The following is a 54,856-nucleotide window of genomic DNA, read 5'->3' as shown; positions in this document are numbered from 1 at the left end:
AAAGGTTCAAACGAAAAAACAAAAATAAAAGAAACTTCTAAAAAATAGATTTTTTTATTTAAATAAAGTTTAACAAGAGATCTATCACCCAAAAATCATTCACAAAGATCATAAAAAATCAACATAAGTATAATAAAGTAAACTTCAAGAGAAGTAAAGTGTAGAAAAGTAAGAATACACAAACTAGATTTATAGTGGTTCAGTCAAATTGACTTACATCTACTCTACAAAGGTTATCCTCATTAGACATTTCATTAACACGGGCTCCTTCAGCACACAACTAGGCAGAGGAACCCTTCTCCCTTGACCAGGTAGAGAATAACCTTTACATACTCTAAGGAATCTCTCATCTCTTACCTCCTCGTCCCTCCTTTAGCTCTTCATTAAGGAAGAGTAAAAGTACGAGATGCGTGAATAGGGGGGTGAATTGATATTTTTAATATAAATCCTAAACATGAGTTCTATTTTTTTTATTTCAAAAGATGACTTAACTAATCAAATACGAATGCTAGTAATTTGATAATGATTGCAACAATGCTGGTGAAATTTTAAATCGCACAACGAAATACTAAAATCAAATTTTCACCAAGCAGTTATAATTAAATTAAATGCTAGAAAAGTAAAATACATAAAATGGAAAAAGCACACAAGAAATTTTTATAATGGTTTGGTCAACCTTGACTTACGTCCGCTCCCCAGAGTCCTCCACAATGAGATTTTCACTACTCAAAAGCAACTCTCATTCTACTCCTACAACGAGGTGGATAAGCGTTTACAAAAAAACTCACTTTCACCTTCCCTTGTGTGGTGGAGTGTCGGATGCTATGTCATCCTCCCAGTTATGGTAGCAGACCTTCTCATTTTTCTCCCTCCTAGTAAAGGCAGATAACCTTCGAGGAATTTGACCTAGAAGCCTATCCCCCTAGAGATCTCCCACAAGACTCGCCTAGGCCACAGGAGGACAAGCGTGCAGCAAGCTCGGTAACCCTGTGATCCCCTCACACTACTTCTCCCTCACGTACAAGCTTACCTTCTCCTCTCATAAACCTTGAATATCTTTAAAAAGTTCCCTCTCTAGAGTTCCTTCAGCTGTCACGTTCCTCTCACTTATGTTTAATGAATAATAATATTGTATATATAATAGGCTTCAAGAAACACAAAAAATTTAAATTAGCCATTTTTTTTCGTATAGCACGATCACAAATGATATAGTACAATCAGTTCAAAATAGCTCTCGTCATGGTACAAAGGAGTACAAACAGGTAATAATTTTTCAATACATTATACAATACAATACAAATATTGCTAGGACGACCAAAAATTATCTCTGTTCATTATCATATACATTCCCATTTTTTACAGTACGATCAATTAAGATTGTTCAAGTCATATTGTACGATGTATAAATTGTATAATAAGATTAGTTCAAAAATCAAGGTTTCGTTTAGTATAATATATCTTTGATACGACCAAAAAACATCTCGTTCATCGTACGATATAATCCAATTCATATAGTACGATCATCAATCATTAATTAAACCTTGATTTAATTAACTAATCACAGGGGTTAACTTTAGCAAGTTCTCAAATCTTCGTACAAAATAATTTGCATTATATAATACGATGTGTTCAAAATTCAAAATTTAAAAACTTGCTTAAATTAAACTACCGGTTAGGGTTTAGGTTTGAAAATATATTGTTTAGTACGATCATGATCATATAATATGATTAGTCCACATAAGTTAGCCGTCAAGACACAGTATATCGTACATTATGATTTAAAATTATACAGTACGATCTACATAAATTTTTTTTTTTCTAAAAAAAAACTCTCCTTCTGTGTGTGTGCATGGTCACTTAATTTATATATAATATTTTGTGGCCAGACTCAAGAAACAAAAAAATTAAAGAAAATAAAAATTACATGCTCCTTCACATTCTATTCTACCCAGTCTCGAGTCTTCCATTTTCTTAAGTAGTGTGTAATCTCACTGAAATATTAGTGCTCATAGGCAAGCGTAACATTCAAAATATTTAATGAAGAATGAAATAATTCAATTAATATTATTTGTCATCATCAAAATCACATACTATGAATCTTGGATTGCAATAATCTCCTCCTTTTTGATGATGTCAAATAATGTTAGTTGATATGCAAGATAATAATTTTTTTATTTTATTTTTAATAAATAGAATAACATAAAAACATAAACAGAAATATGAATTTCATTTTAAGCCACAAAAACTAAAATAGAATTCAAGAAACATGATATACAATTGAGAAGATATCAACTAAGGACAAATGAAAAGATATCAACTAAGGACAGATAAAAAGATATCAACCAAGGACATATAACTTCTTCTCCTTTTGACATCACCAAAAAGAGAAGTATCAAAGAAAAAGTACATAAAACACATCAAACAGAGACTAGTCAAACGATGGATTCTGATTAGGTGGTGGTGGTGGTGATTGAAAGAACTAATGGATGGAGGTAAAGGATGAACGATTGAGGAAAATCTATCTCCAAACCATATCATGTTATCCTTGTGCTACTGGTATTGTGCATGGATATGAGAGTCAATTTAGGTTTCAAGCCAGTCGAGTCATTAAATAATATCATCTTGAGAATAGACATGTACATGTCCTTTTGGTTGAGCAGGTTCTCCTACTGGAGTAGCCTCCTCTTCTTCATCAAAATTTGGCTCATCATACTCTTGCCCCTGATGAAACAAGATACGGAAAGAGGCATCCATATAGAAAATAGGGACATTATCAGGTTCACATGGATAGGTCAATTGGTATTTATGGTGAAGTATGTATCCTATGAGATGTCGTAAGAACAGATTTTATTTCCTAAAGGTGCTAGGATGGCGAATTTGAATCATGTTTCGGATATAATCTATAAACATGTCGTCTTAATCAAATATGATATTGGACATGATTAGGTAAGTGACAACAGATAAGATTAGGGTCATGCGTATCCTTTCTCCAGCTTTGTGTATTATGGATGTCCTAAAAACATGTTGGATGATTATAAATTATTTAAAAATCCAAAAAATCATATCATATATGAAAATTCTTAGAAATTTCTTCATTTAATTTAAAATTAAAATTACTTTTAAATATATTATACAGTTTACAATTATTTAAATAAACCCATTTTAAATACTTAATTAATATTTAAATTTATATAATATTAAATATTTTCATAAAAATTAAATATTTGATAATAATATATTTTAAATCCAGGCCGCCGTTAAACCGCCGGTTTATATTGATGTCTGGCGGTTTACCGGCAGTTTATGGACCGTCCCTAGTACCGGCGGCTTAACGTACCAAACCCATCGGTTAGACCGCCGTTAAAAGCCGGCGGTCAAACCGCCGGCGAAACTGCCGGTGTTACTGGCGGTCCATAAACCGCTGGTAATAGGCATTTTTCCTGTAGTGCTAGTGGATCTCACATACACCTATATACATTGAATTATTTTTTAAATTTCTTTATTTTTGAACTTATATATATTAAAAATATTTTGAAATTATATGTATATTAAATTCTTATGTTTTGCAAGATCTACTCATGAAACTTCAAACATGGGTTTTTCATATGAATGACATTCATAGGGAGAGGATTAGTGGATGATTGAACTCCAATCATTCACTAATCACATCATTAATTATGCTTATTTATTATTTTGTCTTCTTTGACTTGTGTAGGACGCACAAGCACTTAGCTTAGACTCTCCTATATTTAAGAACACGGTGTATTGTGTTTGATGCATTTTCCCTTTATGTTACCCTAAGGGTTAGTTTTTAAAACTTGATTTAAACCTACTTAATGTAGCTACACCCTAAGGAAAATAATTAAGGACTCGTCTAGCGAACTTAGAGAAATTCTATGAGCTAGGGTACACCTATGGTTGAAATAAAACTTTAAACATTTGACTTAGTGGCACCCTAAACCTCCCAAATTTTTTTACGAATTTTTTCAGGACTCTTTAAATCCATTAATTAATAAACCCTAATTTAACCCTTTAATTAAGCTCTGATAACTTAAAAAAACATTAATAAATTCAAACTAAATCCAAAAATTACCCATAATATCTCAAAATCTTCAAAATTCAGTCCTTATCCCAAAACTAAAAGCCCATTAATTGGACTTCAATATGAACCTTAATTTAATTTTGATTGAAAATAATCTTTTTGATTAAATTAAGTAATTAAAAATTCTTAAAAAATTCAAATTCTTCCCAAACAGTGGTAACATCTATTTAGGTCATTCCTGGTCTTTGGGGTTGATTACAAGAGGTTTGGAGCTTATTTGAATCAAAATCCTTAAAACACCCTTAATTAGGCAATTTTAATAATTCATTAAATGCCCCAAATTTAAAAAATCATAAATAATTATAAAAAATTCCAAATTGAATAAAACAAAAGGAATTCAACTATAATTAAAATCTAGTATTTATTAAAAAATATTAGCTTTCTAGAAACCAACTTAAATTAAAAATTAACTCCACGGTCAACCGTAGCTTGATACTAGGGCAATAAACTTATAAAAAAGTCTAAATCTAGCAAACTCAAAGTCTATTTACTCCTTGTAAGATCTAATATTTAATTAAAATATTGGAATCCCTAAACCTAACCTGTTTCTAAAAATCACATTTTGGACCCCTTCGACTTAGTGGGTAGGATGACCCTGGACCTTCAAAAATTTGTTAACTCAACTTATACTTCAAAGAACACTACCCTAGGTATTAAATTCAATCCACCAATTAATCAATTAGAATGGTCCCTAAGAAAAAAATATTTAAACTTTAATTAAAAACTTCCCCTTTTGGCCTTTAACAAATTGTATTACCAAACAACTTGAATTAACTACCCAATATATGACATATGTAAAGACACACAAGCCTACTACACACACATAGAATTATTTGCTAGTGCACCATTTCTTGTTATGGGTTAGGTATGTGCTTTTTCTTTTCTATTTCTGTGATGTGACGCTCTTGCATGTGGCACGTGTACTAATTACTTTGACTTACTATGGTGATTATTATGTTGCTATTTTATTACTGCACTTTTCTTATGATGTGATGTGTGTGATAAATTACCCATAGGTTAGGGGTGATCTTAATATCCTAAGAGGAACTTGATTATCTTATGTTCATCATAGTACTGTCTAATTTTTGCAAGGTTTATCCTACCAAATTCAATTAAAATAAGTTTGCTAAAGTAATTACTACAAATGTTGAAATAAGAAATTCAATAAATATAAGTATTTTAAACTTATGATGGTGATGTAAGCAATGTTTACTTAAGTTGAATCCTCTAATTTATGTTGTGAATCAATGAATATGCAATCTATTTCTTTGTTGAGCTTGTAAGAGTTTAAAGTAAAGTTTTTTACCTTATTATAATTATTTTATCTATTTAGAATCTAAAACCATATTCATCACATGTGTAGGCATGTTAGTTTAATATTCCAATTCTTTTAATTGTTCCCATATTCCTACGTTTGAGGTATTAAGTCACACTAAATGTAAAGTTAAAGCAAGGCCAATGCAATAACTAAGTTAAGTACATAAGTACTTGAAAATAAGATTAATATTTCAAGTTCTAGAGGCCACTTAAGAAAAAACATGCATCACCACACTTCACATGTTCAAACTAAGAAATTATCCATCAATGGAATTCAAATTATACAAAATAGTATTCATTAAACCAATAAAAAAACATAAAGTGTAATAGTGGAGTTGTGTAGGAAGTCACCTGAAAGCGCTTTTACAACTAAGTACAAACATTCCTTACACTTTGAATCAATTTACCTTAAGTATGAACTCTCCTCACACTCCACTCATAGTCGCTCAACATCTTTTTCATAAAATAAATGGCAAGCCCTTCTAAATTAAAAAAAAGAAAATTATTTATACTTAGTACATTAACTAACACTAGCATTGCAACGCTAAAAAAATTTATGTTGTGATGTTACAAACATCAACTGGTGATGTTATTGGAAGTCACAACTATGGTGCTCGATATGAATCAATGTTTCATTTCACCATTTAACCAACTTAATTGCTACTTCACGAAATTCAGGCAATTTGGCACTATGACACATTGTGATGTTTAGATTCTTTGGCACTAGGGCAGATAAATAATTACAAATTTCTAGAGTTCATAGTGTTACAATGGTATCTTCTGACACTATGACACTTGATATGTTCTAGGAGTGTTGCGACATTGAGGTCAGATAATGCTAAGGTATTGAATTAATTATAAAGTTCAAGACATGATAGTGTTGTGATGGTTTGGTTTGGTGCTGCGATGCTTGAGAAGTGAATATAACAGTATGGTGCTTAATGATGCTGTGCCGTAATATTGGGTATTTTTCCATGATTTCAACCTTTTTATTTGAAATTTTTATGCACAACAACAACCAAAACAAATATTTTCACAATAAAATATATACAAAAATTTTAGCCATAACTTTCACTAACATTGGGCAATGGTGATATGAGGATTATAATCGTTAATGGTGGTTGAGAAACTACAATGGTTTAATGGCGGTGGTTCCACAATTGAGGTCTGATGATAAAAGGTTTGACAATGGTAGTCTGACGGAGATGACTAAACTATGATGATCTAATATGGGGTGTATATATGTTGGTGGCCCGATAATGGTAGTTTAACGACTGAGGTTGGATGGCTATGGTTAGAAGATGATGATCCAATGAAAATGGTTAAAAGGTAGTGTTCAAGTGTAGGTCATCTAATGTTGGTTGTTAGATGATAGTAGTCTAATGGCGATGGTTGGAAGGAGGTGGTTTAATGGTAGTGATTGGATTGTAGTAGTTCAACGGTGGTGTAACAATAATGGAGATTTAAGAATGGCGATATGAAGGCGGTGGTCGAATAGTGGAGATTGTTGATGGTTGCCCAATAGAGGTGGTCATGTGATGGAGGGAAAATAATGGTTGCCCAACAATGATAGTTAAATGGATGCGATGATTCGATGTTAGTAGTTAAATTATGGATGTCTGACATCAATAGTTTAAGGGTAGTGGTTTGATGATGGTGTTCATATAATGGTAGTTTAGTGGTGATGGTCTAACAATGGTTATGGGGAGGCAGCAATTAACATATGAGTTTCCAATTTCAAGTCAAGGTCTAAGCCCCCTTTCATCAAGGGAGTAGTGGTCTATTTATTATTTTTAGAGGTGCCATTCTTCATGAATATTGCAAAAATTTAAAACACTCCCTTGTATGGTTTGGAGTTATAGCCTTGATCATATGATACTTTTTGAGTGCTTAAAGAACTTACTGATGTCATAATTAAGTGATCATGGGCTCATTGGATTTATTTTGTTGAGATGTTAATTTAACTACAAATTTGCTGAAATTAGAGTTTGAATGACCGCAAACGTGATTTCAAAAGTTTCCTATTTGAATATTATCTCAAGATTCATGCTTGCATAAGTACATATTCTTGATGATGTATTAATATATAAGCTTTATTTAGCTTTAGTTTGATCTGAAATATAATAGGCCATACAAATATATTGACAGGTTCATTGAAGTGTGAGCCTAATGAATTTAGTTATGAGATTGATTGATAAAAGATATAATCTTTTAGGGACTACTGTGAGTATTTTAAATTTGAAGTTAGCTACATGGATATACTATTAGGGCTTATTTGATAGAAGATTGCTCTTGGAGAAGATATATGATACACAAAGGATCCATATTTATACCCTTCTCCATAAGAAGTAGAGCATTGATGCCATATCATGACTCGTTAGGGATTATACGTTAGGATTACCGAAAATTCTTTAATAATGCCAATAGAGTTATTTGGGAGTTTGGTTAACATGATAACCATATAATTTTTTTCTTTTAATTTTTATTTGGTAACTTATGGGTATATTTTAGTGTTGGCTCCATTGGGATGAAAAAGCTTGAAGTTGTAGTGGAGTCTGTGACAAGGTTTATGAGGTGACCATTAGGGATAAATCTCTCTTGATGGTTGGGTTGACAAAGTGGCTCATTAGGTTGATATATTTTACCCAAACATTTATAGTAATATTTTAAGTGTATAAGCCTACTAATCAACCCTAATCCATGTATTTCATAAAATACATTTTGATTATTTTTTATAAACAACACATTTTAGCTTTAATTAAGTATATATTTTTACAAAGCATTTATTCTCCACTAAATATCCAAAAACGGATTACTCTATACCAAAAAGTATAATCAAGCGATAAAAACCATCGTGAAATGTGACTTTAGAACTATGATTTATATCACATCCCCAAAGTTTTTAATTTAAGAACCAAATTAAATGATTATCTTTGTTGTAAAATTAAGATTATAAGATGTTTATGTTGGGAATGCTTTACACATATTAGTGTTACAATGGTTTTTTTTTTTAAATAAAAAAATTTAAATTCTCACAATACTTACATATAAATATTTTTTTTTGAGAAGGAACTTGAATTACTCTTACATAATACCTATAACATTACATTTAACTGTCAATGGTAAACTTAAAAAATCATTAGGATGATGAGAAGCACTTAGGGAGCAATGTAAGCCATGATAATGAGGAAGACGCTTGGTTCAACGCCAATAAAATAAAGTTGTGGTCATGGCTGGGGTGCAAGGAATGACGATCGAACAAGTATCGTGAGCATTTTGTAAGTCCTAGGTCTAAAGAGATGCACGAGGTTTTTACATTTTGAGTTAATCATATTTTAATGAAAGTTCGTAAAAGTAGCCTTTAGATGGTATTACAAATCTCCAAGCAACCCTTAAGATTTTGTTTACGAACAAACTTAAATATCTGAAAAAAAAATCTATAGAATTATAGTATGAAATATAAAAGTATAATTAATTTAATCTATATTATACATTTTTATTTTTAAGAAAAAATTGAATGATATTTTTATCATACCTATTATATTCTAAAGGATATGATTATAATAAATATTACTTACCACAAAATTCTATAAAATAAAAAGAATATATATACTCAATACAAAATTTGATTTTTAATTAAAAAAAAATTATAAAAAATTAATCTAAATGGAATCTAGATTATATTAACTAGACGCGCTCCCAAAGTTGATCCTGCGGTCGAGATCCCAATACGGCAACGCCTATGAACTTGGGCCACTGGATTTATGATCGGGCTTTTCGCCGTCCGATGGTAGCTATGATCGCATATCTATCCGTCCAATGTCCACTATTAAAATTTGATTTCAAAACTAGAGAGGGAGAGAGAGAGAAAGAGAAAGAGAGAGACCAGACTTCAGAGGGGGAGAGAGAAAGGGTAGAGAGAGAGAGGAGTCTTACTATCTTATTCCGTTCTCCTTCCCCTCTGCTCAAAAATTTTCCCGCAGAGCTCAAAGAGAAAGAGAGCGATAGGAATACAGAGCCGAAGAAGGGCAGGGGATAGAGAGGGAAAAATATCGCTCTTTCTTGTTCCTCCTCCTCCAATCCTCCCTCCGCCTTCCGTACATTCTTCCCTCGCCAGATCTCCTCAGCGTGATTTCTCTGAGGCGGGGATTCCCGCCTTCATTCTCTTGGTTCCGGTCGACCTCTTCAGCCATCTTCGGCGATCCCTTGGTCGATCTCCGCTGGACCCAGAAGTGCTCAAATCGGGTCAAATCCGTTGTGTAGATGGAGAGCCATGGTTGTTCACCGCGGGACTGAGGCTTTTGGACATTTTCACCAGTTTACACTTTATTATCTTTCTGTGGGCTCTCTGATGGAACAAGGGACTAAATCTTCTTCGTTGGGGCCGTCGAATTTTCCTCCCAGGAAGCTCGTTAGGCAGCTGGATTTCACACCGGGTAATTGCGTTGCCCCGACACTGTCGTCACCGGTGGTTCCGGTTCCCTTCGAGCAGTCACCTTTGCCGTCAACATTGCAGCAACAACAAAATCAAAAACAGATGCTTGCGCCGGCGCTGTCCATCTCACGGCCTTCGATTCCTATGTCCATGTGAGCTATGCAATTTTGAAAATTTCCCAAATCTTGCTTTCAATTTTCTACTCTGATTCGTGCTTTCTTGTTTAGCAAGGAGAGTTTTTTTTTCTGCTCTATGTTAGGATACATATTTCTTATGTCTTATCCTTTGAGTGGATTTCGTTGTCCCTTGTTTCAATTTTGGACCGACTCGTCATATTTGAATTCTGTACTGGAAAATTGGACGCCGGGCTCATTTCACTTTCTTATTCTAATTCTAGTTTTCGTGGTTACAAGTAATTTGTGGTGCTAAACTTGGGATTAGTTTCTGTTATGAAATTTGTTTTACATCATACAGAAATTTTGAATTTGGACAACTCAAACAAGTAAAAAGTCTTCATCTAAGCCTTTCAGTCGAACTTCTGTAGATTCATTGCATTTGGCACTGAAATTAGTTGATAGTTTTGATTCATGACACTTGCATCGGTAGTCTGCCTTATTTGTTCTTGGTTTCTTCTTTCACTTAAATGATTTTCTACCTCAATTTTGTTTTTCCATGGAAGAAAAGCAGCAGCATTAATTCCGTGTTTCAGTTTTATGGTTTGGAATAGTATGGTTATTGGCTTCTGTGGATTGATCCAGTTTTTTTACATTCTTCAAGATCAGTTCGCTTACCTACATGAAACTTTCATTTGATTTCTAATTCACATTGTTTACAAATCTATGCTAATGTTCTGATTGGAAATACTTGAAGAAATTGAACAGTTTTGGCTGAAATTTGGTAATTTAGCAAGATAAAATAGAAATTGAAGGAAATTTGGTGGCAAAACAATAGGAAAACTTGATAATTATTGAAATATGGGAGAAAATAAATACAGTACGATGGATCTTCAATTCGATAGGAAGATCCAGCTCTCTTAATCCTTAGTCTTTAGCTAGAGCCCAAACAAACCCTACATGCATAACCCCAACCCTAGGATGAAAATAACTATTAAAAGCAAACAATAAAAAGTCCAAACAGCACATTCAATTCAAATTTCCTTCTCACCCGCCCCTCTCTCTCTCTCTTCCTTAATGTGTGGACCCGACCCCAAGGGGGCGGGCTAGGCCTAGGTTGAACCAGGCTTCCACCTGGTATGACATCGGCCGGTTCCTCCTGGATAGGCCGAACCGACTCCTCCTCGGCCGATCTAACAATACTCCCTCCTAAAGAGCCACCTCAAGGTGGAAGGACGAAAATTGATGTTTCATCTGCTTATACGGCTCCCAAGTCCTGTTTTACTCAGATAGGTTCTTTAAATTAATCATCATTTCCTTACTTCCTCATTCTCCTTATCGTACTACTGACAACTCCAGTTGTTCTAAAATCACACCCAAATCTTCCTTCAACATCACTGGTAATTGCACACTTGATGTGTGATCTCCTATAGCTCTCCTCAACTGTGACACGTGAAATACCTGGTGTATGGTTGTGGTCGGTGGTACCCTCAATCAATACGCCATTGCTCCTATCATATCTACTGTCTCATAAGAGTTAAAATATCTCGGAGCCAACTTCTCATTCCTTCTACTAGCCACTGTTCTCTGCATATAGGGACGAAGCTTCAAATACACCTTATCCCCTACCTCCAACTAAATGTCCTTTCTGTGCTCATATGTTTGCATAATCTGTTGGGCCCTCAATAGATATCTTTTCAATTTTTCTAGTATTCGATCCCTCTCCTCCAAGTACTGCTTTAAAAATATGCTACTATGTCCAAAAGGCACCAAGTGACGTGGATTCCTGTTGTACAACACTTTGAAAAGAGTCATCTGGGATGTTGAATAATATAAAGTATTGTACTAGTACTCCACCAATGTCAGTCACCTGGATCACATCTGAGGTGTCTCTGAATCAAAGCATTGCAGGTATGTCTTCAGGCTCCTATTGACCACCTATGTATGCTTGTCTATCTGAGAGTGGTAAGCGGTGATCCTCTTCAGCACAGTCTCCTACAATCTAAATAATTCCCTCCAAAAGTAACTGAGGAACACATTGTCTCGATCGGACACTATAAACTCCAGTATCCTGTGTAATCTGACCACCTCTCTAATGAAGGTCGACACCACTGTTACTGTCGTGTAAGGGTGTCGTAGAGGAATGAAATGAGAATGTTTACTCAGTTTGTCCACCACCACCAGAATAATTATAAACCCCTCAAATCGGGGTAGCTGGTCTATGAAATCCATGGAGACCTCTTCCCACACTGCTTGAAAGGGACAGGGGTTCTAGTAGCCCCCCTGGAGCCATGACTATATACTTGTTCTTCTGGCAAACCTCACACTTGGCCACCATCTCCTGTACATTATTATGCATATCCTTCTAATATAATTCAACAACCAGTCTCCTATGTCTTCTGCACCCCAGAGTGGCCACCAATAATGCTCTTGTGAAACTCCTGTAACAAGTGCGGGATATGAATCGAGGTTCGTGGCAGCACAAACCTCCCCTAGTATAGAAGTCTCTCTCCATTTACGGAATAGCCACGATGGCGGCTCTCATCCTTCAGCATATCTTCTCTGATCCTTCTCAGCTCCTTGTCCTGCACAATTTCTTCCTTTATAGCCCCCCAATTCAATATCAGCAGTATTGAAATGACTAACTCCTATAGCTCCCCCACGTATCTAGACAAGGCATCAGCCGCCTTATTTTCTAGCACTTTGTAAATTCTCCTTATGAGTAGATTGGATACCTAGCCTCCCTCCATTGGAACCAGGCTAGGGCTTTATCTTCCAAACATATACCCGTCGCTATAGGTTTTGCCCTTTAGTTAGCCCGTTAATGGCAAAGTAATGTTCCAACCGGTACACCCAACCTTGAGCATCTTGCCCTTCAAAAACCAGCATCTTTAGTTTCCTTGCCCTTGCATCCATGCCCAAATGGTTTCTTCTCCCATTAGTTCCTCTGGTGTAGTGGTGGTGTGATTCTCTTCCTTCATCTCTTGGTTAATTTTGATCCCATGGCTCCCCCAACCATGCCTTGGTAGTCTCCCAAAGGGGTCGGCTTCCCTCCTTGTTGTCCTCCATTCGGAATACCCCGATCCACCCACCAACTTGGCCCCACGTGGTGGTCCTTGATGGAAAACACTCTCCAATTCATTGTTGTCCTCCTAGATCTTCTTTCTTTGTGGTTCCACCCTAGGAATCGCCAATGATGATTTCGATCATCTCAAGCATCTTTTTCATCGTATCTTCAAAGTTCCCAAAGCGGTTCTTAATGGTTGAGAGTCTTCCCTCCACCTTGGAATATTTTTCCTCTAATATGGTCTTGTGTTGTTCCATGTCGCCCTCCAATGCCTCCACATTCTTTGCTGCCATTAATTAGGTCTAGGCTTCAATCACACAAACATGAAGATAACTTATTTTTCCGCCTAAGAAAGCACTCTGATGCCAATTTGGTAGGAAATACTTACAGAAATTGAACAATTTTGGGCTAAAATTTGGAATTTCAACCAGATAAAATATATATTGAAGGAAATTTGATGGCAAAACACTAGGAAAACTTGATAATTGTTAAAATATGGGAGAAAACAAACAATATACAATGGATTATCAATTTGAGAGGAAGATCCGGCTCCCCTAATACCTAGCCGACGGCTAGAGCCCAAGCAAACCTTAAGAGAAGTACAAGATTCAGTTAAAGCATGCATGACCCTAACCCTAGGATGAAAATAACTATTAAAAGCAAACAATGCAAAGTAAAAAGTCTAAACAGCCCCTCCAATTTAAATTTCCTGCTCACCTGCCCGTATCTCTGTCTTCCTCAATGCATGGACCCTATCCCAAAGGGGCAAGCTAGGCCTGGGCGGAACTAGGCTTCCACCTGGTATAGAAATGGGTCGGTCCCTCCTAGACTGGCTGGTCTAAAATGTTCATGTTCTAGATGATCCATTTCACGTGGCTAACTCTTACTTATCCTTTTAAAATTTTGCAGAAAACCCGAGTCCCCACAAACAAGGTCAAAGCCCTTATTTGAGATGAAAGAAGGTACGCCAACAAGAAAGAAGAACTGCAACTGCAAACACTCACGTTGTTTAAAGCTGTAAGTTGCACTGACAGCATTGATTTTTGTGCTTTAAATTACCATTTAGTGAAGCATTGCTCTATAAGCTTTCATATGCAACACATGTAGGTGATCACTACTAAAGAATTTTATTGTTTCTCATTATTCTTTTATTCGTCCAGTTTTACTTATCTTCGCATTTTTGTAGTCTTGCAATAAACTGTGTTGTTATTTCATGTTCAACGTAGTGCTGCTTCTATATCAGCATTTGTAATGTGCAGACTTAAGTCGCAAACTAAACTCCGTTTCTGGTGTGGTGGAAGAGGTATCTTGGTACATTAAACATTGAGGAAGATAGGTCTTGTGGTAGACATAGTCATCATCTTGCTCATGCAATCAAGTCATAAATTTTGGATAACACGAACAATTATTCTGGTACCATTCAGAGATAGACTTTTACTTTTACGTTTTTGATTCCTAGCCTCGTGACACAACTCTGTTCTATCAGTTTGAGCCTCTATTTTCAGATCCTCTAGAAAAAGGAGATGACTAAATTCTAAATTTGGTTTCAGTAGGAAGGCAGAAAATGATTTGCTTGATGTTATGATATATTGATGTAAACCTCAGTTCTCATTACTGCTTAGTTATCAGTCAAAATACATACTTTGACAGGTATTTTAGGAAACTTATCAATACATTTTGACTTCATGTAAAATTTTTCAACTAAAAAAGATTAGAAATGAATCTTTCACTCATTGATTGTTAATTCAAATAAGTTCGCACATAAATTGGTTGATTCCTTTGCAGGGAAAGAATGATTTAAAGCTAATGCTAGTGGAGCTCTGCATGTATTTTCTTCTTATTTATGTTTATATTCAAATCATCATATGCTTTTCTTTTTGAAGTAGAATTTAAATGCAATATTTATAACTCATATTATAGTGAAATTTGGATTTGATTTACTAATTTTCTTTTAATAACCTCGGTTCCTTGCACAAACTGCATGCAGCAATGCAATCATTGCCTGATTTAACATTTATTTTTCACCTTTTTTTTCTCGTTTTATTTCTTATTTTAACAATGCACTTGTAGGTATTGTGAGTGTTTTGCATCTGGTGTTTATTGTGATGGGTGCAACTGCGCAAATTGCTTTAACAATGTTGAAAATGAAGCTGCTAGGCATGAGGCAGTTGAAGCTACTCTAGAACGCAATCCCAATGCCTTCAGGCCTAAGATTGGCAATAGCCCACAAACAATTCGTGATGTTAGGGTATGCTTCCAACTAGTTTTTCCCAGGTCATCGCAATAGTTCATGGTTAAGTATTCTATAACTTTTATATTTTTATGATGATCCCCCCCCACCCCCCTTCCCATATTACTGTAGTTTCCAATCCCGCAGTTCAGGTAATTAAATATAGCTAGGTTTTTATAGATGCAAATTGACTTTTAGTATATTTGTGGCATATGCTGAATTTGTATTTTTTATTGTCACAAAGTGGTTTAATAGCATTATTTTGTGTCGTTCCTGACCCAAGAAGGGATTAGGGTTACAAGATGACATCTGAAGTAACAAAAGACATGGCCAAGGTGCTGTGAATGTTGAAAATAACCCCTAAACTAGAGGTGCAAACACTATATTGCTCGTTAAAGATGCCTTTTTAACCAGAAGTTATAGAAATATGGCATGCAACAAATAGCTCTATAAGGAGGAAAAGGAATTTTTATTCACACATCATGCAATAGATGGCTTTCAAAACATGGACTATGTGCTTTTTTATGTTACGTGCTCTCCATACTCATGTGAACAATATTATTATAAAAAATACTGCATTTGCTGGATGTCATGTATTAAGGCTTGTTATATTTTTCCTTCAGTCCTAGGTGCAAAAGAATAAGATATTATGGGTTTGTTTGGTTGGCAACAACGTGAATATAAAGTAAAGTAAATACCTGCATTTTAGTATTTTCACTGTTTTATTTGACATGGAGCAAAGTGAAACGAAATCATGTTGTATTCCAACTCCCCGCCGTAGTTCATTTTGCGGGTAAAGTAAAACTGCTCAAATTCGAGCGAAAAAGGAATACCTGCGACGCAGACGAGAGAAATTCGGCTCCTTCGACGATGACGACTTCTCCCCTTCAACGACATTTCCTTATTGTCGCGTGAGGTAGAGTTTTGCTCGGACGCTTCTTCATCGGCTCCTTACTGTTCGACTTCTTCCCATCGACAACGACATTCTATTCGTCCAAGTGATCGATCTGCATTTTGCGAAGGCCAGTAGCCGTTGAAGGTTCAGCCCTTTCTTCCAATTCAATCGAAATGTCCATCTCGGTCGTAGCTATCCAGTCGGAATGGAGGTGATGAATGCCCCTATCGCACAAACTGGAGTTACGTCCCGACCCAGGCAGCGTGTTCGAATCTCCCAGAGACTGAGTATCGCCAAATCTGAGTAAAGACAAACATAACTCACCATTCGAAACCTTGCTAATTGAGGCTTTAAAATGTTTCGACAACTCCAAATCGTGCTCATTCAGAAACTTGGACGGACAAGATGAAATGTCCGCTTGAATCGCTGCATCTCCCGAGTTCTTGTTGGAATCGAATCTCTTCTTTCCATGGCTGCTCAATTCATCTTTGGCCTTGAAGTAAAAGGTAATTTTCACCTTTGATCTTTGCGAACATGCCTGGTCGTCTCATTACGGTAGTCATTACCGTTCTTTACAACAGTTTGGGATGGCCGCAAGGTATTCAACTCCGTGTGGGAACCTGGAGCCCCAGGATGGCCGGACCATCTTATGCGGGATCCTGGAGCCACAGTGTGTCTTCTGTGTTTGATGTTGGGGGACTTCAATATGGGAAATAAATTCATTTTAGGAATAGGTACACTAAGGCTCGATTAAATGTTTCATCCAAAAGGGCATCTGATTTTACTTTACTTTGCATGCACCCAACCAAACTTAAAAAATAGTTTTGTTGCATTCACTTGACAAACAATCAAACAACCTCAAGTATTTCATTTACATTAAATTTACTTTACATTGCATTCATTTTACAACCAACCAAACAACCCCTATATTGCACCTTCCAACATTGAATCAACAAAAACCATGAAAGAACGTAGAAGACATAAAACAGTTATGAAAATACAACCTCTGGGTCATTGCTATAAAGCAATAAAGAGATAGGTAAGAGAAAGTAAATTAAGAAAAAGGTGAATTTTAATAGAAAGAGTTGAAGATCGGCGTAGCACCAAGGTTTGAGGTTGTTCCAAAATCATGAAGATGCATTACACATTTAGCAAAGAAAATCAATCATTCTTTATGTGGAAGAGTTTTCAAAATATGAAGAAATGCTTACGGTTAACCATAAAACAGTTTAAATAGTCTAATAAACATTTCATTAAAGTTCCGAAGTACCTTCACTAATAGCAACAAGGGATTGAATATTTATAAAAAAGACAATCCCCAATATTGCAGTTCAAGCTGCTGTGGTGCTAATAATGTCAGTAGTTCTTGTTTATTGAGCTCACTATGTAGTAGTACTGTAGGTTTATAGTATCGTTGATGAATAACAATGATATTACTTTCGAAGAAGAGCAATTCATATTGTTCTTTTAGTTAGAAAAAACCCACTGATGATGAAGATGATCTTGGTTTTTATTCTGTGTACATCTGTGTTAATTTGTTGTGATGATTGTTGATCTTTATGTTGCATCCTTCACTTCTTTTTTGGCATTTGGACCTATGTTGCCGTCACTTTGATGCTATGATTTTGGAGATGCTCTTTAGTTTATGCATGTGTTATGTGTGTGCGCATTTGTAAAATAATCATGAAAGCTAAGTGTGATGTATTATATATTTTTAATAATTTTTCTTCTCATTATGACCTTATTAATGTCTCATGCCCCTCCTAGGGCATGATAGATTGTTACTTGAGGTCGGACTGGTTAACTATGCACTAGCTTTGGAAAATAGGCACCTTATATGATGCTATCATCAAATTTCTTCCTTGTTATTAGCAGTTCTATTTTGTTTTTATTGTATTATTCCATGTGAGGATGTGCTGCGATAACCTTATGTTTTATTTTATATTTTTTAATTCTGGTAGACATTATTTTGTTTTGTTGGCATATGCTTATCTAGTGTCTTTATTGATTTTCATTTTACTATCTTATTTTATTCTATTTTCAATCAATGTAATGTGTATTTGAATTTCTTCCACGTGTAATGTCAATTACATACTAGTTAAAATCTATAAGTTTTTAATAGCTTCAAAAACTCTGCTTGACCGCCAATATAAACTTTGTCAAAGCATAACGTGCATATCAACACTTTCATAGAGAAGATTGTATGTGTTTTAAATTATATATTCTTTAGTAAATTAAAAGTAGATCAGATGTCTGGGCATAGAATTTATGTGCTATATCCTTTTATTAGTAGTAAATATTATATGTTCACCTTAACATAGTTTACAACTCCTTATTGATCAAAAACCAATCTTAGAAAGTAATATATATGAACTACTTGTTGGAAGTGAAATTGAAAATTAATTGATGTATGCAACTTGAAACAAAAACACAAACCAGGAACAAAGAAAATCAAGACTCACTTTTTAGAAATTTAAGACACCACTTGGAGAACAAAATAGGCTAAATAAACAACTAAAATTCAGAATAGAGAAGAAGCGATCATCCAACAAACCAAAGCAAAAGAAATAAATAAAAAAACAAACAAACGCTATCCTCAGAACATCCTACAAGAGGACTCCTCACATGCATCGATTGTAGGAATATATATTTCAGATAATGTTTAGATATGCAAACCAAAGGGTCCACCACTGCAAAAGGGTCCAACGTCCTACCAAATTCCTCCAGCAAATGCCACCAAAACAGCCAACAAATCCACCAAAACAGTCAACAAACTTTACCAACGGAACTAGAAGAAAGATACAGGTGGAGTTGAACTTGCGTAGAGAAGAAAGAGGTTAGAAGCCCAGACGAAGGGTGGGAAGGAACTCGCAAGTATTCCCTAGAGGAGAAAGAAGATGGAGCAAAGCTCGCAAGCTTTTCCAAGAAGAACCCGCAGGCTATAGCAATTTTGCTCTCAATATTCACCAACCATTTCTTATCAAAGCATCTCATATATATAGGCAATAGAGGGGAACTAAACATTCCAAGATTTACTTCAATTCTACCCATAAATGGAGAGTTGAAAAGCTATCTGATTTTTGTACAGAAATTCCAAACGGCACAGCAGATCACAAGGGAAAGCCACGGCTCCAGCACATGAAACAAGGAGACAATTATCGGGTCCAGCAAAAGCTCATTTCACGGGAGAAAAGGGGGTAAGTCACGGCAGTAAAGGGGGCAGAGAACCGAGGGGTCAACAACAACCAAACAGGCAGCAGTAAACCGTGGGAGAGAAAACCAGCAGCAGCCCAAAAGACGAAAGGGAGAGGAAAGGGCAAGTTCCACCCACCAAAATATGCTCACTTCACATTTAATTTCAGAACTAAACATCAGCTCATAATGAGCTATACCTCCAATTGATAATAATGAGCTGGCACCACTAGAATTTCAACAACTAAAGCTCAAACCAAAAACAGCCAAGGCCCACCCGAAACCAGCCAACTTCCCCAAAGGACATGATGGACCCCAAAACCAGCAAACCCAAGGTAAGCATAATCCAAACCAATTCCTACCATGATCATAGGATTTACCACCATCATTGGATAGCTTAAAAGTAAAACAAAAATAGAAAATATAACTAATATTGTTCAAAACAAAAATAATGCGAAAATCTAAATGCATCATTAATATGGGTTTATTTTGCAAGGGGCTGCCTTGCTTCCATATTGCGTGATCCCCCTTAGCCACGTACATATGCTTGGGTGTGGCCTAGAAGCTAAATCTTGTTGTTTTTCTATATGTGACTAGTATAGGAAATCCCGTTGCTGCCAATCCACTACGTTTTGTGGGTTCATTTCATGCATCATGTACCATGATGTTTGCTAGGAATATAATTTTTTTTTGTTCATGAACACCTCATGTTCATTTTGATAAGTTGATCGAGTTTGACTCATTCTATGAGTAAATGAGCCGAGTATGAACATGATTTTTTTTACTCATTTTCTAAATGAGCCACACACACGAGATAGCTTGATATTATTGGAAGGGTAACACCAGGACCCAAGTTGAGCTTGATATATTAATGAATGTTCACTTATCAAACCAAAAGCTTAAGTTAATGGATAAGGGCCACAAGTAGTATATTAGGAGTTCAAGTCTTATTCTTTTTCAATGTGGGGATATTTTTTATTTTCATGCGCATCTCAATGAAGTTCTCAAATGAGAGTAATCCACATTGGTTAACATTTCCCTTCATGCAAAATATTTTTTAACATTAACACTATCAAGTGTCATGCACAAGTGCTCTCTTAACCGCATGAAGTCTTCATGAGAGTTGCTTACTCTAAATCTTACTTTTACATGGTATAGCTTTCAAGGCTCATGGAAGTCACAAACCTATGGACCACTTGATCTTAATGAACTGATATCACCTCTTAAGAGGGTTTAACACTGAAGGCTTAAGTTGAGCTCAATATTTAGCAGATGCATATCCATTAACCAAAAACTAGCTAATGTGTAAGGTCCACAGCCTGTATATTAGGAGCTTAGCTCTTATTTCACATCTGATTACAGACTTTTCTCCAATCTCAATATACATATGCAAATATATATCTCATTCTTGTTGAGCTTTAACAAGGCTATTCTGTTTTTTAGTGAAAACAAAAGAGCGTAGTAGTTCAAAATGATTTTGAGCTTCACAAGAGATCTGTTCTAGACTATCACGTCCAATCTTGTGCCTCCATATTGAATGAGGTTATATTATTATGAAAAAGAAAATTAAAGAAGTTCTAATAAGAGAAGAAGCCAAAAATCTGATTTTGTAATCTATGATACCTTTCTGTAATCCCAAGAATTCCCACAAAAGAAAGACAATCCATAGGGCTACTACCAACTATAGGATACTTAGTCGTAGGAACAATGAACTGAAGAAGTGTTAATCCTAGAAACAATGAACTGATGAAGTGTGGTATCTTTAAAGTTAATGCATGGGAGAAGAAAAGCTTGGGGATAATAGTTATATAAGAAACTCTCAGAAGGCCGCTCCTTAAACAACAAAATAAGACTAATATTATATCATGTATTTTTTGTGTTTGGGATCCTCTCCCATGCATCGTATAAGAAGGGAATACCCATCTTTTTATCTTAAATTGACCTTAACTTGGTAGATGATTGAAATAAAATCAAAATTAAGGGGTCAATCCAAACTAGAATGTGCATGAATATCATATGCAAGGCTGTTTCGGAATTAAAAAAAATTAAAAGGGTTTGGTGTTATATAGTAAAGCCATAGTAATGAGAGTCTTTTTTACTAATATTGTGTATTCTCATGCCTGCTTAATCTTTGCTCCTACCCTAGAGGTCATCTGTTTGGCCCCTACCATGCTTTAGAAGGATCAAGGATGAAATTATTTTCCATCCTTTTTGGCTGGATAGGAAGCTTTATCATTTTCATTTACTCAAGCTACTCTACCCCGCAAGATGAGCAAATATATATATATATATATATTTATATATATATATATATATATATATATTTCTGCATATTTGTTGTTCTATTAATGATCATGCAATATACTCTAAAATCATTGATGCCACGTGTTTTATGTTCTGTTCCTTTCATGCAATTGGTCCCATCAATAGGAAAAGCTTTTGATGCTTGTGTTGGTCATCAACTTGGCTATTCGGCTCAATAGTACATGATTTGAATATTAACTAGATTATTTTAGCTTGTTATTGAGCTTAAGCTCAAGTGTTTAGCTGGATAATTAATGACCTGAGTTGTACAAATATTTTACTCGTGTGCATTTTAGGCTTACTTACACCCTCTATACCCGTTAGCAAGCCGGGCAAATGAGCAGGAAGCGTGCCCCATGGCTAATATATAACAGCCATTTCATGTTACCTCATTGAAATTTAATTTAATGAACAATGGATGTAGTTACCTTGCAAAATCATATGGCTGTAGTGTAATCAATTTTTTTGGTGGTTTTTTGTTTCTTGCCATTCATGATTGCTCATGGTTGTTTTCTTCCAAATTAAAATTCTTTTGTTTTGGCAGGAAGACACAGGTGAAATTGCTTTAGCAGGTAAGCACAATAAGGGCTGCCATTGCAAGAAATCAGGATGTCTCAAGAAATACTGTGAGTGCTTCCAAGCCAACATTCTCTGCTCTGATAATTGCAAGTGTATGGATTGCAAGAACTTTGAAGGAAGTGAAGACAGGAAGGCACTTTTCCATGGGGATGGGAATGCCATGAATTGCATGCAGCAGGCAGCAAATGCTTCTTTGAATAGAGCTATAGGTCCTTCTATCTATGCCTCACCTACATCAAAGAAGAGAAAGAGCCAGGATATTTTCTTTGGATTATCATCACAGGAGCAGTCGATTCACAGGCTTGCACATTGCCCAGAGGTATTGATAGACATGAAGTATTAATAATAATAGTTGTCAGTTAATTGCTCAGGTTTCATTCCCCTCTATATATGACGAGGGCTCCAATCCCCCTAAAAAAATTGGTGGTACTGTCAAGTCTAGACTGTTTAGTTAAAATTTTGATTCATCTCAGAACTGAAAATGATGTTTGTATAATGTAAATTGGGGAGTAGCAATGAAAAAATACAAGCATTATCTGCTTTAATATAAACATATCCAATGTTTTATTTTCTCTTTGACCTTTTTTATCTGTTTTTTTATTGCTTCTGTGTTTTTCATAATTGCCAAATCTTTTTATTCGGTGTTCTTCAAATGGACTGCTTCTGGCTGAACAAATAACTTATCGTTTTTGCTTGTATTTCCTACTTTTTTGCAGAGTTTAGGGCCGACTTTTGCTTCCATCTCTAAGGGTCGTGCCACAAATCTGACTTCAACTTCAGTGGGATCTTTAAAAATTACATATAGGTATTAATTTAATTATTATCAGCAGGAATGTTTATTTTAGCGATCATATTCTTTCCTTGCTTTTACTTTTTTAAAATGTGAATAGTTGACCCTTACGTTCATTCTGGTAGGCCACTACTGGCTGATATTGTCCATGCTGAGGATGTGAAGGAACTCTGCAGGATTTTGGTGATTGTATCAGGAGAGGTTGCCAAAACAACTGGTGATGACACTAAACTCATTTCACAATATTACTTAAATTCTAGAAATCTTTTTTACTTCGCTTGATTCCATCCCCTCAGTGACCCACTTTTAATTTGCAATTGTTAATATTTGCTAAATTTGCTACTCTTTCTGTCTTAGTTGATTGTTGCCACTATTCTCATACATGTAATATGTTTCACATTAAGCTAAGTGTCTCTCCTGTCCATCTATTTGGAATCAAATGTTTAAACAGGCCCTATGTTTACATACGCCAAGTGATGCAGTTGTAATTGTCAGAAATGCAGGATGTGTGCAATGTGACAAGCAAATTGATAATATGAGTGCTAATTTACTTTAGCAGTTTTCCTTCATTTTAGGAATTTTAGATTTTATTTTTCCTTTTGTCATGCCTATTATGTGCCCTATGAGAATTGGTTGTGTTCTTTGATTTCCTAAACTTCTCGCATTGGTTTGATTCTGTTGGGTTGGCTCATTTTTATTTGTTATCATGAATTTAATCAATTTTTCTTGAAGTTCTTTGTTGATTTGTATCACTAATTTCCGTTGTCATGGGTCCTTGTTATCATGCCCTGTTGAAGTTTGTCCCCTTGCTCACTTAGTTGTGCTGACAACCTAGCACTTGTGGCTCATTGAATTAGCTAAATATTTTATTAGAACAAAGAATGGATTGATTTTGTGCCTTGAGGTGAGACCAATCATTCAGACAGATGGGGGTAAGTTAATGAACTCTATAGAAGAGTCATTTATCAGAACAATACTCTTATCGATCTATTACCAATTAGTAGATCTACACTAGGGGAATTAGTAATATGTCAAGAAAAATTGGTGCAAGAGGCTGTAGATACACTTTTTGATAATGGGATCGGCGGACATGATCTATTATGAGATTTTCTTCTAACATGTGCATGACTTTCAAGCTTCAAATGATTCAGTTTTTCAAACTTCGTCACCCCATCTAGTAGCTCCTAGAATGTCGTGATGGAGGTCATACACATATATGGAGCCATCTTATAATTGATATTGCCCATCAATAATTGGTTTATATGCTTCTTTTCTAATTGTTGCTTGCACTTCGTGCTCAAGTTTCGCCAACGAGTAATATATTTAGTTACTGTCTCGTCTCTTCTCATCAATAGTTGTCTTCTTTATAATGCTTGCAAATCTTTTTAAAAACATGGCTTCGAGCTGGATAAATGTCTTCATCGAATTGTTTTGCATCTCATCATACCATTTGAATGAAGTTATTGTCAAACTGCTAATAAACTGACAAAATAACAGTGCATTATTACCCCCTTTTATTGCCACAGGATGCTTTAAATTGGGCTAAATGTTACTTTGAATTATCGTTGCAGCTGAAAGTGTTGAGGGCACGAATTAGCCTTTATGATGTGGCACCTGGTTGTGTTCAGTCGGGTACATGTTATCTTTGCTTACAAATTTCTCTACCTGCTCTAAGGCGATGACAGTCTTGATCTTCTCATTGATGATCAATTCTAGTTGTGCAGCTATTACAAGTTTGGATGTGCTTGCAACATTTTTTGTAGTAGGTAAGCAAATCAAACGATCGTTTTCAATCCCCCCCTTCATGTTTAACTCGTACTCTAGACACCTAGGGTGTTGGATTGGTTGATAGCTTGGCAGGAAAATTGTTTGATGCCTGATGATTAGTTAACTTAATAGGTGAAGGATTAGCAGTGACACTCTTTTGCATCAACTGCATCATCGCGGCCATCTATGCCTTCATTTTTGTCATTCTGGCATTTTGCTGAGATCTTTTTATCTTTCTCCTTCATATGGTGCTTTTTACGCTCCTGTGCTTACGCCAATGTAACAGTGTCAGCAAGCAATTCTTATTTTTGATTCTCCTCTTGGTCATCACTTGAGGGGATTTCTTTTTTGAATTGATCATATTGTGCTTGCTCTTCTCGAGGGGTTGTGGTACTAACAACAACAAGTTCACTTCATAGTGTCATTGGTATACACGAAATGGAGGTGGCTCATTATTGTTCCGTGCCATGTAGACTACCTCAACCTCCATAGCATTTTCATCATCTTCATCTTCTTTCTATACCCGAATCTCCCAGCAACGCTTCCTTTGAATTTCTAGTTTTGAATGCGGTATGAAGAGTTCTATGATCAAGGGAGATATCAAAATTGGCCTCTTCCTGATAGGGTGAAGTTGGAAGGCGATGGGATTGTTTATCATGATCGGAAGATAGAACAGTCATTCGATCAGGCCGCTAGGTCAGAGGGCAACAATAATTAATTGTTTATCATTTAGAGCCATTCTGACCAAGCCATGGGTTCTTTGTGTAGCTGTCAGGCTATGTCACCGATTAGAGAACCAGTTATATCTTCTATAGGCCCTAAGGATTTATTAAGCCTGGTTTTGATAACAACCGAACTACCCTCAGAAAAGTCTTCCACTTTCTGAGTTGAAACACAATTCATAATTTCAGAATTTGTTTCATGACAGGAACATCAACCATTCCTTCCTCTACAGGAATTCCCTCTGCTAATATCAAATCAGGTTGATAATCAATTTTGCCAAATGAAGCATCATTGTCCACATCATCAGGAGTATCTGCTAACAAATTAAACCGGTTAGAATTAACCAGATTTATGGATACACCTAGTTGAGTAGATATTATCTTCTATGCATCCTCTCAAAGTTAGCGCCCTTTTTCCTTTTGAAGCACAAAATTTTCTGCTTCTTTGACAGAACTTTCATTTCTTTTATGAGCTTGAGCAGACTTACTTGAATTAGAATTATCATTAATCTTTAAACCTTTATCAGCAAGCATCATAGGTCTAATTTGATTTGCAAGTCTAGAATTGGATTCCACTTCGACATCAGCATCAGTATCAGTATCAGTATCAGTATCATCAACAGCAATCCGATTAACCTTCTTGAACAATTTATCTTGATCTCTTTGGATATCATTTTTACGAACATCTGTGACAGCCCCATTATTAAAAGATTTGAATTTTCTCCTGCCATATTTAACTTGAATCCAAGGACCATAATTGCTAGAACATTATGGTTACTAGAACTTTTAAAACGAGGCATTATGGGAAAGGCTTCATTAATTTCATCCTTCATTTTAGCAAAATCCTTGGTTAAAGCAGCTTTATCAGTATCTTGGTTCCTCTTCAAACAATTAATATGCTTATGCCCAATTCTATTGCTGACCTTTGTAATATAGTCAAAAGAGAGAAAAAAAAAAAAATCAACATGATTACCTGATCCAATATCCTGTCAAAATCATGCGAATACGGCTTTCCCATACCTCTGCAACGGCGTTAAAGAAGTCGTATCACGCTGGATTTGTCTCGACTCTTCTCCCTCTATCGTTAAAAGCAATAAGAGAAGAGCCTTCGGGAGCTCGCTTGCTATAATGGTAGCTTTCTCCCTGTCATGCGCCTCTTCGACCAAATCCAAGCAAAGATTTCAATTTGAATTGAACAGGGACTTGAATTCAAACATTCAATGGGAAATTTTGCTTGGATGCAAATAACAAAAGACTTGAACTTGAATTGAGTTTGAACTCAAGAAGACCACAGAGAGCCCGAACTCGGATTTGAACTAAGTACAAAGGACTTTGAGTTGATTTGAACTACTTGAACATGCAATAGAATTTGCAGTTACAAGGAACTAGACATACAAGATTTGAACTAGTACATACCCACTGAACTTGAACTCAACAGGACTGTAGGGAACAAAACTTTTAAATTAAGCTATAGAAATTAGAAAATGGGACTTAATGTGCAACATGTACAATATAAGTTATGAAATGGTGAGAACTTCTAATGAACATTAATGAATTAACAAAGACTATGTAGCATGGTTTGCTGGTAAGCAAAGAGCAATAAATATAATGGAGAATATAACCATTCATATAAGAGCAACAATTGAAATTTCCCCAATAAACATCAAAGACAATGTGGTGATATAAGCTTTAATATCAATAAGCAAGGATGTTATGCTTATCGTACATATTACAGATGACCTTTGAGGGCAAAGAGATTAAAAAGCAAGGAAAGAATATGATGGCTTGCTCGCAGATAACAACAACTAACATGCAATCAAATGCCAAATGATAACCAAGAAAAGCTTGAATCATTTAAGACCTTATGCAAGCAAGCAAAAGATTCATGTATAAGCTATGCCATGAAATCTCTCTTTGGATAATAATAATAGATTTGTAATTAGGGCTGCAAGCGAACCAAATGTTCGACGAACTACTCATTGTTCGGTTCGATTAAAGCTCGTTTGTGATCGTTTAATTAACTAAACAAACAAACTTGAACAATATTTTAAATACTTGATTCATAAATAAACAAATTTGAACACTAATGTGTTCGGCTCATTTATGTTCGCGAACAACAATCATTTGATGTTCGTGAACAAGCTCGACATTAAGCTCGATAAGAAGCTCGATTCATGTTCGATTTTGAACTCGTGAATAAGCTCGATAAAAATAATTAATATTTGATTATAGAATTAATAAATATAAATAATATAAATATTTTATATTTATTATAATATAATGATATAATTATTATTAAACTTCAAAAAAAGTGCTTAGCTTTGTTGATGTACCTCCACCTCACAAGGCAACTATTATTCATGATGTATTATACAAGTCTCCATTCTTAGAGACTGTTTGCGTTCTCTTTGCTAGTCTTGCAATCCTTTTGTGGCCACTAGTTGTTACTAGATCAGTGATTGCTGCAGGTATCATATATTATTTAACTTGCTGTCTAAGTAATTGTATCTTTATATGACTATTTATTTATAAATCATTGCCTTTGTCAATGCGGCTGTTAGAAAAATTCTGTGAATATGGGATTTGCTTATAAATAATTGCCTTTGTTTCATAGACAATTGCTTTTATTATAAATGTGTTTGTTCATAGATATGTTCACGAACGTGTTTGTTTGATAGTTTAAAAAATTCGTTAAATATGTTCACGAACATGCTCGATGTAATCATTTGTTAGGAAGCTCAATAAAGCTCATTTTTTTAAGTTAATGAATATCTAAAAGTAGAGCTCGTTTATAGCTCATTCATGTTTGTTTGTTTAAAGCTCGATAAGCACTAAATGCACGAACATGAACTGAACATGAACCGAATATGAACACTCATTAATTTAAATGAACCAAACATGAACACGTACAATAAAGCTCGAACAAACATGAACCAAACTTGAACAAGCTGATATTAAATGAACACCGAACACTAACATACTCGGCTCGGCTCGGTTCGTTTGCATCCCTATTTGTAATGATCATCTCAAGTGGGGTAAAGACATGATATCCAGTTTATCATGCATATGGCAAAGCACCTTTGGGGATAAAGAATTTTCAAGTGGAGTTTATTTGCAAGCAAACAATGACTCATTGCAAATCAGTTCCCGATGAACACCAATACTTGCAATAATCAAAGCTTCAAAAGGAATTTGCAAGCAATCATTCAAACAAAAAGCAAATGAAAGATCAATGACGGGCGATGCATCAAAACAACCTACTTATGCATATCAATTAATGAAATTGAAGGATATATGCAACTTAATTGCAATCAACAAGATAGAGCCTTGAATGTATGCTATAACTTACCCTTGAACATATGGTGACTGATGTTTCCCTTGCCAATCAACTTATGAGCACTAAGGATAATAAGAATGTTAAACTTATTATGCATGCCGCAAGTGGCCTTCGAGGACAAGGGAATTCCGAAGACACACAATGACCTATTCATGTGTGGTGTAGTAATACGAACATGGGTAAAGTTTGGAGATCTAACATCTCTACATAGCATGGTAAATATAGAAGTCAGGGACAATCGTCTACATCACTGGCAATCTATGGCGATTATACATGCCCCTACAAGAAGAAAAGTCAGATATATAGTTTACAAGACAACTCGGTGTATGCAACGAATCTTGAAGTGTATATAAAAGATTTTTCACGAACATAATAGATAGTACATCCACTATTCCAACTACATCAAGGGTTGCAACAATCATTTTAGGAATGAATATCTCGTATATCTCTCCTATACGACTCGATACAATTTTTAATCGCTACAATGCCCGCCCGAGGCAGTAACTATTGATTTTGACGTATAGGACGTCAGCAAGGGCTCAATTTTCTAAGGTTGAAATGATTGATTTTTTATTTAAGCCAACAACAGAGGATCATGATGATGACATAATTAAGGAGTTACCCACTAATTCCTATATGAGTTCTAGGAAAAGAAAGCCAGATCAAATCATTATGGAGTGAGTGAATCTCAGTTCAACTAGGTCTTGAATATTGAGTTGGATAAGATTATTGAGGCTTGCAAATTCTTTGATGGACAGTGGTCGCACATCCAACATACTATCCACAAGCAAATGCTAAAGGACCACAACAAAGATGAACTTCTATAAGCCGCTATAGAAGATCTGTTAAATGTCCAAAATGTCTTCGCACATGCATCATACTTTGTATACACATAGGTACATAAAGGGGTGAGTGCAGTCACAAAATCTGCGTGGGCCTCCACGAGCGTGTTATGGGTACACACGTGACGTCTGGGGATGCTGTGCGGGTTAATAAATGAATGTAGTTCGAGCCCGATCATTCTATATAGGTAGATAGGAGTTGACACGGCTCGATCATTTAAATTTCGAACTATCAAACAGATATAAGGTCAGGGTTTCTATCGGAATATCTGTTTTACACGTTCATATAAGACCTTTAACAAAAAAAATTCATTAACAAAGATATAAAACCTACGAAACTCGATCCCCTATCGGCAAATTGATAGGGTCGACAAGGTTAAGTCAATGAATGACCCCATACATCCTGATGATGGCCGTGTTGAATGTATATATCAACCGGAGGGGTTAATTTCAAGTATTTCAAAACGTCATCCCAAGTACCCGAAATTTAAAATTTCAAAAATCATCCAAGTACAAAATATTTAAAATTGAAATAATCCATCCAACCACTTAAAGTAAAATTCATTCACCTTCCGCAACAGTTTATTATGGTGGACAAAGTGATATTTACTTCAACTCACATATAGCTAATGCCTAGTCGAAAATATTACTATAATCCATTCTCAAACAATTAGTACGTATCCTCTAATTGGCGATTTTTCTGCTAAATGGCACCGCAGGATAAACGGTTATGACCCGAGACTCTCTGAACCGAGTGGTTTTGCAGCTAAATGGCACCACAAAATATTAGTTATGGCCAGAGCCAGTACGTTCCTTAGTGGCATCAAATCCTTAAGATATGAATCAATATGATATTATCGATAGAGCACAAAACCCTATGCTAGCTAAGGTGGATTCAAATTTGTCCTCTTAGACAAACATTCACCCCAGGTAGTTTAAAAATACTTGACACCCCATTCTCAAATATGATTTTATCGAACGTGTTTGTTTGATAGTTTAAAAAAATTCATTAAATATGTTCGTGAACATGCTCGATGTAATCGTTTGTTAGGAATCTCGATAAAGCTCATTGTTAAGTTAATGAACATCTAAAAGTAGAGCTCGTTTATAGCTCATTCATGTTTGTTTGCTTAAAACTCGATAAGCACTAAACGAATGAATATGAACTGAACATGAACCGAACATGAACACTTATTAATTTAAATGAACCAAACATGAACACATACAATAAAGCTCAGACAAACATGAACCAAACTTGAACAAGCTGATATTAAATGAACACAAACATGAACACTCACATACTCGGCTCGGCTCGGTTCGTTTGCAGCCCTATTTGTAATGATCATCTCAAGTGGGGTAAAGACATGATATCCAGTTTAGCATGCATATGGCAAAGCACCTTTGGGGATAAAGAATTTGTAAGTGGAATCTATTTGCAAGCAAACAATGACTCATTGCAAATCAGTCACCGATGAACACCAATACTTGCAATAATCAAAGCTTCAAAAGGAATTTGCAAGCAATCATTCAAACAAAAAGCAAATGAAAGATCAATGACGGGCGATGCATCAAAACAACCTACTTATGCATATCAATTAATGAAATTGAAGGATATATGCAACTTAATTGCAATCAACAAGATAAAGCCTTGAATGTATGTTATAACTTACCCTTGAACATACGGTGACTGATGTTTCCCTTGCCAATCAACTTATGGGCATAAGGAGATGAATGCAATGAATGATATGATACATTCATGAATAGTATGTATGGGAAGGATGTACAATAAATATGCCACTATGCCATCAACGTCGATATGCAATCAGGTGTATCAAATTTTATAAGTAGTGAGTGGTGGGGATTATGGAGAATGTGGAAATTCATATTAGAAAAGCAATTTGAAGTATTCTCCAGTAAGTGCTAAAAGTCGTCATGCCAACATGAGCACTAAGGATAATAAGAATGTTAAACTTATTATGCATACCGCAAGTGACCTTCGAGGATAAGGTAACTCCGAAGACACACAATGACCTATTCATGAGTGGTGCAGTAATACGAACATGGGTAAAGTTTGGAGATCTAACATCTCTAAATAGTATGGTAAATATAGAAGTCAGGGACAATCATCTACATTACTAGCAATCTATAGCGAGTATACATGCTTGTCCCCTACAAGAAGAAAAGTCATATATACAGTTTAAAAGACAACTCGGTGTATGCAATGAATCTTGAAGTGTATACAAAAGATTTGTCACGAACATAATAGGAAGTACATCCACTATTCCAACTACATCAAGTGCTGCAATAATCATTTTAGGAATGAAAATCTCATATATCTCTCATATATGACCCTATACACTTTTCAATCGCCACAATGCCCGCTCGAGGCAGTAACTATTGATTTTGACGTATAGGACGTTAGCAAGTGCACAATCTTCTAATGTTGAAATGATTGATTCTTTATTTAAGCCAACAACAGAGGATGATAATGATGACATAATTAAGGAATCTCAGTTCAACTAGGTCTTAAACATTGAGTTGGATAAGATTATTGAGGCTTGCAAGTTCTTTGATGGACAGTGGTCGCACATTCAACATACTATCCACAAGAAAATGCTGAAGGACTACAACAAAGATGGACTTCTATAAGCCGCTATAGAAGACATGTTAAATGTCTAAAATGTCCCCGCACATGCACCGTAGTTTGTATATACATAAGTACACAAAAGGGACGAGTGCAATCACAAAACCCGCATGGGCCCTGACGAGCGTATTATTGATACACACATGACGTCTAGGGATGTTGTGCGGGTTAATAAATGAACGTAATTTGAGCCCAATCCTTCTATATGGATAGATAGGAGACGGCTCGAACTATCAAACACATATACGGTCAGGGTATCGATCGGAATATCTATTTTACACATTCATATAAGGTCTTAAAGGCTTTTAACAAAAAAAAAATCATTAACAAAGGTATAAAGGCTAGGAAATCCAATCCCCTATCGGCAAGTTGATAGGTTCGATAAGGTTTAGTCAATGAATGACCCCATCCACCACGATGATGGCCATGTTGAATGTAGATCTCAACTGCAGGGGTTAATTTCAAATATTTCGAAATGATATCCAAGTACCCGAGATCCAAATTTTCAAAAATCATCCAAGTTCAAAATATTTAAAATTGAAATATTCCATCCAACCACTTAAAAAAAAATTCATCCACCATCCACAACAGTTTATCGCAATGGATAAAGTGAAATTTACTTCAACTTACATCAATGTTTAAAATTGCGTATTCGAGTATTGAGGCGTTTTTCATTCGTGAGGCGAGGCGTAAGTCTCAAGGCGTTTTAAGGCGTAAGTCTCAAAATCAAAAGATTGCGTAAACATAAAATGATAAATTTTTATATACTGATGAGTGAATAATATAAAACATAAAAAAGCATAAGATATGAAGTGAAATCAAAATATCTCAATAATAAGACAACATGAAATATAGTTTAACTCAAAATTCTATCTTTCCTAAGTCCCACTATTCTTTTCATTAACATATAATTCCAATTTTCAAATATAAATAGCAATGACGTATCACATAAGAACTCATAAGTCATCAGCACTATCATTACTAAGGGGTTCTTCATTTGAATCATCATTATGATGAACTGTTCTCTCCCCTTCCTCCTTTCCTATAGAGTCCAATGTCGGGCATTTACTTCAATATTTATGTAAGTTTTAATATATATAGCGTGAGGTGTAAGCCTCATGCCAGTGAGGCGAGGCGGCCTCAACCAAGTTAAGGCGCAAGCCTCATAAAAAAAATTTGAGGCGTAAGCATCGAGGCATTTTTTTATTGGAATTTGCTCAAAAGCGGGCCTCGGAGCGAGCCTCATATTGCGTAATTTTAAACCATGGCTTACATAGAGCTAATGCCTACTAGAAAATATCACTAAGATCCATTCTCAAACAATCTCCTGCCAGTAAGGACGTGGTACGTGTCCTCTAATTAACTATTTTGCCGCTAAATGTCACCGCAGGATAAACGGTTATGACCCGGGCCCTCTGAAGCGAGTGGTTTTGCCGCAAAATGGCACTACGAAATACCGGTTATAGCCAGAGCCAATGCGTTCCTTAGTGACATCAAATACTTGAGATATGAATAAATAGGATATGATCGATAGGGCACAAATCTCTATATTAGTTAAGGTGGATTCAAATTTGTTCTCTTAGACAAAACATTCACCCTTGGTCTACAAGGTACCCTTGGACGAAGAAACCCATGGGTGCTGACAAGGATCCTTCTGTTAGGTTGGGTCGATTACCTCCTCTGACTAAATAGACCAGGGATCATGATGGCCCGGGATAACGGAACCATAGGATATTGATCGGGTCTATCATCTATTCCCCCACCATCTGCTTTAAGTACAAGATGATGAAATTCCCAAATTTTAAATATCAAACTTTTCAAATACCCGAACTCTTGCTGCTACTATATGCCGGATACCAAGTATCTACGGATACGATGTGTTCATCGATAACTAGCCTTAATCGAAAGTTCTTTCTCATGATCGGGAGTGATAATTAACTATTGGGGCTTTCGCCTATAGGAAACCAGAACTCAGATCATAAAGTCATCGCAAAATGAGGGTGAAATCTCTTGGTAGTGTCTTATCTACAAACCCATATGCCTTCCAAAATTTACCTCAGAACTTAATTCCGTTAAAACTCGCCCTCTCAAAAAAGCACAGTAGGCGAAGGCCAGGGCCAAATTTTTGGAGCCCACATCTATCACTCTTTAAACAAAAAGAAGAGATTTTCTCATACTCTATTTTCTGAAAAAATCTACCATTTAGACATTCCACCTATATTCCTGTCAGCAATTGGCCATCAAGATTAATTCTTACACAAATTCTAGCAAATTCTCTCCTTTCTCCAATTAAACATATTCCCATCTATCAACATAGGAATACCAACTCTTGATGCAATTCTGGTTATATTTGTCTCATCCCAACAATACAAAGGGAGATGTCAATCCCTTCATAGATAAAGGAGAGAAATTTGGAGACCATTTATCCATTCCAATAATGTGACTTGCTACATACCATGGTCCTCCACTATACACAACCTCCATTGCTTTAGAAGATTGAAAGGAAGACAAATCCAATCTAATCCAAGTCTGGTTAGATGAAATCATCAGAATTGACCCCACTTCCTTCTCAATTCAGTGCTTATCAAAGGGAAAGGAATTTTGTTGCCAAAAACTTTCACCACCAGAGCATGTTGGTATTAGCAAATTTCGTTTTCAGCATGTAGTTTAACAGCCACATCATCTTCAAACATCTCTGTTTCCAACACTGGTTTAACAACTTTAATATTGGGGAACTTTTTCCAAGCATTAGTCCCAATCCATCTTGGCAAGGCAACATCATCATCTAGAAGTTTACCATTAGTAACCTCCACATTAGTCACATTAATTTTTTCAGCAATATTTTGACATCACCTGATGAAATTTTATCTCCCTTCAACATCCATTGGAATTTCCTCACACCATTTAGAAATCGAATCATCATATGAAGCCAAATCAGAAACAAGAGGATTTACAATCCTATTAACCTTCAACATGAGACCAGAAGAAGAAGAAGAAGCCTCAACTTCATGAGCACATGGAACGACATTGATCTTGGACATGCTTTCATTCAAAACAGAAACACTTTTCCTGAGCGCAGGGAACTCCTCCTTACCCTTGCCAACATAGGAAACCTCCTTAATCACCAAAGGAGCACCTCAAATCCCTCAGCTTTGACCGCTGCCCACATTACGTCCACCACCTACACTACCAAACCCACGAAAAATCATATTGAAACCACCCCTCTTCTCCCTAGACAAGCTGCCGTTACCAGAAGGGACGACTACTGGTGATAGCCGCCGATCAACCCCTGTCATAACGGCCTAGCCGCGAAACCCGCAAAAAGAAAATTTGAATTTGACTGGGACTCTCTCTTTTTGTAGCCTTAGGAGGACAGTAACTCCAAAATGAATGATATTTATCCATCCATCAAACAGCAAGGAAACTTTTTGTGGTTAAAACTTGCCATATAATAGAACAGCTGTATGCAAAATGCAGGGACTCCCAGCCCCCTACATTTAAGCAGTAAGTTTTACCCAAGATATCATATGAATCTTTTTAATATTTACATCCCCATGAAACAGAAACCTTGAGCATATCTTGTTAATATATTTTAAACATGTCTTAGGCATAATAAATCCCCTAATCCAATTGGCAATAATATTCATAATAGTATATTCAATGAATTGAAGTCTGCCACCAAAAGAGTGAGACTTGGCCTTCCACCCTTCAAGTAGGAAAGTAATTTTATTCATAAGAGGCTTGACATTTGAAACTTTGAATTGTTTAGAAGCAACCAAAATCCTCAAATATTGTCTTTGTCTCAGCTAACTTTTAAAATAGAACAAAGCAAGGATTTATTAGGTGTTGTGGCCGAGAAAATGATATTACTTTTGATCAGGTTCATGGAAAGTCCAGAGACATTTTTGAATATGTTTAGAATATTGCATGAAGAATGCATATGAGCAATAGAAGCTTTACCATAATTGAGAACTGCATCTGCACATAATATATGTGAGAAATGGTGATTATCTGCGGAAATGTTAGTATAAGAATTTTTAGAAATGTGTTCTTCAAAAAGCCTAGATAATCCATCCATTGCAATGCAAAACAAATAGGGGGAAAGAGGGCAGCCTTGCCTCAACTCAGAAGAGAGGAGAAAAGCCTTTCCAAATTCCCATTAATGCATATAGGGAAATGAGCATTCATAATACATGCTCTAATCCACCCAATGAACCTAGACGGGAAGCCAATAAAAACCATTTTATGTAAAATGTAATCCCTATAAATAATGTCAAATGCTTTCTTGATATCCAACTTGGCACAAAATAACTGATTTTTCCCTCCATGATGAAATTCAGTGAGCATCTCTGTGGCAAGTATAACATTATTCGTTGCGAATCTTTCTTTGATAAATTCAGATTGACTTTCATGAATAATGAAAGGCATGATGTGTTGGATTCTTAAGGCTAGGATTTTGAAAATGGTTTTATAAAATATGTTGCAAAGAGAGATAGGCCTGTGCTTAGAGATGCTCTCAACATGAGAAGATTTATGAATAAGAGTAATAACAATAGCTTTTACTTTTCTAGGAAGGTATCCATTTCTAAAGAAATGTTTGACAACCATATAAACTAGAGGACCAATAACATGCCAAGTCGAAGAGTAAAATTCATAAGTGAACCGATATGGTCTTGAAGCCGCATCTTACTGCCCAACAAACACCACATTTAATTTCAGAATCAGTAATTGGAGCAAGCAAATTGGAAATAAGTTGTTCTGGAATCTTATTTCCACAAGGAATATTGTCTCTACCACAAATAGAAGTTGAATTGAAAAGTTTATGAAAGTGATTTGCCACCGCATTAGCAATCCCATCAATTGTATTAAAAGATTCATCATAAGTGCAAATCTCCCTCTTTTTGTTTTGCCATTGAGTTATGATTCCTCTCTTTTATTTTGTCATAGATAAATTTAAGATCTTCTTCACCCTTTTTAAACCAATTAAACTTTTCTCTTTGAATAATCCAAAACGACCAAGTTTCATAAGAAGTAGATAAGAGAACCTCTGATGCCATTTGCAATGTCATTTAATTCATAATTTAAAGGGTCATCATTTAGAAGTTTTTCACAATTAGCCTGTTGCATTTCCAGCTCCTTAATTCTCAATGATAAGGAGTTTGATGAAACCCAGAAGGTGGATTCTATATCATCCTTGCAGTTTGTTCAGCTTATTATAAAAGTAAAAAGAACAAATGGGATCTTGAGAATTGTTATGATTTGCAAAATTACTTAATGGTAAATTCCAGAAGCAGGGAAGCTTGCGCCAAAACAATTTATATAAAAGCTGTGTAGATGCTTGCTGATGTGCTTGGTGTGTACAACAAGAGGCGAATGGTCTGAGCACCTAGGATTCTCAACATTGTAATAAGCAATAGGGAAGAGATTTAGCCAGTGATGTGTCTTGGAAGTAAAAATAGCAAAGTAGCTAAGTAGAAACTTTAGGAATACGAATATAGGGGCTGAATTTTGATTTCTTCTTCAATAGTAATGCAAGATACAATTGATTTGCTATTTGAGAGGTAGATTAGCTCTCCCAAAATCCCTAACTACTGCTAGGAACCCTAAACAAAACTTGAAATATTTCAGCAAGCAAAATATATTAGCCATAGATCACCCTTCCTCTTAAATAGCCCGAATACATAATAAAATCAATTAAACCTTTCCAAAACGAGTTAAAATCTTCCTAAACATTCCCCCTTGATTTATCTTCCTTGCATAATGAATTGCAGTTTTCCTAGGCCCCACAAGGGGGTTGAAATCCCCCTTGGTTCTACCCTCGATTTCACCCAGCCCTTGTTGGACCGGCTGGTTGGGTTGGCCCGGGCTCCTCCCTTCTTCTGTCGGGCCACTCCCCTCTCTTTTCGTATTAATACTCTCCCCCAAAGATGCACCTTGTCTGGAAAGGATGAGAACTTTCTCCTAATCATCTTGTATGGCTCCCTTGTGGCTTCGTTCTCTAGCAAATCCTTCCACCTGATTAGTACCTCCTATGCCCCTGTTTCCCTAAGCGAACTCCTCTGAGGGGCTCCAAAATGACCTCCATGTCTTCTGTCATAGTCAGAAGTAGTGCAGACGATGTGTGATCTCCTATCGCCCATCTCAGTTGCGAGACATGAAAAATTGGGTGCAATGCTATTGAAGGCGTTAATCCCACTCGATAGGCGTCTAATCTGATGCGCTTCAAAACCTTGTAATCCCAAAGTATCTCGGGGACAATTTCTCATTCCTCCTCTTGGTTAGCATCTTTTGTCAGTACGATCTCAATTTCAAGTAAACCATATCTCGTAGCTCAAAGTGTACTTCTCTTTGGTGCTCATCAGTCTTCCTCTGCATGATTTGTTGGGCTCTCAACAGATATCCTTTAAGTTCCACTAAATTCTTGCCCCATTTTCTAAGTAATGATCTACACTAGATATCGGTGTAGTGTTATACACATAATGGATTAAATGAGGTGGATATCTCCCATAGAGAATTCTTAAAAGGGTGGTCTTTGCTGTTGAATGGTACGAAGTGTTGTACCAGTACTCGGGTCAAGCAATCCACTTTTCCCAATTTGGCATATCCGATACAAAGCATCTCAAATAGGTCTATGATTCTGTATGGCCATCTGTTTGGGGAGGTTTGTCGTGCTTCTCTTCGAGACTGTCCCTTGTAAACAAATCAAATCATTCTAAAAGTGGTTAAGGAACACCTTATCTTTATCTGACACATGGATTCTAGAAATCCATAGAAGCGCACCTCTCATATGAAAGCAGTAGCCATAGAAACTGTGGTGTAAAGGTGCTTCAGAGGGATGAAGTGTGCATACTTGCTTAGACGATCCACTATTACCAATATCACCAAAAATCCCTTCGAACGTGGAAACCCCTTGATGAAGGTCCATGGTCAACTCCTCCCACACCCTCTCCGACAGAGCTAGCAGTTGTAGTAACCCTTTTGGTGTTATGGACAAGTACTTATGCCGTTGGCACACATCAGATCTCTCTACCCAGTACTCTACATCTTGGCACATCCTCACCTAGTATAATTCTGCGGACAACCAACAGTAATTTTTTTGAGCTATTAAATGGCCTTCAACAGCTCTACCATGCAACTCCTACAACAGCTTGGGGATGTACCTCGATATTCTTGGTAAGATGAATTGCCCCTGTTGTAGTAGCTGGGGACCCTTAGTGTGTAACCGGGGTGATTTTTTGGGTCCTGCAATAACTCGGCTTTGATCTTCGTTTGACCCTCACTGTTCATCTACTATATCAGGGTTTCATAATCTAAAGATCATAGGTAGTGACAGAGCTGTCAACTGAGGCTCGTCTGTCTTTTGCGATAGTGCATTTGTGATATTGTTCTCTAGTCCTACGCGATACTAAATCTCGAAATAATATCCCAATAACTTGAATAACCACCTTTGATACTCCTTAGTCACTATACTCTACTCTAGTAGAAACTTCATGCTTCTTTAGCCTATCCTGATGATAAAGTGTTGCCCTAATAAATAGGGTTGCCACTTTTGGATGGTGAAGATAATCGCCATTAACTTCCGCCCATATGCTGACTAGAGCCTTGCTTTGGTAGTGATCACCTGACTGAAATAAGCAATGGTTCGATGATACTGCATGAGTACTGCCCTTAGTCCGTATCTTGATGCATTCGTCTCCCCCACGGATGGTCTGTCTTGACGATGAAGTGTCGCCTCAACAAATAGGGTCATCATTTTTGGATGGCCAAGATAATATCCATCAACTCTCGCTCGTATACAAATTTGAGTCTCGCCCTGGCAGTGAGCATCTTATTGAAATAAGCAATGGGCTGATGATCCTGCATGAGTACTACCCTTAGTCCATATGTTAATGCATTCATCTCCAGTTCAAATGGTCTGCTAAAGTCAGGAAGTGCTAATACTGGTATGCTGGTCATGGCTTTTTTCAGCCTACTCAAAGGCTTGTTTTTTTGCTTCTTCCTAGTTGAAATTGACCTTCTTCAGCTGCTCTATTGGTAGCTATAGTATCATGCCATACCCTCACACAAACTTTTGGTAGTATCCAATGAGACCCAAAAATCCTTTCATCTCGTTCATGTTCTTAGGTAAAGGGCAATCCAACATAGCCTCGATCTTGGACTAGTCTTCTACTACCCCTGCTCTACTTGTCACATGCCTTAAGTAGTCCAACAGTGGTTGTGTAAAGGAATATTTCTTCAAGTTGGCATATAGTTGGTGCTCTCTTAAGATCTCCAGTACTGTCCTAAGGTGATTCACGTGCTCTACCTTCGTAAGACTGTAAATCAGGATGTCGTTAAAAAATAACAGGACATTGTTTGGGGTAGGGTTGAAAAATCCTGTTCATGAGGGACGGAAAAGTGGTTGAAGCATTGTTGAACCCAAAAGGCATCACCAAAGACTCCCTCATGAGCCCTGAAGGTTGTCTTATGCACATCCCCTGATTTCATCATGATCTGGTGGTATCCCGACTTCAGTTCAATCTTGGAGAAGATGACTGCCCCAAACAGGTGATCTAGCAGCTCATCAATTACGGGGATAGGGAACTTATCCAGCATAGTTTTCTTGTTTTTGGCCTTGTAATCCTCACAAAATTTCCAACTGTCATCCTTTTTTACTAGTAAGACTAGATTGAAAAAGGGCTCACACAGGGCCTGATGATTCCTGCCACAAGCATTTCTTTGATGAGTTTCTCTATCTTATCATTCTGAATTTGCAGATATAGATACGGTTTAATACTGATGAGAAGCTCTCTCCTTCAGGGTAATGGCGTGCTTGTACTCCCTAGGTGGCGGTAATTCGCTAGGTTGCTGAAAAATCTCAAGAAATTGTTATAAAAGCTGATGTACAAACTCAGAGATCTCGCCCTTCTCTGAATCTCGAAACTCCTCCAAGCTTTTGCAGGTCCACCAAGTAGCCCAACCCTACCTCTATATCACTTTGACCATGATTTTGAGTGGAACCATGGTTCTACACAAGTTGGCATCTCCTCACAACACCAACCTCTTCCCCTCCACCTAAATCTCCATAGTCAAAGATTTCTAGTCCACTTTTGTTTCCCCTATCATTTGTAATAAATTCATCCCTAGGATCACATCAGTGCTTTTCAAATCCAAGAGAAGAAAATCCTCCACTATCTATATGTCGTAGAGCGTCAGCACCAACCTCATGCAAGTCCTGCTCTTTTCCACCTTTCTAGTTCCCATCATGACTCTAAAATTCCCTGTGTTCATCAACTCCAAACCTGATTTGATATGAATTTTTGGGTAGCCCCGCTATCCATCAAACCACCATTGGTCCCTCCATAACTTGCCCCCTCACCTTCATGATATGATTTGGAGTAAATCCCACCACTGAGTTAAGGGGCACTTCTGCCACATCAAACTATAGGTGTTCTCATTCTTCTACTTCCTCCCTAGTTCCTCGCTGCTAGTCTCCTCATCATCACAAACCATAAGTACCTGGATTGTGCGATCCTTGCACCGATGGCTTGGTGCATATTTCTCATCATAGAGAAAGCACAAACCCTTTGCTCTCTTGTCTTGCACATCTGCCTCTGTGAGTCGCTTGAAGTTGGCCCCAGGACGAATTCTCCCATTCTTTTCTTGCGGTGCCTCCCATTGAAATGATATTATTTGGGTCTCAGGGCGGGGCCATGAAGTCAAGGTTCTTCTGTAAGAGCTTCTCGTGACTCCTCTATTACTGACCCCTCTCCATTTGTCTCTGATCATCTGTTATCTAGGCTAGCTCTATCATCTCCTTCAACTCCTTTGGTCTCAACAATCGAAGGTCCGCTCGTATGTTGGGCTTGAAGCCCTTCATGAAACTTTTCTCCAACACCATCTCTGAAATGCCCCATGCCCCTCAACCGCCTTGACAATAACTCAAATATCTCCTTATACTCCATGATGGTACCCTTCTGAGTCAAGTTAAGGAATTGCTTGTGCAGGTCTCCTTCATGAATGACTCAGAAACGTTCTAACAAGCATTCCTTAAATTTCTCCCACAAATGGATCAGATATCTAGCCTCCATCCACTAGAAATAAGGGAGGGCTTTTCCCTGCAGATATAGCCCTATCACTATAAGATTCTCCTCCTCTCTCAACCTATTTACAATGAAGTACCTCTCCACCCTATATACCCACCCATGGGCATCCTCCCCTTCGAATACCGGCATCTTCAACTTGCTCACCCTAGCATCTCCACACCAACTTCCTCTCCCTCCAATATTTCCCCCTGTGTATCGAGTGTGGGAATTTCATCTTTCTTCTATCCACCTCGCTTTACCCGATCCCTATGGCTTGCGATCGTTCATTCCTCTTGTCTAAAAGGCCTCCTATAATGGTCGGTCACCCTATCCACCTCCTCCATAAAACTCCCTTTTGTCCCCCCATCTAAAACCCTATTCCACCCCTCATTGGAGCCCTAGGAGGCGGTTCTTGATGAAAGAAACCCTCCTCGTCAAACACTTCTCATCCAATCTATTTTCCCTTAGATCCCGATCAAATTGTGGGGAGTGTTAGCAATTAGAATTGAAGGTGGAGTTTTGGTTGCATCTCAATGAGCTTCCTCATTATCTCCTCCATCCATTCAAATCAGTTCCCTGTTCAATTCTCCATGATTGAAAAGCTTCCTTCCATGGTTAAAAATCTTTCTTCGATGGTTGAGAACTTCTCCTCCATTCCAGATTTGATTTGCTCCACTTCGTCTTCCAATGCATCCACCTTCTTTGCTGTCATCCCTCTAAAACCTCGCTGATACCAATTTGATGCGTCTTGAAAGTAAAATCAACAATGTAGTTAACTAGAATTTGCAAAAATACAATGTAGGTGCTGAATTTTGATTTCTTCTTCAATAGCAATGCAAGATACAACTGATTTACTATTTGAGAGATAGTTCAACTCTCCTACAAAACCTAGCCACCACTAAGAACCCTAAACAAAATCTAGAATAATTTCAACAAGCAAAATATACTAAGCCTAGATCACCCCTCCTCTTAAATAGCCCTAATACATAATAAACCCAATTAAACCTTTCCTAAACATGTTAAAATCTTCTTAAACATCTCTCCATTGATTTCTACTCCTTACATAATAAATTACAGCATTTCTGGGCCCCATAAGGGGGGGGGGGGTGAATCCCCCTTGGTTCTGCCCTGGGTTTCGCCCAGCCCTTGGGCTAATTCGACCCTTGTTAGACTAGCTAGCTGAGTTGGTCTCGGCCACTCCCTTCTTCTACCGGGCTGCTCGCCTCTTTGCTCCTGTTTTCTGTCATATCACATTTCTCATTAACAAGGGCACGATCAAGTTTAATATGATTAAGAAAATCAACTCTACAATTGGACATGTAAAATAAAGACCAGTTGATGCCATATCCTTTAAAAAGGTATCATAATCATAGTATTGAAGTCCCAAAGTCTTGAATCCGATGATACAAAACCTCCCCTCTTTTCATCATGACTTCTATAGCAATTGAAATCACCAATAGCAATTCAAGACTTGAAGTTGGAGTCAATAGAGGTCTTTAAATTTCTTAAAATATCCCAAAGACTACCTCTTTTAGGTCTTAGTGTGGGCTTCGAAAATTTGTGCCCCAGCCTCTTCGCTGACCCCCTTCTTTCTTCAGGTCGTCGAGAGTTTTTTTAATGCTTAAGTTTCAAGGCAAATTTGTGGAAGACTGATTGGGTTTGTTTATAAGACACAACCCAAAGATTTTGCCCTCATTTTGCAGGACATCATGATCCGAGTTCAGGTTTCCTATAGGCGCAAGCCCTTATAATTAATTAGCTCTCTCAATAACAAGAGAGAACTTTCGATTAAGGCTAGTAATCAAATAGATGCATAGAGATAAGTGGTATTTGCCATATAGTAGCAGCATATTTGGATATTTAAAATTGAAAATTTTTCCATCTTACGCTTAAAGTGGATGGTGGGGAAAGTGATGATGGACCCGATCAACATCCCATGGTTACGTCGTCCCGGGTCATTATGGTCATTGGTCTACTTAGTCAGAGGACATAGTCGACCCGATTTGACAGAAGGATCCTTATTGGCAGTCATGGGTTAATTCATCCAAGGGTACCTTGTAGACCTGGGGTGAATATTTGTCTAAGGGGACAAATTTGAATTCACCTTAGTTGACAAAGGGTTTTGTGTTATATCGATTATATCCTATTGATTCATATCTCAAGGATTTGACATCATTGGGGAGCATACGGGCTATGACGTAATTGTAATAAAGTGGAATCATTTGACCAAGCCACTAGGTCATGGTCGTGGTCATAATCTTTCACGTGGAGCCGATCTAGCCAAGCCACGAGTTCTTTATGGAGCCATCTGGCCAAACCACTGATCAGAGGATTAATGTCACGTACTTACTAGCAATAAACAGGCTGAGAATGAATTCTAGTGACGTTTTCGACCAGACATTTTCTCTTTGCAAGCTGAAGTAGTTTTTAAATTGTCCACATCGGCAAACTCTTGCAGAGGGTGGATGAGTTTTGCTTTAATCATTTGATAATTTATTTCAATTTAAATATCTTGATTTTAGGTATTTTTTTGGAAATTTTGGATTTTCATGGGCATCTGAGAATTTGGGAGGCATTTGAAATATTTGAGAACCCCTCCGGTTGAGATTAGCTTTTAAACATAGTCGTCATTGAGGTTTTATCTGTGATTTTATTTTGTTGGTTGAACCCTGTCGACTTTGTCGATTTGTTTACAAAGGATCAGGTTAGCCGTAGGCCTTGAAGGCCTAATAAACACATAAAGCAAATACCTCGATCGACGCCATGACTATATATTTGTTTAATGGTTTGAGCCGTATCGATTTCTATTTATCCACATAACAGGATTGGGCACAAATTTAAATTCATATATTAACTTGCGCAGCATCCTTAGACATCAAATGTGTACCTACATCTCGCTCATCAGGACCCATGCGGGTATATATTTTTGCATGTACATTCGTGCAGTATATACTTGCATGGAGTGCCTGTTGTAATGCAAGTACGAGGGCATTTTAAGATATTTGTCGTTGATTAGTTGTGCGGGTAACTATCATTTGAATGTGCACAATGTTCTATTCGTGAGCCTGCATTGATAACAAAGGGGGCTATTTCCTCTACACTTCCCTTGCTTCGCTTGTGATCCTTCTATGTTCATTGCACATGAACACTAACAAATCATCATATCATTACATACCTCTTATTATCATTTTCTAAACCGTTGATTGAGCATGTTACTGATTATTTGTAATATTGCTTGATGATTCATGACATGAGTGATAACATTCTCGTTATTGGTAGCCGGCATTTACACTTGCTGCATGTTGCATTGTTTATTTGCAGGAGGCTATGTTGTTTGCAAATAGGCCGATGTATTCGTCTGCAATTATTTGACGTCGACTGTATGCAAACTACAATCATTTCATACTCAAATTGATTTTGGTTAGCAATTCATTGTGTATTCCTTGTAGTCATTATAATCATTTCACATTAATCAATTGCATGATTGAGATAAAAATTGTGGGTCAGCCCTTATGAACTAGTCTCGAGGTTAACCAAGGGGAGTTGAATTTGTTTTTTTTTTTTAAATTCTCAATCAAAAACACAATCACAACCAAACAATCACCATAAGAAAATTAAAGTGCGGAAATTAAATGCGGAAAAGTAATAAGAAAGAACACAATTTTATAGTGGTTCGGTCAACTTGACCTATGTCCACTCCCCGGAGCCTCTCCTCCGGGTATTGTACTAAACTCAGTGACTCTTCTTTTGCTCTTACAGCAAGGCGGAGAAGCCTGTACAAACCTCCTTTCCACCGACTCCAGTGAGGTAGAGAACCCGACTCCTTTTGCTTGCTCCTGAAGTAGGCAGAGAACTTGACTCCTTTCGCTTCCTAATGAAGCAGACAGAGAACCTCGATCAATTGCTGAAGTAGTCCTCTCTCAAACCTTCAAGGAACCAGGGATGACGACCGGAGAAGACCTGGATTTTTGCTTGGAGCAACCTTTGTAAAACCCCTCACAAACTCTCGCTCACAAGATGCTATCTCTCTCTCCCTTGCTCTCCCTCTCCTCTTGGCTCTCTCAGGTCAAGATAGCAGTAAAAGATGCAATCTTGGATAAACAAGATGTCTTATATAGAAGAGCTTCAAATGTGCTCTTAATTGCAACAAACCGATATAAATCGTCCAAGACGATCGACATATCATCCTGTACGACCAGTACAAATTCAGCTCAATCAGCCATGACGATCTGGAAGAGTTTGGACGATTAAAGGACTTGTTTGTTCTGATCGTCCAGGATGATAAGACATCGTCCTGTACGATTAGTTCAAAATCTTTGAGTATCGTCAAGAACATTGCCCTGATTGCATTTCTGGACGATGGAAAACTAAACTGATCGTCCAGGACGTTTTCACGATCATCCCGGACGATTAGTTCAAAACATCAAATATTGTCCAGAACATCGCCCTGATTGCATGTTTGGACAATGGAAAAATAATTAATCGTCCAGGACAATTTTGGATCGTCCCGGACATCGTTCTGATCGTCAAGGAAGAAACTAAGGTTTGTTTAACTAATCGTCCAGGATGATATGATCGAGCAATCAACCCTTAATTGCTTTCTTTAATTACCAAACTAATTTAGGCATAATTGCACTACATCGTCGAGGACGATGTCCAAAAATAAAACATGCCTAAAAAGATCTGGCTGCTGATTCTTTCTGATTTGAGTTTATCATCCAAGACAATGCTAATATCTTCTAGGACGATTTGCTTAATTGCGGCTGTCCTAACCAGGATGCCCTAATTAGGGTTTCTGTTTTTAACTGATCGTCCAGGACAATTTGGGATCGTCCCAGACAATATTATCAAAAATAGAAAACTCTAAAAATAGACAATTTTTTCCTGAGTGTGTGTATGCAATGTTACTTAGCATCAGGATCCACTTTGTTACAATTGACTCAAGAAAAGGTAAAAATTCTTGGCATGCACTTACAGACTGACTCACTCCTAGTCTACCCAATCTAGAGCTAGCTTAATTTGCAGTTGACCTTGTGGACCTGAAACATTAGTAGGCAAGACAGTCGTAGAAGAAACAGAAGTATCAGAAATATTTGTTATCATCAAAATTATAATTCCTGAATCCAGATTCGCAACACATCTTACCGTGTTACAATAGTGCGTTTACGTGGTCCCCCGGCACGCCGCAAACGTCAAAAGCGAGGTTTTGAGTTTAGAGCATTATACATTGGTGACGAGCGAGGTGACAATTGCGAGAAATGCATAGTAATATTTTCTTCTTTTTTATATTTTTCTCCTCTTTTTTTTTTTTTTTAATTTTCCCTTTTTTTCTCCCTTTTTTTTCTCCCTTTTTTTTCTCTCTTTTTTTACTGACTTTCATTTCATTTTTTTAGCTCTCCTTATACACACACACACATGAAGATATGTATATTTGTATACATACGTGATACGTATATATGTCCACATGTATGTATATCTTTAGCAACTATGATTTCATACACAATCAACGGCAATGACTAAGAGCAACATTAATTTAATGAACGTTAGTAATTAAAATCTGTAATGAAAATAAAATGATTATGAATAATAATAAAAAAGAAAGAGCTTGTCTTGTTCAGCTTTTGGTTTGGAATGGGCATGTTTGTCGATTTGGGCTGATTTAGTGTGGGTTTGGAATGGGTTTATAAGGAGTGGGACAAATTGGTTTATACAAGTAGAGGAGAGGACAATGGCTATTTTCCCTTGTAGCTCTGAATTTAATAAACAACGGAAATCAAAAGAAGTTTGGGTGGATGAGATGTTCTGACAATTGGTGCGGTTGCTTTTTATTTTGCTTTAATCAATGGCTAAGGAGGCTTATAAGCTTTGGAAGTGGGCTGCTGTTGTTGTAGTTTGATTGAAAAAGGAGTTGTAGGTTGGGAGGATAGGAGGGTTATATGTGACTTGGAGTGGAACAGCTTCCAGCTGGCGACGGGATTGTAAGGTGCTGGCATCGGATTAGGTGGCCGGATTTGCGACTTGTTGCAAGCTTGAGGTGTCGAGGACAGCACAATAGTATGGAAGAGTGGAGGCTGTTGGAAAGAGGAGGAAAGGTTTTTTGTGGTTCAGACAAATCGGCGGGTAGAGTGGGATCTGGTAGTGGGGTGATCGGATTGGTTGGCCGTTGGATCTAAATAGAAATCCGATTGGAAGTTTTCGCTAGAGCAAGCGGGAATTGGATGTAAATGGTGGAGATCGATGCAGGCTTGGGACTAGATGGGGTCGGAGAAAGAGGGTCGGTCGTGGCCTGCGATCGAGCAGTTCAGAAATCAAAGAAGTGTGGAGTTTAGCAGGGGTTTCGGGTGGTATAAGGGCTGGGCGTGGATTCGTGAACGGTTAATGGGGTCGTTGTGTATAGCTACATCCAAACGAAATTGATGGGAAGGGTCAGAGTTTCTTGTGGCTGCTCGACGAATTTCGATTGACTGGATGAAGCTTGGTTGGACGGAGTCGTGAGCTCTGGAATTCGGTGAGGAGGAAAATCGAGAGCCCTGCTCGCTGTTTGCTCGTCTTCTAAATAGTTGAGAAGTCATTCATTCATTGCCACTTGATATAAACTGTAGCAGCGTCACACAGAGCAATTGAATTACGAGATTTATGCAGGATTTTGGGGATTTGATCATGATTCATAGCAGGATATCCGAGGTAAGTTTAATGTTGATTTGAGTTTTTTTTTTAATTTTAATTTAAATAATAATAAATAATAATGATGATGATGATGATAATAATAATAGTGTATTAGTATTATTATCATCAAGCAACACAATTCAACATATTCGTTTTGCCTCGATTTGTGCGCGTTGCCTCGAAATGCGATCCGATTTTGCTGTGCGATTTTAGTTGGACAAATTGATAGTAATTTTTTTATGTATTTTCGACTTTCTAAACGCAACGATGAAGTCCGTTTTGTGATCGAACGTCATTTGGGCAACGTCATGCATCCATTCTGGGCATCAGTCGCCGATTTTGGTCATTTTCCCCCCATTTTTAGTGCGAGACGATCCCACTTAGGCAAATTCAATCTCTTGATCGCAATGGCACGGTCTGTTTGAAGATCGGAGGTCATTTGATCCTTCAAGTGACGCGCCGCGCCGACGCGCGAGTCACTTATTTCATCGAGTTCATCTCTTTTTCGCGTTCTTTATTAGAATTAATATCTGCAATAAAAGGTTGAGGATTCACCAAAGAGTTGGTTTGGGCAGAGGTACTGTTCTGAGTATGACTACAATTGCTAATCTCAGCAACATGAAAATCATCATTTTCTAAATGAGTAGTTGTTTTGGTAGGAGATGAAGATGCGTGATAAGTGTTATTATTATTATCTTGCCTGACATTATTAAAAGAAGTTGGGGGACGAGCTTGCCTAGATCTAGGCTTATGGCTCCTGCTACGACTCTGATGTGTGTTAACAATATGAGGGGGATCTAGGTTTAAATACATCTGCATTGTGTAATTTGCCATTTTCAATTTATTATTTCTTCACTTCGTGGATAACATTTAGGTTTGGCTGGTAATCTTAATAAATAAATCTCTGAAAATCTAAACATATTCTTTCTTGTATGAGCTACTTGTACAGATAAAAGAGTTGATGAGGAGATGATGTCTGAGATGGAGGAACAAACAGAAAGTTCACTCGCTTCATCAAGTCATGATAAGGATGAGACTCAGAAGGATGTAGATCTCCAGAAAATGTCAGCTGATGACCGACTCAGTGGAACACATGCAGACAAAATGAGCACAGAAGAGTCTGGTTCTGACTTGGTTGATGTTCAGAAAGTTGGAAGACCCATTTCTCCTGGAACTCTTGCACTAATGTGTGATGAACAAGACATGTTGTTTATGTCATCTTCTCAGGACCCTAATCCACCTTCTTCAAGGCTTCCTTACAACCAGAGTTTAACGGAGGTGTATGCAGAGCAAGAGAAATGTGTGTTGATGGCATATCGAGAGTCTCTTCTTAAACTCATCAATTGCGGAGCAGCAAAAGGTAAACTGTTTTTCTTAATTTTAATCAGCGGCGTTAGTTAATGCATTTACAATTCACCAATACATTAATTATGGCCTCTTCCTTCTGTCCTCAACATAGAATAATGCTTGTTCAATGTTGACTGTTACTGTTATGGAGAGTAATTTATCACCAATCAACATTTCATGATCAAAGGTTTCATACTTATCATTATTTACCGAAGCATGCTCTGTCTGAAATCTCGGCTATTGTCATCTACTCTCTCACAATCTCTAATTTTCTGATTGTAATTTATTAAAGTAAAACTGATATTTATTTGGTATTTGCAGAAGCAAAATTATCTTCAATGTCTTTAAAAGCAGAAAAATGCAGTGATGAGGAACCAGCCAATAATAGCATGGGGGGTAGAGTAGCGTCATCTGCTGCCTTCCCAGCTTTTTCAAATAGCAATGTAGTACCTTCCAGACTTGAAAATGGCCTCCTCCTAAAACCTAAGATTGAGAATTTTGAGATGTAAAATATTTTAAATAAATAAAATACAGAAAATTTTAATTCATATTGTTACACATTTTTTATAGAATTTGTTCCCAATGCTGACTGCAATTATTGTAATCTGTCAATAGGTTAGTCAGCATTGTTTGCAGCCATAAGTTTTATAGATAAGTTATTCATTATGTGATTTAGATGCCATAAGTTTCAAGCAGAATGTTTTTCCATTTCTGCCACTGTACTTTGCTCAGGATAGGATTCAATACAATAACAAGGAATTTAACTTGCGTTATATAAAGTCTTCATGGTACTTACTGTTCTATCTCCCTATGTGAACCTATTAGTGGGTATTATTTATCTTTCTTCTTCTTCTTCTTCATTGTTTAATTATTATAAACTTAATAAATGCTTCACTTCCTTGAGCCTTCAGATTTATGCTACTATTTAAGTCTCAATCAGGAGCTATATTTTTTATGAGAAAAACTGTATTTTGTCATTTTTTTCTTACATTATATGTATGAAAATAATAAATTATTTGTCATTATTTCATAAGTCTTCATGTTTCAAATAAATATTTCAAAAAATCTTCCACAAAAATTATTCTAATATCTTATTTTTATTTCTTAGTATATTATGTTAAAATCGGAAACTTAGGTCATAATGTTTTTAAATTTTGATATAGATATATTCCATATTATTATTGATATCAAATGTTTCCAAATCAATTTGAAATTAGGTATAAATACTTTTATTTTATTTTATTTTTTTTATCATAAATTCGAAATCAAAGATGTTTTAACAGCTGATAGGAAATGCTTCAGAACATAACATTTTCTCTTGTTTATGACGTATAGTCTTTTATCTGTGACAGTTCTTTACTGGTTTCATTTTGTATCGAATGATGAAAAATAAATAAAATTATAAGAATATTTTTAGCATATTTTGTCTCAATAAATTTCGTATTTATGCTGCATTCAAATCTATTAACTGGATTATGAAAATGCTATGCTGCTCAACTCATGATACAAAAGGTCAAAGGATTTGGTACCAAACATAAAAAAGAGTACTAATAATAAACAAAAGGATGGTGAACAGCTACAGCAGACGAATTACAAGTTATAACTCAAAAATACAAACATTTTCAAATTCGAATTACATCACAAAGAAAAGCAAGGGAAAAAAAATCTAGCACTCCGGCTACAGATGCTACTGGCCCAATATATCGGTCAAGGAATTCTTTATAATTTTGTACAATTCCTCCCTGTAGAAAAAAAAACATTATAACCTAAGTTTGGTTGAATAACAGAATATATATATAAAATCCTAATTAGCCAAATAATGATGCTCAATACAGAAAATAATTTTCAACACAGTCCACTAATTAATATGTATTCTTTGATTCAACAAGAAAAGCAAGTATAATTAGTTTGAAAGAATCAAATAATCATGGGGTAGCTCATTCAGAATTGGACGACCCTGACAGAATTTTATTAAGGTTATGAGAATTTATGGAAATAAAGAACAGAATATTTTATTCACAAAGATATCATGAGAGTATTTCTTCCATTTCCTCTGATAATACCATCTTTATGCCCAACTGCATCTACCTAGTGATAAAAATGGTATTCATATTTGGTTCTCTGGTCAAGACCTATTGACATAGACAAAAATATTATAGAAGGTTGACATCCAGCAATGAAGTTTGATGAGACACAGAAGGAACCTCACGCAAAGAAGTGCCCATTGAATATGTATAGATAAAATTAAAGATGGAAAATCTTTCTTAAATGGTAGAACTACGGTATTAAAATCCCTCATTCTCCCTTATGTAAGAGGAACCTTCTAAGATTTTTCTTCTGTTTTTTATACTTTTCTAAGGTTTAAAACAATTTCGTAGTTGTTAAAATTAGTGAAACCTATTATTAGCACATAATAAGGAATTGAGCAAAAGAGTGGAAGCCTGTTTTGCATATTTAGAAAGACTTACTCCTAAAAGGACACACTGAGAAGAATATGATTGATCGGGGTGAAAATCAACAATGATCATAGTACCTTCTGAGAATATCAAAATATGACATCTTCTTTGACTTGTATCCTTACAATATTTGAGATTCATCACTCTTCCAAAAACACAAGTTTAATTTCTTAGGCTCAAATATAAAAAAAAATAAATAAATAAATAAAAGGGAAAAGAGAGAACTATGAGGCGAACTATGAGACACAATAAAATGTTTAAGTCACTTTGGAGCTATAGAGACCCTATCTAGGGAGATTTTGATGAATTTGTCGATGTTTAAAATTATGCAATTGGGTATTGAGCTATTTTACATTTGTGAGGCGATATGTAACCCTTAAAATCTAAAAATTACGTAAAATGAAAATAAAAATTAAGAGTGATTTTTTAATATAATATATAAATAATATGTTAAAAGATGACATATTAACTTTCTATTGCTATAGAGTAACAAATTAGCATACATATGAAACAAAAAAATTACACATGATGTAAAGTGACAAGTGATAAATTACATAAAATAGAATTGAAATCTAGATATTACAAAAATAAAACAACATAAAACATAAGAATTGCATAAAAGTTGAAAGTTCAAAGGATGGTTGTGAAATCACATGAACTACTAAATGACACATCAAAAAGGGGGTGAATTGATGATTTAAAAAAAAATTCAAAAATTCTTTTAGAAATTAAAACCAATTCTTTAAACTTAAAATCAAAATCAAAATTTTCAATGTGAAAGCGAACAATTAAACAAAAACTGATTTTTGAAGAATTTTTTTCTTGTACAACAATAACAATAACAAGATCAAGCCTTTATCAACTATGTGGGGTTGGCTACATGAATTCTTTTTCTCTATTGTGCCCTATTAAAAGTTAAATTCTCATTTAAATCTAACAAAGATAGGTCGTTTCTAATATTTTTTAACCAAAGTCTTTTAAGCTCTACATCTACCTTTCTAAAAATAAATCTAAAATGCCTACTCTTATTAATGACTTGATCACCCAAAGTCATAATCCCTCACAAGAACTATTATTACTAAAATTACACTCCACATATTCAATTTTAAATCTACTCAAACAAAAATGTTTAGACTCTTAGGTTGACCTCCATAATTCAAGTTTACATTCAACTCCCTCTCTGGTCTTATCAACAAGAAGAATATCATCAGCAAAAAGCATACACCAGGGTACAAACTCTTGCAAATGTCTAGTGAGAACATCCATGGTTAAAGCAAAAAGATATGGGCTTAAGGCAGATCTCTAATGTAATCCATTGAAATAGGAAAATACTTGGTTAACCACCTTGTGTTTGAACACAAGTAACATCCCTTGCATACATATCCTCTTTTTTTTAAAAAGATTTAATTTTTTTTTTAATTTTTTTATTTGCATCCAAATCCTTAATGACTTGATATAAGCATTATTAACTTCTTTCTTTTCTAGAACTTTCCATAGAAATTTTCTTGGAACTTTATCATATGCTTTCTCTAAATCAATAAATATCATATGTAAATCATCCTTATTCTCTCTGTACTTCTCTATCAAACCTCTCAATAAATGTATAGCTTTCATACTTGACCTACCCAGCATGAATCCAAATTGATTTTGAGAAACATTAGTGTCACCCCGCAACCTATGCTACATAAATCTCTCCCATAGTTTTAAAGTATGACACATTAACTTAATTCCTCTATAATTCGTGCAATCATGTGCATCACTCTAATCTTAAAAATGGAAATCAACACACTCATTCTCCACTAAACTATCATCTTTTTAGTCTTCAAAATAATATTAAAAAGTTTAGTAAGCCAAAAAATTCTTTCATCTCATAAGCATTTTCACACCTCTATTGGAATATCATCAAGTCCAACAGCTTTTCGGCACTTCATCTTTTTTAAAGTCTCTCTAACTTCAATTTTACGAATACGACGATAAAAACAAAAAC

The 54,856-nt window shown here is 36.3% G+C and overlaps 1 protein-coding gene across 1 annotated transcript; it reads left to right on the top strand.

Moving 5' to 3' along the window:
- Nucleotides 1-9,300: 9,300 nt before the first annotated feature.
- LOC110108314 (protein tesmin/TSO1-like CXC 5) lies at nt 9,301-51,192 on the top strand. Its single transcript, XM_020838900.2, has 8 exons — nt 9,301-10,006; nt 13,944-14,051; nt 15,105-15,282; nt 22,200-22,553; nt 22,951-23,039; nt 23,150-23,241; nt 50,016-50,426; nt 50,735-51,192. The coding sequence occupies exons 1-8, from the start codon at nt 9,693-9,695 to the stop codon at nt 50,920-50,922; spliced, it is 1,734 nt and encodes a 577-aa protein (XP_020694559.1). The 5' UTR covers nt 9,301-9,692; the 3' UTR covers nt 50,923-51,192.
- The last annotated feature ends 3,664 nt before the right edge of the window (nt 51,193-54,856 follow it).

Source organism: Dendrobium catenatum, unplaced genomic scaffold (assembly GCF_001605985.2).
Source record: "Dendrobium catenatum unplaced genomic scaffold, ASM160598v2 original_scaffold_75961, whole genome shotgun sequence".
Lineage (NCBI taxonomy): Eukaryota > Viridiplantae > Streptophyta > Magnoliopsida > Asparagales > Orchidaceae > Dendrobium > Dendrobium catenatum.
Note: the sequence above shows the minus strand (reverse complement) of the source record. Positions and strands in the feature narration are given on the sequence as shown.

Excerpts from the sequence above, each read along its gene's own strand:
- LOC110108314 (XM_020838900.2), top strand. The coding sequence starts at position 9,693 with ATGGTTGTTCACCGCGGGACTGAGGCTTTTGGACATTTTCACCAGTTT. Across the intron at positions 10,007-13,943 it reads CCTTCGATTCCTATGTCCAT|AAAACCCGAGTCCCCACAAA; the intron begins GTGAGCTATGCA and ends AAAATTTTGCAG. Across the intron at positions 50,427-50,734 it reads CAATTGCGGAGCAGCAAAAG|AAGCAAAATTATCTTCAATG; the intron begins GTAAACTGTTTT and ends TGGTATTTGCAG.